The sequence below is a fragment of the Stenella coeruleoalba genome, assembly GCF_951394435.1.
Source record: "Stenella coeruleoalba genome assembly, chromosome: 19".
Taxonomy (NCBI): domain Eukaryota; kingdom Metazoa; phylum Chordata; class Mammalia; order Artiodactyla; family Delphinidae; genus Stenella; species Stenella coeruleoalba.
Window position 1 is genome coordinate 17,166,677 of NC_137165.1, and position 72,089 is coordinate 17,238,765.

A 72,089-nucleotide genomic window follows, 5' to 3' on the forward strand; every position below is an offset into this window, starting at 1 on the left:
TTACTGTAGGATTCAACAGAATTAGATCCTCCTATCATGAGCTTTTTGAGGACAAGCTCTGTCATATCCAAATGTGTGTTCCTAGTAGCTGACCCATAGCAGATGCTCAGATGTTTGTGGAATGAATAAATGTGCTTAAACGTCCCTAAAAGCTTATGAGATTCTTAATAAATGTTAGTTAATATCATTATCCCAACAAAGTTAATCTCATCATCTTTTCTTGTTCCTATTGCCCTACGTCTTTGGCAATATGAAGAATGGCCGTATTCTCCGCCAAGAATTAATTGGTTCCTCCAAATAATTAAGTTAGCAATATCTGTTGATGGCCTAGTATGTTCCAGGGTTGGCCAGTAAAAGTCCAGTGATGAACAAAAATGACACATAGAAACGGGCCTCGTGACGTCCCAGCAACTATAAATTGTGTATGACAAGGTTACCATCGAGATAAAGTTAAGTGCCCAGGGCAGCTAACCCTGACTTGGAGGATTAGACAAGCTTCTCAGAGGAAGCGTTGCTGGGGGCTGAAGGCTGAGGAGGGGTTACTATGGTAACTGGGGTGGGGTAGGAGAGTGCTCAGGGGAGGGGAACCGGCCAGTGCAGAAGCGAGGAGGTATTAGAGGAACTCGGACCAGCCTGGTTTGACAGGGCTGAGCCTGGGTTGTATGGCATTGATGAGGCTGGAAGGATGGAGAAGGGGCTCCCACAAACCATACTAAAGACTTTGGATATAGTCTTAGAGCAGAAGGAGGGCACTGAAGGGGTAAGAGGTGGGGTGGAGCATGTTCAGACTTGCAGTGTTGGAACACTCTGCTTGGCCGAAGTGTAAAGGATGGTGTTAAAGACCAAATGCTGGGAAGTCCCCGTCTGTCCAGTGATTAGGACTCCACACTTCCACCGCAGGGTCACGGGTTCCATATCTGGTCGGGGAACTAAGGTCCCTCATGCTGCACGTGGTGTGGTCAAAAAAAAACAACAAACGACCAAATGTTTGTGTCCCCCCTCCCCCCAGTTCATATATTGAAATCCTAACCCCCACTGTGATGGTATCAGGAGGTGGGGTCTTTGGCAGGTGATTAGTTCACGAGGGCAGAGCCCTCATCAAAGGGATTAGTGCCCTTATAGAACAGATCCCAGAGAGCTCCCTCGACCCTTCGACCATGTGAGGACACAGAATATGGTCGTCCATGAACCAGGAAGCAGACCCTTACCAGGCACTGAATCTGCCAACGCCTTGATTCTGGACTTCCCAGACTCCAGAATGGTGAGAAATGAATTTCTGTTGTTTACAAGACACCCAGTCTCTGGTATTTTGTTCCAGCAGCCGGAATGGACTGAGACGGATGGGTTGTCTGGGCAGTACACCCAAGGTGGTGCAGTGGTCCGAGGGAGATGCTGGTGGCCTGAACCTAGGGAGAAGCAAAGGGTGGAGAGAACGGGGCTGATTCCACAGTTGTTTGGAAGTGATGGAGAGGATGTTGGGAAAAAGGGAAAGGGAAGACTCAAAAGGCAGTAGGTAGAACCATGTGGCTGTTTCCTGAGAAAGATCTGGACAGGAGAAACAAGGATGGCCGTTCACGATTGCCAATTCCTTCCACTGCCAAGGAGAGCTCTGGCTCAGCCCATATCCATCCTGGGCTTTAGGGATAAGCAGGGGAACTGCTGTGGCCCCAGCTAGGTTTCCATGGAACGAGCTGAGGTTGGGGTGGGGGACTGGCAGCCGCTGCCACACATGCAGGAACAAAAAGAGAGAGACGTAGAGAGGCACGTTCAGAAGGACAGAGAAAGAGAGAGACAGCTGGGGAAACAAGCTTTTAAAAGTTCTGCTGACTTATCACAGTAATTCCCTGTATTGGTTTCCCAGGGGCTGCCATGACAAGTTGCCACAAGCCTGATGGCTCAAAACAACGGAAATTTATCCTCTCATAGTGTTAGAGGCAAGAAGACAAGTCAAGGTGTTGCTGGGGTTACGTTCCCTCCAAAGTCTCTAGGGGAGAATCCTTCCTTGCTCCTTCCAGTTTCTGGTGGCCCCAGATGTTCCTGGGCTGCATCATTCCAATCTCTGCCTCCATTTTCACGGCCTTCTCTTCTCTCTACCTATCTCTCCTCTGTGTGTCTCTTATTAGGATACTTGTCTTGGATTTAGGGCCCACCTGGGTAATCCAGGATGATCTCATCTTTAGATGCTTAATTACATCTGCAAAGACCCTTTCTCCAAATCAGGTCACATTCTGACCTATCAGGTTCCAGGGGTTAAGATGTGGACATATCATATGGGAGGGCCACCATTTAACCCACTACTTTCCCTTCTAGTCTTTTCTCAAGGAACAACAATGAAGGTTTCAAATCACTTTTTTATTATTTTTTGTATCAGCTTTATTGAGATATAATTCACATAACATACAATTCAACACATTTAAAGTGTACAATTCAATGGTTTTTAGTACATTCACAGAATTGTTCTAATCTTTATCGTTACTACCCCTCCTGGGGCTGTTGGGGGAACATAAATAAGAGTTTATGTGAGTAAATGTCTTAAAAGACGCTATCACAAAGGAGGGGTCTCCAATGATGGATAAGTGGTTTGAGCCGCAAGGACCTCTCTTTCAGTATCTGCAACTTCTTTGTGAGTAAGAACCATCTTTTAAGTCCTCAAACCTTGAATTTCACTGGCACAGCCAGAGGAATTTGGGGTCGGAACTGGGAGGGGAGGAGGTTGGTGGACAAATTTTCAGAAGAAGTCTGGGAGGTATAGAAGGGAAGAGCTTGATCTAGCTGCTATCTCTATATCTATTTATGCACATATCTATTTATATGTCTGTTTTAATCTATCTACAATTCTAGTTATTTAGTAAACATTTATATAGCACTTAACTACGTGCCAGGCAGCACTCTAAGCACTTTATGCAAATATTAATTACCATTTATTAAGCACCTAGTGTATAAGTGCGAGCACCTGGCACATGCGTTCCCATTCAACTCTCCCAGCAACCCTGCAAAGGAGCTATTATTGTCCTCATTCTGAGGTTAGCAAACAAAGCAAGCAAATGGGGAAGCTAGGATTCTGAGTTTTGTGTGATGCCAAAACCCACATCCTCCCACCGCTCCTGACATGTTAGAAATCCAGGCAGGGTGGAAGCTGCCTGGGTGGAAAGATTCAGCTAGTTTGAAGAACTAAAGCTGAGATGGTTTACAAAGTTCTTCCACATCGAAGAATGTTGACAGGACCTGCTAGCAGGTGTTTGAGAATCCCTTTCCCACGGTCTTCATATTAAAAGGGAATAAACTGGGACTGGAAAAGTCAAGGGAGTTGCCCAAGGACAGTTGTGTTCCAGCCACATACACTGTTAAAAAGAGTTTTCAGATGGGCAGGGAAAAAGTGAAAAGGCTTTTTATTAAAGTCATCTGTAGACCCTTTCAACATTCAGCATTCTTTTCAGGAATGTTCTCAACTCTTCCCAAGAGGGCACAGCCTGGCCACTGAACTAAAGCAAGTCAGAGAGAATGGATGTTCTTTGAGCTCTTACTCTGCACCAGGCATTGTATACACATCACCTTGCAACAATTCTAAGTACATATTTTTATTCTCCTTTTATACCTGAAGAACCTGAGGTTCAGAGAAGTAAGAGGATTTGCTGAGGAAGTGGTGGAGGTGGGATCTGAACTCAGATCTGGTTGACTCCAGAGCCTGCGAGGCTCCTTCCACTGCCACTCACTTTCTCATCAGAGGGCAGCCAGGCCACCAGGCAGGACGGCAGGGTTAGGTCAGAGCTATCCCACCCCTCAGGAGGACATGCAGACCAGAAGGCTCGGGAGCATACTCCATTGCCCTGAGCCTCTGCTCTCAAGGCATCATGGCTGCAGGGCCAGGAATGGGCGGTCTCAGAGATGCCCTTTGCGTTGCTGTTCATGCCTCCGAGCAGCAACCTGAGGTCCACCTCGCCCAGGTTCCCGTCCTGAGGTAAACCCCCATTATGCCACCCGCCCAGGGTGCTAGTCCAGAACCTGCTTGAACACTTCCAGGGACAGCAAGCCCACTCCCCGCTAGCTGTGTTAGCGCAAGCCCTCCAAGCCCCCATCAGTCCATTGATAGAAATAGGGCCACACGTAACAGGAATCGGGCTTTCTCTGGCTCTGTCCCCAGCAGCTCCCGCGCACCTTCTGGGAATGCCCTGCAGGTGTCTCACAGGTGCTCCGCCTTTAGAGGTACGCTTCCCAGATGTCAACCACCCACTTCAAAAATGCTGACTTATGGGGACTTCCCCGGCGGTCCAGTGGTTAAGAATCAGCCCTTCCAGTGCAGGGGGCGCGGGTTCCATCCCTCCTTGGGGAACTAAGATCCCGAATGTCCTCGGTGCAGCACCCCCCCAAAAATGCTGACTTTTTAAAAAAACGATCTTCAGCGTCCACAGGAGATATGAAGACACCACGCTGTCATAAGGCCACCACTGATCACCTTGCTTCCCAAGTGGAGCCCCAGCTGCCCTCCGCTCCTGCTGCTTGCAGGGGTGGCCTTGTTTCAGGGCCTACAAATGATCAGAATCTGGGAAATATTATCGTCTGCAAACTTTGCACGGGAAACACCATGGGGTGGTGGGAGGGGCGAGGAGGGTAAAATTAATGCCCGCGGGTGTGTGCGGCGAGAGTGCTGAATTCCAGTCCCCCGCTTCCCAGGATGGGCTGCGCTGCCTTAGTCAAGGCACACGCCCTCCCCCAGGTCCCAGTTTCCCCATCCGTGACCGTCAGGGATCTGATTCCGGGCAGAGGGCGGGGAAGAGCCGGGTCGGAGGCCTTGCTCGGCTTCTCCCGCTCCTCGCCGGCCGGGGGAGCTGAGTCCTGGCAGCCGAGGGAAGCCGGCTCGGCTCCGGCGCCCGGGGAAGGCGCTGCGGGCTCGGGCACCCCCTGCGGGCCGAGAAGCGCCTCGCAGTGCCGGCTATCGAGGCCGGCGGGGAGGGTGCCGGGCCGCCGCCCGGGCCGGCTAAACTGGGCGCAGGACTATGTCACTGCGGAGAAGGGAAATGAGTCATCGCTCCCCGGGGCCGTGAGGAGGCCCCGGGCGAGTGCAGAGTCGCGGCTACAGGAAACCGGGACAATGGCCGGAAGTGAGAGGAATGTGGGCCTGGCTTCAGCAGCGGGGGCCGCCTCCGCCTCTGACGCCGGACCCTGCAGAGGGTCAGGCGACTAGGGGGAGAGGGGGTGATACGGTGCTGGGGGTGGGGGGTGTGGCTGGACGGATGGAGGTGGCCCGAGTGGGGAGGTGGACGTGGAGTGGCTGGAGGACGTAGGGGGCAGAGCCATGCCCGGGGTGCGCCAACCTGAAGCACAGCCCAAGTCATCTTTCCATCAGCCTAGCCGGACCCCTCGGTGGCTCCTCAGTACCCTTGGAACAGCGCTCAAATTTGACCGAACGTGAGAATAATCCCAGGGGCTTGTTAAAGCCCAGATCCCGGGGCCCCAGCCCAGCGTAGGTCAGAGCTGAAGCAACAGGAGTGCATTTTTCACAAACTCCTAGTAGGGGATGCTGAGGCAGGGGTCCTGGGGCCACTCCTTGAGTAGCTCCATCTTAGAATAGACTCCAAGCCACTTAGCTGGTCTATTGTTCCTCCAGCCTCACCTCTCCCACTTCCTACCCCCTGCACACATGTTCTAGCAAAACTCAACTACTTACTTTTTTCTGTTTCTTTCCTCTTTGTGTTTACACAGGCTGTTTCCTTTGACGGAAACAACTTCCTCTCGCGCCACTGCTGCCCAAACTGGCTGACTTCCACCAACCCTTTAAAATCTTCTCCATGGTGTACGTCAAAGGGCACAAGTAACACAGTGGAAAGGTAGCCCACAGAACCGGAGGAAATATTTGCAGACTCTATACATGATAAGGAGTTGATATCCAGACTATATAAAGAACCCCTATGAATCAACAACGAAACAACACACGATATGATTTTCAAATGGGCAAAGGACTTAAATAGACATTGCTCCAAAGAAGATATAGGACTGGTCAATAAGCACAAGAAAACATACTCAATATCACTAATCATAAAAGAAATGCAAATCAAAACCACAGTGGAATACCACTTCACCCATTAGGATGGCTATTATCAAAAAACAAGAAGCGTTGAAAAGGATGTGGAGAAACTGGAACGCTTGTGCACTGTTGGTGGGGATACAAAATGCTGTGGCTGCTGTCAAAAACAGTATGGTGGTCGGGACTTCCCTGGCGCTCCAGTGGTTAGGACTTGGTGCTATCACTCACCAGGCCCGGGTTCAATCCCTGGTCAGGGAACTGAGATCCTGCAAGCTGTGTGGTGCAGCCCAAAACAAAACAAACAAAAACAGTATGGTGCCTCCTCATTTGATCTGGGTGTCCGCCAGAAAGAACTGAAAGCAGATACTCAAAGAGATGTTTGTACCCCCATGTTCATAGCGGCATTATTATTTTTTTAATAAATTTATTTATTTATTTTTGGCTGCGTTGGGTCTTCGTTGCTGCGCGTGGGCTTTCTCTGGTTGCGGCAAGCGTGGCCTACTCTTCGTTGCCGTGCACGGGCTTCTCACTGCGGTGGCTTCTCTTGTTGCGGAGCACGGGCTCTAGGTGCTGGGCTTCGGTAGCTGTGGCTCGCGTAGAGCACAGGCTTAGTAGTTGTGGCGCACGGGCTTAGTTGCTCTGCGGTATGTGAGATCTTCCCGGACCAGGATTAAAACCCGTGTCCCCTGCATTGGCAGGAGGATTCTTAACCACTGCGCCACCAGGGAAGTCCCACAGCAGCATTATTCACAATAGCTAAAAGTTGGAAGCAATCCAAGTGTCCATCTACAGGTGAATGAATAACAAAATGTGATATATACATACAGTGGAATATTATTCAGCCTTAAAAAGGAAGGAAATTCGGACACACACTACGACATGGATGAACCCTGAAGACATTCTGCTAAGTGAAATAAGCCAGTCACCAAAGGACAAATACTATAAGATTCCACTTATAGGAGGTACCCAGAGCAGTCAACTTCTCAGAGTTAGAAGAATTGCCAGGGACAGAGTGGGGTGGGGGGAATGGAGTTACTGTTTAATGGGTATAGAGTTTCAGTTTTACAAGCTGAAGAGTTCTGTGGATGGATGGTAGTGATAGTTGCACAACAATGTGAGTGTACTTAGTGCCACTGAACTGTACACTTGAAAATGGTTAAATTCATAAATTTTAGGTTATGTGTATTTTCCCGTAATTAAAATTTAAAACTAAACAGTCTCTGTGGCAGCCTCTCTCCTTCTGGTTGGAGAGAGCTTGACCCCGTGGCCCTGCCCCACTGCACAGGATTAGGAGACACAGTGCTTTGCTGGGGAGCCAGGTTACATAGGGTCTGTAGGCCGTCGTAGGACTTGACTTGTACGCTGAGTGAGGGCTTTGAGCTCACAGTGACTTGATCTGATTTGTAAAAGATCCCTCCAGCTGCTGTGTTGGGAAGGTTGAAGAAGGGGAGGAGAGGGATTCGTTTGGGTGACCTGCTTTCTTGGCTCCCTCCTGCCCTCAGGTGGAGCTGACCTCTTCCTCCCTTGTTCCCTGAGCTTCCAGGACACTTCTAATAGTTGAAACACTAGCTGTTTGCTTATCAATCTTCCTCCAGATCGATGTATACACAATCCCTGGCCCAGAACAGGTGCTCAGCAACAGATGTGGCGAGCAAGTTAGAAGCAATTGAGATAACAGCTGGAACCTGGGATACTGGTCAGGGTTCTTCGATTGCAAGCAACAGAAACCAACTCTGGCTGTCTTACAGAAAAGAAAAGAAAACTTGGGAGGTCCCCAAAATCCATAAGAAGGCTAGAGGACTAGGCTTTGAAGAAGTATAGGAAGCAGAAGAGAAGTTCCTTGGCAGTTAGGTTATGCTGCTGGGGTGAGTATACCAACTGTCTCTCCCAGCCTTGTTTCAAAGTCCTGGCGAGGGGTCTGACTAGCAGGCCTTGGGCCGTGTCTCCAGGCTTTGGTCTCATTGGGGCAGAGAGAGGAACAGCTGTGGCTGAGAAAACCTCCAGACACCCCTTTGATTTCCATGAGGGGAGGGCAAGTTTCCCCTGATTCATTGTCTCAGCAAGGCTGTGCTTGTGGGGGGCAGGTCATGGGAAAGGAAACCAGAGAGCTGTTAGGGGAAATGAATGCTGAGTGGCCAAGGGCCAGCAAATGTCCACTACAATTTCCCAGGGCTAGAAAAGCACAGAGGCATGAACTGTGACCTGTGACCTATGACCTGTGGACTGTGAAGGAGATGCATCTTCCTTGCCTTTGCATCCCTGGTGCTTAGCACAGGACCTGGTACTCAGTAGGTGCTCACCTAATGTTTATCCAGTGAGGGAATGGATGAAATAACTAGCTATGGAAGCCCAAGGGCTATTAGTGTTTCTTGAAACATCCATTTTATGAATAAAATGGGATGAGATAGCAGCAGCCTCAAAGAAGAGATCTGCCAAAAAGTAAAAACAGCAACAGTCTCAGGGGATAAATTATAGCCCTATTCCTTCCGGCCCTTCCCAAAGGCCCTGTCAATCTAGCTCTGAGCAGGATTAACGTTTATTTAAAGCAATTGGCCCCATGCAGCCTTGGCTGACTGCAGTGGATACAGTGGAGAGACTGGGCAGCGGGGGTGGGCAAGCCTCCAAACCCTCTCAGAAGCCCATAGATCTGGCCCTGACACGGTGTCCAGGCTTGGGGCCCGGCAGTCTCAAAGGAAGAGCAAAGCGGGAAGTTACGATTGCGTGTGCCATGAAGTTGATGTCTTCCAAGGAAATCCACTGGGCTGGGCACCAAGAAATGTCCCCATCCAGGTCTGGGGGCCTGACTGTAGAGCCGGCCTGGAGGCCATACAGACCAGATGGCTCCTGGGCCTGGGACATCACTAAAATGCCCCAGGTGCCCCCCCAGGGGGGAGGGGGAGGAGGAGGCTGTACATGGAGCCTCCGACCAGTCACCCTCAACCAGAGCAGAAACACACTTTCAGGTTTCCCATGGAAGTTCTGTTTGCATAAAGAGTTCATCAGTGTGGGCTTCCCTGGTGGCGCAGTGGTTGAGAGTCCGCCTGCCGATGCAGGGGACACGGGTTCGTGCCCCGGTCCGGGAAGATCCCACATGCCGCGGAGTGGCTAGGCTCATGAGCCATGGCCGCTGAGCCTGCGCGTCCGGAGCCTGTGCTCCGCAACAGGAGAGGCCACAACAGTGAGAGGCCCACGTACCGCAAAAAACAAAAAATAAAAAAAAGAGTTCGTCCGTGTAACAACAAAGTTTAGGCTTTTGTTCGCTCAACTCGTGCACCCCTTTTCACAAAGTGGTTTGGGTATACAGGTGGAAAGGACACTTATTACTTACGTGACCTTATTAAGCCTTAGTTTCCTCATCCATAAAATGAGGATAGTATCAGGAGATTGTGGTGAGATTAAACAGGATGTATATATTAATGTATGTGGCTCGAACACATGCCAGTGTTCGGGACACCTCGGCCAGAGCAGTGGGGAGAGGACCCTGGTCCAGAACCAGAAGGAGGGTCCCGTGGCCTGAAGGAGAATGACAGAGGCCCCAGGAGGCAGTGGGAGCCTGGGGGGAATGGTTTGGGGATGCCCTTGGGCTGTGACAGTGACCCTGAGGAAGTAACAGGAAAACATCGGACCTGAAGGATGGGGGCCTGCAGACGGGGGCCTGCGGGCAGGGCAGGAGAACCTCAGAAGTGACTTGGGGATTGTTTCACGAGAACCAAAACGCCATCCTCCTACCACGCGTTTTTGCATTAAGATCTCAGAACTAGGATATAGCTCCTGGAAGATGTAATATATTTTCCCCCACCAGCCTGATGGAAAAGGGACTCAGAAATGAGGCACGGTTGTAGAAAATAAAGAAACTTCTATGTCTCCTCCCCACCCCTTGAGATGCCTGGCCACTGAGAGAAAACCCAGCCTGTGGATCTGAGGCCTGGAGCCCGGAGCGTGGACTGCGCATGCTCTCTCAGTCCCTCCCACCCCTTTCCTCTAAGTCTCTGCACTTGGTGCTGCCCCCTCCCCAGGCCCCATCTGTTCTGTGGTTACTTCCCAATCTTGACTTTCTCTGGAGGGTGGAGCCACGTTTTATGACCCCTGTAAAACACTGTGAGCTGTTTACTTCTTCCTCTGAGTTACTTAGATTCTTGCAGGAGCTGGGGAGAGGGCAGTGAGAAAGGAAGGGGCAGGCTGATCTTTCGAGGCTCCCCCCCAACCCCTCAACACAGCTGTCAACAGGGAGATGTGGCCCGCTTCCAAGACTTGGCAAGACAACCACGGATTTGCAAAGTGACAAAAGGGGAGGAGGGGCCTAGGAAGAAAACATCTTTCACACATGAAAATGCCTGGAAAAGTTTTCCAGACTCATTATTCTTCTCTGGGGTGATTTTCAAGGCCAACAGAGCCTGGGGCCTACAGCTCCAGGAGGTGACTCAAGTGGCCCAGCAGACACACAGATGCTTCCTCTCTGCCGGGTGTGTGTGTGTGTCCATCCCAGGACAGGACACTCTCTAGATCTTTAGAGCCAGTAGGGCATTTAGCCGTCCCCTAAATTCACTTCTTTTAGGGCATGTGGAAACCAGGGCCTCAGGGACATAACCCGCCTGAGGTCACACCATTCTCCAGAGATAAAGGAGGAAGCGGCCAGGGACTCTGAAACCATCTCGCCTGTGCCCCAGCACTGGCTCCTCCAGCTTGGTGGAGGTCACTCTCTCACGATGGCATAGCCAGTAGATAAAGATAGCGTGGTTGGACTGCCCGGCATCGGTCCTCACCTAGGGCCAGGCCCTGTGCTTTTTTACATAGGTTACGTTGTTCCATGTACTCCTCACCCTCATCTTCCAAAAGAGGCATTTTAATCCACATTTCAGATGAGGAAACCGAAGCCAGGTGTGTTATTTCCCACAGCCCATGCTGGTCCTATTTATATTATCATGATTGACATTTTGAGCACATACTCTGTGCCAGGCACTATCTACATTCTTCACACGTGTTAGTTCATTTTGTCCTCATCCTGGCAGGTACTAGGGCTAGCCCTATGTTATAAATAGGTCCCTAAGGCACAGGGTTTGAGTAATTCGCTCCAGGTAAAAGACAAAACAAACACACAAAAAACAAGGGGAGGAGTCGGAAATCTAACATGCGGTGAAGGAGGGGAGGTGAGACAGGGAAGGGAGGAAGGCCCCTGAAATCTGCACTCAGGAGGAAGTGACCACTGTGGGCACCTGGGGTCACTCCCACCGGGACCCTCTGAGGGGCTGCATAGAACACACATCAGGATATGGCGGAGGGGTAACGATGCTCCTCGTGGGTTGGGGGTCACAACTGGGGTATTGGCAATTCCTTGGTACTTCTGAGCTGCCCCTCAGGGTATGTCCCGAGGCAGAGATGCCAAAGCTACCTTCCTAAAGCTACTATCTGCAGGTGACTCCAGGTGGCCCAGGAGCAGCTTCTGCTACTCGGCACGTCGGTGCTCAACAAATGCTCATTCACTTCCCTACTCTCTACAGGTTTTGGATTTTTTTTTTTCTTTTTTACCCAGGCATCCCTGGAAATCAATAAAATTGATATCATTCAATGTATGTCAAAATGTGATTTACGTTTACAACACCATGAAATTTTCGTATTAAAAAAGTCACAGATTAGAAAACCTGCTTTGTCAGATCGCTCCCCAAGTATCACTTCATAAAAATCATCGTCTCTAAGAATGCTCATGGCACTATTCACAACAGTCAAAAAATGGAGGCAACCCAAAAGTCCATCAATGGAGGAATGGATAAGCAAATTACGGTATAGCCATACAATGGAATATTATTCAGCCATAAAAAGGAGCAAAGTACTGATACATGCTACAACATGGGTGAGCCTCAAAAACATTTCACTAAAAGAAAGAAGCCAGACACAGAAGGTCACATCATGTATGATTCCATTTATATAAAAAATCCACAACAGCTAAATCCACAGAGACAGAATGCAGATTCATGGTCACCAGGCTGTGGAGAGAGGAATGGAAGTGATTGCCTAATGGATGTGGGTCTGCTTTGGGGGTGATGAAAATATTTTGGAACTAGATGGAGGTGAGGGTTGCACAACACTGCGAATGTACTAAATGCCAATGAACTGTTCGCTTGAATGGTTAATTTAATGTTAGGTGGATTTCACTTCAATTTAAAAAAATATCACGGTCACCTATCCATAAGGCGTAGAGAGAGGAGGCAAAGGCAGGTCTCAGGTGAACCTCAGGTGAGGAAACAGGTCAGTTGCCATCCCTGCCCAGGTGGTCCTGCTGAAAGGGTTTCCCCAGCAGCAAAGAACGGTAAATTAAGACAGAACAATGAAGGGATATTTTTTGTCTTTCAAATTGGGACCCGTTTTTTACAAATAATACTCAACCTTGGCATGAGTATAGGGAAAGGGCATTCTCATACTCTTCCGGTGGAATATAAATTAGTCTAGCCATTCTGGAGGAAGGCTTGGCATTTTGTATTATAAGAATTTAAAATGTTCTTGTACTTTTGTTGTTGTTCGTTTGTTTAATTTGGGCACACACTCGGCAGAGAAGGCACGGAGTCCTAACCACTGGCCTGCCAAGGAATTCCCCCAAGTGCTCTTGTCCTTTTAAATGAAATATTTCCCATCCAGTTCTCATGTGCAGATGTCTCACTCAGGACTGCATTTTTAACTGGATCTTAAAGAATGTGAATATGTCCTAAATCCATGAGAAGTGGTCTAATACTTTTTTTTTTTTTAAGAAGTCTATACCCTTTGACTTGTGTATAAGGGTCGGGGTCCTGGCCAGAAACGGGCCCAAGCATTTATTCTATAATCGAGGTGGTATTTCAAATCAGTAAGGAAATATTCTCCTAAAGGAGAAAGGCTGAATAATGATATTTAGGAAGTTAGCTAACCATTTAGAAAAAAATAAGCTTAGATCTTTACTTCACCCTTATAGCAAAATAAATTCCAGGATTTAAAAGCGAATGAAGGGACTTCTCTGGTGGTCCAGTGGTTAAGACTCCGCACTTCCAATGCAGCGGGCCCAGGTTTAATCCCTGGTCAGGGAACTAGATCCCGCATGCTGCAACTAAGACCCAGGGCAGCCAAGTAAGTAAATATTAAAAAAAAAAAAAAAAAAAAGCTAATGAAGAAGGAGGAGCAGGAAAAAAAGGAGGAAGGTGGGGAGGGGGAGAAAAGAAACAAAAATCGAGCTGTAGAGAAAATTAGGAAAATCTTTTGTCTGATACTCAGATGGAAACAGTCCTATAAGCAGAAAGCAAAGGGGGAAAGAATAAAGCAAAACATCAAAAAGTCCTCATAAAAATGTAACACGTGTGTGTCAAAAATCGCTAAAAACAAAATTGAGGTAAACTCTAAGCTTAGAAAAATATTTGCAGCACGTGACAGACTCAACATGTCGGAGAACTTCTAAAAATCAGTAAGAGAAAAAAATAGAAAAACTGGACAAGAGATATGAATAGGCCACTCACAAAAGGGGAACTGCAGATGTTCGCATCTATTTTTAAAATGCAGCAGACACGTGATTTCGGGGATGCGGAAAGCAGGAACCAAGCCAGGCTTTCACCAGAAAAAGGCAGTGGCCCCGCCCCGCTCTGTAAAAGGGCTCCCCACGAGCGGGGGTCCGGGATGCCGGAGCTTGCCCTTTCCCCGAGCGCTGGACGAACAATTCCATCCTTTGTTGAGGCTTCACCCAGAACGCAGCCCACACCCTCAGGAAGGTGGTGATCCCCTCCCTTTTCACGGGGGCGGGCCGGGCTCCCGATCGCAGGGCCAGCAGGGCAGGAGCTGGGCTACGCCCCCGGGGCGCCGCGGCCACCGGGGGGCGGTGCTGCCCAAGGGACGCGCCAGCCTCGGGCCAGCTCGGAGACCACAAAGGCCCCTTTCTTCTCCCGGAGATGAGTCACAGGAGTCACGGCCGGGGCCAAAGTCAGAAACGCCGCCCGTCCAAGGCGATGGGAGAGGAGGGCAGCGGGGCCGCAGGGCGGCGCCTCGGAGTCACCCTGGACTCCTGCTCTGGCCTCATCTGCGGCTCCTCGGGCTTGGCTGGCACAGCGGGGAAACTGGGTCAGGCCGGTGGCCTTGTTTGCTGTTGAGCATCAGTGGCCCAGTGGCAGGATGTGAGTGGGAAGGGCATCTCCATTTCCTTCCTGGTGCACTCATGTGACAGATATCTGAGGAGTCCCTAAAGTGCCAGGCGGGTCAGGAGACACTCTGACAGGCAGCTTCTTGGGAACTTCTAGAGCCACAGCCACAGGAGTTCAGAATGTGTGATCTCAGACCCTGGAGGCTGGGCTTGCCTGGGTGGGTCCCCAAATCACTGGTCTCCCCTTTGCATCTCAAGTTCAGCTGCCGGATTTGGGACACCTCATCCTGGCATTGGATTCCCTTGGGATCCACCTCTCTGACTGGCTCTGACACCCCCTCTCACTCTGTCACCCCCCTCCCACCATCCCACACACACCCCGCATCCAACCATTGGGGTCTGTGTTTGTATCCCAGGCTGCAGTGGCCACCGGTCTCCCATGCCCACTCAAGCCCATCCAGTCTTCCCTCTGCTTCTGAAACTGCCCTGGGATGTCTGCAGTCTGCATTTCTTTGTCTGTCCAAAATTCTCACTTTTTGCTGATAAAGAGGACACTTTTGTCGCTTGGTCCAAAGGTGTGAGCTACACAGTCTTAGGGAAGCTAGAAGCAGCCTGTCAGCCCAAGTCTGTTTAGCTGGAGATGGCTGGAGAGACCCAGGAAGACGGGACCTTGGAGAAGCTGGGGGCAGCGTCAGGGAAGGAAGCTCTGGGCCCAAGTGACATGAAGACCTCCCATGCCAGCAGGGAGGTCAGCGAGAGAGTCAGGTGGAGGAGGGTCTGAGTCCAGAAGAAACGAACTCTTCCTCTCCTCTCTCTCCTTCTCTCTTTCCTGCCTCCTTCCCCACCTTGAGCTTGAGTCTGACTCTGAACCCACATTGCCCTGGCCGTGAAGTCGGGCTGCTGCAAGGCCTCTCTTACACTGAGTTTTGCTAACACAGTGTCACCTCTGCCCGCATTACGTGTGGGCACAGAAGGGCTAAATTATGTGCCAGGAAACACGGCAGAATGGCAGAAAGGCTTAGCTCCCAAGCCCCCCATGCTCCCCACTGTAGAGAATGTGGCCAGAATAAAGGGGAAAGCAGCTTGGTGCTCTGCGCCCTTGCTGGGGTGACCTGCTCTCAGAATTGAAGGCAGAAATTTGTCTTTAGCATTTTTTAAATTGACTATTTATGTACTTATTAATTTAGGCCATGCTGTGCGGCTTGTAGGATCTTAATTCCCGGACCAGGGATCGAATCCAGGCCCTCCGCAGTGAAAGCGTGGAGTCCTAACCACTGGACCACGAGGGAATTCCCTAAATTGGCTTTTTTTTTTTTTTTTTTGACTGCGTTGGGTCTTCGTTGCTGCGCGTGGGCTTCCTCTAGTTGCGCTGAGCAGGGGCTACTCTTCACTGTAGTGCGTGGGCTTCTCATTGCGGTGGCTTCTCTTGTTGTGGAACACAGGCTCTAGGCATGTGGGCTTCAGTAGTTGTGGCATGCTGGCTCAGTAGTTGTGGCTCGCGGACTCTAGAGCACAGGCTTAGTAGTTGCGGCGCACGGGCTTAGTTGCTCTGCAGCATGTGGGATCTTCCCGGACCAGGGCTCGAACACGTGTCCCCTGCATTGGCAGGCAGATTCTCAATCACTGTGCCACCAGGGAAGTCCTAAATTGACTTTTTAAAAATGTTTGCTGTAAAATGTCCAAACAAGACAGAAGTATATAAAATCGAATCTGAATGAAAGTCCAGTTCTCCCCCAACTGACATCTCACTGTTAACAGCTTGGTGTAAATCCTTCCAAGATTTTTCAACTATGAATTGAGCATACCATTCTAGAACTTGCTCTGTTCTCTTCCTACAGTTTTATCTCCTTTTGTACAGGCTCCTAACATCCCACAGATGGTTAACCCGGCCTTCTCAGATGGACAGTTAGGGAGTTCCCTGGTTTTACCTTTACAGTACACATCTGTGGTTTACTGCAGGCATATCTGCAGGGAATAACTTTCTAAAAGTGGAACTGTGATAGCAAAGGAAGTGCACGCTTCTGCTACTCTCTCTAAAAGCTTGTGATGGCAAAGGGCTGACAGGCGCAGGGCAGGCTGCACTGAGCCAACTCACGGAGCAGTTCCAGACGTCAGCCTCCCCTGCTCCCTGGCCTGCCCCTCACCCTCCAGCCAGGAAGCAGCCCAGTCTAAAGTTTCTGCCTTTGTGCACATACCCTGGGGTCCTTCTGGCACACCTGACCTCCTCCCCCAAATTTCTTATTTGCCATCAGACACCTCCCTCTGGCCATCAGAACTGGTGGCCCCCACCATGGGGGGCCACCAGGGGCTCGCAAAGCCTCCCTTTTACAGCCTAGTGGCCCTGCCTACTAGCTTTGGTAACACATTTCCATTTCCCTCCTTTTAAGGAAGAGACAAAGATAGAGAAACAGTTTGTCTCCAAATGCAAATCAAACCCTCCCCACTGCCACAGGGCTCTGCTGGGAGTGTGTCTGCTTATTGTCTTAATGCATGGTCCGCAGTCCACTCAGGTGGCTTTGAGTGACTGATGTGAGCTAGTCAAGCTGCAGGGCTTCATGGAGCCCACTCAGCTCTGGGCCAAGCACTGGGGGTGAGAAAAGAAAAATAGAGAACGCGAACCTGGGTCCACTTTCTCCCCAGTACTGTGTGTTCCCCAGATCCTGTCACAGCACATGATGGCTTTAAGGAGCTTTGCCTCCCTCCCGCCCATCCCCCTCCCCAACAAAAATGAGTGCAGGTGATTCTTCTTTCTCACAATGACTATACTGGGGCTTCCCTGGTGGTGCAGTGCTTAGAATCCGCCTGCCAATGCAGGGGACAGGGCTTCGATCCCTGGTCCGGGAAGATCCCACACGCTGCAGAGCAACTAAGGCCACGCGCCACAACTACTGAGCCTGTGCTCTAGAGCCCGCGAGGCGCAACTACTGAGCCTGTGCACCACAACTACTGAAGCCCATGCGCCTACAGCCCGTGCTCCATAACAAGAGAAGCCACTGCAATGAGAAGCCCGCGCACCGCAACGAAGAGTAGCCCCTGCTCGCTGCAACTAGAGAAAGCCCGCGCACAGCAACAAAGACCCAACGCAGCCAAAAATAAATTAAAAAGAAAAAAAAAAAGACTATACCATGAGTGTTAGAAATCAGTACCATCTACAGTGGTGGGGAGTGGAAGCAGGGTGTTCAGAACAGTTTACAGAGCATTCTCAGAGAACCTTCTTTTGGGGTCCCTTGAGCCACTCACTGGGTATCACTGTCTACTCCCGGAAACTAGGTGGGAAACTGTCCCTGCCCTTAGGTCTAGCCTCACAGTCTGGTCACAAGACAGGAGCAGAAACAATCACAATACAATGAGATAGATGCAAGAGGAGGCGTGGGTAGGAGGGAGGTTGATGCCATTAAATGAAGGGGAATATTTACTCTTGGTGAAAATGTTTTGCGAGGAATGTGATATCTGTCCATCCACCTTCTTTCTTTTTCCACTTACATATTTTTGCTCGAGGTTATATGTTCTCTGCCTGTACCTCTTGCTCTTGAAATCCCATTATTGCCTCAAGGACACGTTTTTATATTAGACAAAGGAAAAGACAGTAACATTCGCAGCCTAAAGGCAAAACCCCCCATGAGTCTGGCTCTCTTCACAGGTCTGCACGGCTCCTCTGTCTTCTCCATAAGCAAGCTAATAATCTTTCATGAGTTTTTCCTTTCATTCAGGGATGCGGTGGGAATGCGGACCGCAGGAGGAAGCAGTTGCCTGTTGAACATGCTGGGTACCAAACATTTTTGGGACAAGATAACGCCCAGTGCTGGTGAGGTTGCAGTGAAGTCATCATACCCACACACATGCTGTTGCTGTGGTTTAAATGGAATCTACACTTTTGGAAAGCAAGCTGGCAGCATGCAAAAGAGCTGCAAAGTAAAACTTTTGACCCACTAGTCCATTTTTGGGATTATCAAAGCTTTGTTTTCCTGGGAGCTATTTTTAATAGGAGAAAAGAGGGAGCGAGCTTAAATGTCTAACCAGAGGGAAATTGTTCGTTAGACTGAAAAGCTCCTTTGATACAGGGACTTCCTCCTATGCGTGAAGCCCAGGCTCAAAGAGGGCCCTCCGGAAAAGGCTGAGGGCCAGTGGAGCCAAGAGATGCAGCATAGTGGCTAGAGGTACAGCTTCAAGAGCCAGCCTGCCCAATTCAAGTCCCAGCTCTGCCACTAACTAGCTGTGTGACCTAGAGAAAGTTATGTCCCTTCTCCGTGCCTCAGTTTCCTCTTCTGTAAAATGAGGATGATGATTAGAGTTGGGCCATTCCCACAGGATTATTGTAAGAATTAAAGAAAGTTAAAAAAATTTTTAAGAAAATAATTTTTTAAATAAGAAAAAATAAAGAAAAATCTAAAAATTAAAAAACCAAGGGAATTCCCTGGTGGTCCAGTGGTTAGGATTCTGCATTTCCGCTGCCAGGGCCCAGGTTCAATCCCTGGTTGAGGAAATAAGATTCTGCAAGCCGTGTGGAGCAAAGAATTTAAAAAAATAAAAATAAAACAGCAACAACTAAAGAATTAAAGAAGGTAAAATACGTGAAGTATACGTGAGCGTACATATTCTATTATTATTATCACAGAATAAGCCATAACATTCTGAAATATCAGGTAGTGATTATAAATGATAATAACTAATTCTATGTAGCAAAGTGGAAAAAATGTTAATGATGTCATCAGCTCCTCTCCACTCTCCCTGCCTCTTGCCTTGCCGCTCTGGTACATTCTTCCTCAGCTGTCACATAGCTGACAAGCAGAATAACCCTGTAACTGCACTGCTGGGCTTTTACTGCTTCACTTCTCCTAAAATGCCTAGAAGCTGCTTCACACCTCTGTATCTTTACTACCCCCCTCACCCAACCTGGTGAATGCTGACTCATCCGCCAAACTTTGCATTGCATCTAGAGCCTCCCTTCTTTGAAACGCCTGACACTTTCTGAATCATAACAATTGGGTGGAGAGATGAACAGGCGACTGGCCCTGCCTGCCCTCCTGGTCTGGTCTCCAGCCATATACACAAATACAGATGGTCTCTGACTTACACGGTTCAACTTTACGATGGTGTGAAAGCAATACAAATTCAGTAGAAACCATACTTGGAATTTTGAATCTTGACCTTTTCCCAGGCTAGCAATATGTGGTCTGATGCTCTCTTACGATGCTGGGCAGGGCAGCCACACAGCTCTCGGTCAGCCACGCGATCACAAAGATACACTTACCATCATTCTGGATCCAGACAACCATTCTGTTTTTCACTTTAAGTACAGTTCTCAATAAATTACCTGAGATATTCACACACTTTATTATAAAACAGGCTGTGTTAGATGATTGTGCCCAACTGTAGGCTAATATGTGTTTTGAGTACGTTTAAGGTGGGCTAGGTTCAGCTGTGATATCAATAGTTTAGGTGTATTAAATGCATTTTTTACTTAGGATATTTTCAATTTATGATGTGTTTATTGGGAGGTAACCCCATCATAGGTCCAAGAAGATCTGTGCCTTCACAGCCTTTCTGGCCCCTTGATCTCTCCCTTCCATCCTTCAGCCAAGGCTGAAGGCTGCTGTCCCAAGGCCTTGCTCTGACCATGAGCAGACACTACTGCTGCCTAAGGAAGGAGCCCTGAAGAAGGGGGCCAGAGACTGTGCTTCGAACTAGAAGAGGCAGCCAGGTAAGGAGGCCATGGGAAGGATAGCAGCACCACCCCACGTGGTTTCCCAGCGTCCTCTTGGTTTCCCAGCATCCTCTCTGGTTTCCCAGCATCCTCTGTGGCTTCCCAGCATCCTCTCTGGTTTCTGGCGCTCTCCCCCATGGCCCCGCCTTTTGAGGGTCCCATTTGCTGTGAGGACCGCTGGGGCCATGGTTCCAACAATAGGAGTGAAAGGAAACAACCCCTCACCTTCCCCGTCTGGGCTCTGCTGCTGACTTCACCTTGTCTTGATGGAGTTGATTGACTTCAGTAAAGTTAAGGGGTTTGAACCAGATCAGTGGTTTTCAACTGGGAACATACTTCTATGTGGCCTGTGTTGACTGAAAAAAAAGGCACAACCTCAAAGTTGACAATTGTGTCTTATTCGGCAGACATACCGTGGACTTCAAGCCCAGGAGACAGGACTCTCAGATCACACTCCGAAGAGGTAACGGGGAAGCTAGGATATATAGGAGTTTTTGCAACAAAGACCAGGTAGTCAGAACTTAAAAAAATTACTGTTAATTAAAGAAAACCAGATATCTCAAGTTAAGGAATTTAGCACTTTTCTATGTATGGGGAGAGGCAAGAGTCTAGGCTCACTGAAATCATTCCTTTGATATGCACCTTAGCTCTCTAGGGCCAGTAGTCTGTGCTTTCTCCCCCTGAGTCTCCTCCGGGTGCACCATCGGGGGTGGCTGCAGTGTCTGACTGCTAGATTGGCGGGCATCCTGTTTCTATTCTGAGCTCCTTCAGGGCTCACCCTCCGGGCGGCTCTAATGTGATAGCTTGGTAGCTGCAGCATCCTTTGTTTACTGATATGGCAGGCAACATTTTTTCATTGACACCTGGGTTGTGGTTCCAACTCAGAATGTCCAGGGAAGGGGCCTGGCAGGTACTTTTCCCAAAATTCCACAAGTAACTCTTACGGTCAACATAGCTCATTCATTTTCTGGGGAGGGCCATGGGGCACGCTCACTGTGAGCTTGGGTGGGGTGGGTGTAGAACCCCATTGCTATATGAAAACTGACTGAAACACACTGCTATATGTCAGGCCCTATTCCAGTCTTTTTCTTTTTTAGGTAAGAAGTGGATTTATTTAGAGAGAAACACACTCCACAGGCAGAGTGTGGGCTATCTCAGAAAGAGAGAGCAGCCCCTATTCCAGTCCTAAATCCTTTAATCCTCGTGACAACCCTATGAGGATGTAACTGAAACAGGAGGGAAGGGGGCAGGGGACAGGCTTTAAAAGAATGACATAACCCGAGGACACGACATAAACTGATTAGAACAAAATAGGTCCAAGATGGCGTACTAGTCGGCTTCCACTAGACCTTGAGCCTCAGTATATGCTCATCGTAACACATCAGCAAGATAAATGACACAACCACAGGCAACATGACAGTTCCAAGGCTGACCATAACGGTCAAAAAGTGGGCGGTGGCCCAATTCCTGGAAATCCCCACCCCTTCCCCAAAGTAGACGGAATATTCCTCCCTTTCATTAGCCTATGAAAGTACCCACCCCTATAAAAACTGACAACCCCATACCACGGCCGCTCTTGCCTCTGAGATGGCCCACACTCTGTGGAGTGTGTTTCTCTCTAAATAAATCCACTTCTTACCTGTCCCTTTGTCTCTCACTGAATTCTTTCTGCCATGAGACATCAAGAACCTGAGCTTCATTAAGTCCTGAGACCAGGTGTGTGATCTCAGTTAAAAGACCGTGGGTTAGGGGCTTCCCTGCTAGCGCAGTGGTTGAGAGTCCGCCTGCCGATGCAGGGGACGCGGGTTCGTGCCCCGGTCCGGGAAGATCCCACATGCCGCAGAGCGGCTGGGAACCGTGAGCCATGGCCGCTGAGCCTGCGCATCCGCATCCGGAGCCTGTGCTCCGCAACGGGAGAGGCCACAACAATGAGAGGCCCGTATACCACACACACACAAAAAGACCGTGGGTTCAAGTCTCAATCTGGGTTCTGGCTGGTTCAAGTCCCAGTCTGAGATACACGGTTTCATAACTACTATTATCCCCATTTGATAGCCAAACAGGCACAGAGAACCTCAGTTCCTGCCTGAGGCCCCACTGCTAGTTAGTAGTGAGCTAGGGTGCCTACCCTGGCAGTTTGGCTGCAGACTCTGCTGTCAACCGACTCTTTCTGTTGCTTCCAGTGATAAAGCCACTGAATAAGGCCGTGAAGCGTGATCCTGCCTATGGCCCATTAAAGCAGTTATGAGGTTTCTTTCCTTAGCTGTTTAGTTTTGCAGATTTGTTTTCATCTGCTTTCGAGACTGCGATTCTTGGAGGGCAGGAACTGTCTTGGTATCCCCGGCACTTGCATGGTCAGGCATATGGCAAGTGCTCAAGATATGCTGAGTGAATAAAGGAAGGAAGGAAGGAAGACAAGAATGAATGAATGAGTTTGTGAATGACAGGTGCGGGGTTAGAAGGAGGCCCAGGATGTTGAGGAAGTCAGGGTAGGACAGCCACTGCCTGGGCAGAGGCAGGACTCAGGCCCAAGAGGGTGGTTCTGTGCCCTGATCAGTCCATACCCAAGGCAGCTAAACAACGTTCTCTGACAGTCTCTGCCCACAGCCCAAGTACTGGTTCCAGCAAAACCCTCCGCCTCTTGGGGCTGCAGCCTCGCCACCGCCCTCCACCCCCACGCCCAGGCTCTGCCTTTCCCCCCAGAGGAAGGAGGCTCCTCCCTGGGTTCCAGGGCTTGTGTATTGGGGGCAGGAAGCCAAGCTCTACTTCTCTGCCTCCCAGCCCTCCCTGATCATCTGACTGGTCACATGAGGCCTGGAGTGGGGCGTGGCTGCTATTAAGGCCTTTGGCATTTCTTTCACGAAAAAAAAACAACTAAGAAAACTAAAAACAGTGGCTCAACACGCTAAAAAAAATTTGATTTGCCTCAAATTTGCCTGGGAGAAGGGGATAATCAAAAACACCCAAGGCCCCTGCTTCTGTGGACTCTTAGGCATAATAACAGTTCCCTATCTTAGGCTAGGCCCCATGCTAAATGCTTTCAGGGCTTTTGGGGCTTGTTCTCGTATAATCCTGACAACCCTGGGTTTTAGGTACTAAGATGATTTCACAGGTGAGGAAGAGGAAGTTCAGAGAGGTCAAGGGACTTGCCCAAGTCCACACAATTTCGAAGTATCAATAGTTAGAGCAAAGATTTTAAACCAAGTTATTTCTTGACTCTGAAGCTTATGATCTCATAGGTGTATAACCAGACTCTGCCTTGGCCTTGTCTGAGGATGTGTCAATGGCCTTTCAGTAATTATTTAGTGCCTAGAAAACAGGCCAAAGTGACCCACTTTCTACAGAAAAGTTCCAGATGGACGCTCCACATCTCTCTCTCTCTGACCCCCGCCCCCCTCCCTCTCAATTATTGGACTGGCCAAAAAGTTCGTTCGATCTGATGGAAAAACCCGAACGAACTTTCTGGCCAACCCAATACAAAATGAGATACCAGGCATGGGATCTTCTTCTATGTCATTTCTAGGAGAAGAAATAGTATGCAGTTTTTGTCAACTTTGTAGTTTTCCACGTAGCTTGACGTGAAGAAATCACGAGCATTTGCCTTTCAAAACAGTGAAGTTATGAAGACATTACTTTAAAAGTACATGTGGAGATTTATTTCTATTGAGCATATATTTACTTTTAGATCTTATTTTGCTCTGCCTGCCAGGAAGCTCGAAGTTGAACTTTGTGCTCAATTTGCACATTGAGTGTTTTACCTTCTTTTTGCCAGGACCTGGAGTCAGAAAGCCTAAGTTTGAATCCCGGCTACACCATTTACTATCAGGTGGCTTTTTGGCAAGTTCGTTAACCCCTCTATGCCTCAGTTTCTTCATTTATAAAATGGGGGTAAGAAAATCTGCTTCATTGGGTTGTTGCAAGGATCAAATTATGCAGGTTAAGCACTTAGGAAAATGCCTAGATCATAGCAAATGTCTATAAATGTTAGCTATTTTGCGATTTTAATAGATTTTTATTAGCTGGATTTCATTGTCAAGCCATTTTTCAGGAAGGGCTAATGGATCCCCCTTCACTTGCCTCATCGAGTCTCACACTTCATTTACCATCTGCTTCTGGTGTCTTCTACTCCTGACATTATCTATAACATCTCACAGATGTTTTACTTGTACGTAAATACCACTGACTTGTATTTCATCAAATCCTAGATGCCACTGATTATAATCCGTACCATCAGTGTGTACCAATTAAGAAAGAAAAAAAATTAGAGACAAGATCGATTTTAAAATATGTCCCGATTTCAGAGATGTTCAAATGTGGAGGGATAAAAGTATAGCTTTCGATCCATGAATGGTAAGAATGATCTGATCCTTTATTCCTGAATTGCGCCCTCCCTGGCTGTGAACTGTCACTGCTCCTTCCATCGCATCTGGGTCAGTTGACCTGGATAACTCTTCCACATGGCCCAACGCCACTCTCGTGGCTGGTATTCCCACTGGGTCAGCTCCAAGCAAGCGTGTCTAACCTTGTGCACACAGCTGGTGCAAAGGGCTTAGGTTTCCCCTGGATGTGGTAATTTGTAACCTGACCTGGTGTTGATCGTTAAAGCCAGTAGTTTTAAGGTCAGCTGACTTTTTTTAATATATATCATTTATTTATTATTTTTATTTTTGGCTGCGTTGGGTCTTTGTTGCTGCGTGAGGGCTTTCTTTAGTTGTGGCGAGCGAGGGCTACTCTTTGTTGCAGTGTACGGGCTTCTTATTGCAGTGGCTTCTCTTGTTAAGGAGCATGGGTTCTAGGCGCTTGGGCTTCAGTAATTGTGGCACGTGGGCTCAGTAGTTCTGGCACGCGGGCTCTAGAGCGCAGGTTCAGTAGTTGTGGTACACGGGCTTAGTTGCTCCATGGCATGTGTGATCTTCCCGGACCAGGGCTCGAACCCGTGTCCTTGCATTGGCAGGTGGATTCTTAACCACTGAGCCACCAGGGAAGTCCCAAGGTCAGCTGACTTTCTCACCTTTAGTGACCACTTTACTGCTTCCTGCTTTGGCCTGAGTTGGACTGTTCCCGTGGGCAATAAAAATGACTTGTTTGGGCTTCCCTGGTGGCGCAGTGGTTGAGAGTCTGCCTGCCAATGCAGGGGATGTGGGTTCGAGCCCTGGTCTGGGAGGATCCCGCATGCCGCGGAGCAACTGGGCCCGTGGGCCACAATTGCTGAGCCTGCGCGTCTGGAGCCTGTGCTCCGCAACAAGGGAGGCTGCGATAGTGAGAGGCCAGCGTACCGCGATGAAGAGTGGCCCCCGCTTGCCCCAACTAGAGAAAGCCCTCTCACAGAAACAAGACCCAACGCAGCTATAAATAAATAAATAAATTAAATTTTAAAAATGATTTGTTTGAGGTAAGTTCACAAGGAGAACAGAACTAACCAACGTCCAGTGTAATTTCCCCAGGCAGTGGGCAAGGCACAGGGCTCAACAATCATTTTTCTTGTCTGCGTGGGTTTCAATCACCAAATTATATTTGGAGTCATTCCTTCTAGTTCATTTTTCCATGATCCAGGGAAAGGAGGAGTGTGTTGGGGGAGGTTAAGCCTGACCTCCGTGCTAACCCCAGGGGGTTGGCAGCACAGGCAGGGACTAACTTAGGAGTCTGAGGTTGACTGAATGAGTGCCTTCCCTGAAGTCTAGCATCTGTTCATGGCCAGTTTGGAGAGAGACAGGGCTGTGGAGGCAGAGTAACTGTAATTTAAATCCTGGATGTTGGGCTTCCCTGGTGGCGTAGTGGTTAAGAATCTGCTGCCAATGCAGGGGACCCGGGTTCGAGCCCTGGTGCGGGAAGATCCCACACGCTGCGGAGCAACTAAGCCCGTGCACCACAACTACTGAGCCTGTGCTCTAGAGCCCGTGAGCCACAACTACTGAGCCCGTGTGCTGCAACTACTGAAGCCTGTGTGCCTAGGGCCTGTGCTCTGCAACAAGAGAAGCCACAGCAATGAGAAGCCTGCACACCGCAACGAAGAGTAGCACCTGCTCTCCACAACTAGAGAAAACCTGCGCACAGCAACGAAGACCCAATCCAGCCAAAAATAAATTTATTAAAATAAATAAATCCTGGATCTCATTTCTTAGCTGTATGACCTTGGGGAGTGAGTTGGTCTCTCTGAACCTCCATAGCTATAAAACGGGGATAATAATACTTCAGAGTCATTGGGAAGCACCAAGAATAGCAATGAGCACACAGCCAACGCTCAACAAATGGTAGTAACACATGCCGAACGCCTACCGCATACCTGACACTGCGGAAAATAAAGCTAAACACCACTCACGGAGGAGAGGCATTACAGCATTTTTTAAATATCGAAACTCCGGAAGCTGCATACTATTTAGCAGTCAAGCCAGCAATCACCCAAGTCTTTCTTGAGATGCCGCCTTAGCCCGCACTTCTGCAAAGTCCTCTGGGCAGCTGGCCCTGGGGTGAGAAACTGGGCCAACCTACCATATGAACATCCTCCTGATCTGAGGCTGGATGCAGCCAAGCCTAGAAGGGCTGGGTCTTTGCCATGTGTTGAACATCATGCCCCAATCCGAGAGAACTGCTTTCTCCACGCAGCACAAGCTGGATGGGCTGGCGCTCTGCCTCCCATCCCAACTCCCCGACCAGGGGTACTTCCATGCCTGCTGATCAGGGGCCAGTCTCTCCTTTCCAAGGCACAAACAACCTGCCACTCTGACCCAAATGCCAGCCAGGGGCAGAGCCCTGTAGGAGAACACTGAGAGCCCCGGCTAAGTTTGAGGCATTTCTAAACAGGGCACCAACCCCTTAGAAGAAGTAACCAGCAACAGGGCATGTCTGAAAGGCCAAGCAAATGGTGTGGAAATTAAGATGGATGGAATTCAAGAAAGAAAGGGGTAAGACCACTCTGGGCTGGGGTAGCTTGTCTGTGACCACCAAAGAGAGACCGTCTAGGTCATAAACTCACATACCTACAAGATTTGGGCATGTCGTGAAATTGAGTGAAATAGGGTCGTGTCATTAAATAGGGGGTGGTGGGGACACCTTTGAATTGGTGGCTGCTGACTGTTGCAACACAGTTGGCCCACAGTTCCCATTTCTAAGCTAAACTAGTATCACTGAAGAGGGAGCTCGAAACCTACAGAATTCCTGCCACATCATCTTAGCAGGGGGGTCTTAGAGGCAAGGAGATAGTTGAGGAATACAAAGAAATGGGTATCTGTATGTTCACCTAGTGCAAATGTGTCTTTATGGTTTCCATTTTATACTAGCCTCATTCCTGGCTCTATTTTGTATCATTATCTTTCTCGGGTATCTTTGAATATTCATCATCCTTATTTTTTTTTTTCTGTAAGAACATTTCATTATTAATCAAAAATTGAGAAGCTTATACACAAAACTTATTGGAGTCACCACTTCATCTATCTTTGTTGCAAGTCATTCATCTTATTCCTGACCCACACTTGATGATTTCTATGGTCCACACTTAGTTTTTGGAGAACAATTTTTAAAAAGAGCCATTAGTGCTTCAGCCTCTTTTAAAACAAAACAACAACAAAAATCGCCATCATCACTGTATTATAGATTTTCCTAGACAAAGTTTAGGGTTTATTTTGAGACCAGAAGAGCAACTTCCCTGTGGTATTACAGGTAGAGAAAGTTCCTAGATTTCTATCGTATCTCTAAAAGAGAAACCACAAGGATAATCATAGTTGCAGTCTCTAAAAAGGAAAATAATGCTGTTCATCAAAATTGAATTAAATCATTTTTCCTTCCCCAATCCTAGCCTCATTCAATCTTTTTTTTTATTTTCTGATTTCTCAACTGTTAAACCTTTAAGAATGCCATATCACAACCACACAAAGCTACCCAAACATCTATAATATAAATAGGTCATTTTATACTCGATTCAGACCAGACATTTTGCTTTTGGCTAAAGGCAAGCTTTACAGAGGAAAGAGCACGTTGAGATTGCTAACTGATCTTCATTCCTCCCAAACATTTTACCATAAACATAAGCCATGGTAATGATCACCTTCCTCCTGGCTGCACTTTACTGTCACTACCAACAGATCTCATTTCTCAGGGCAAAGGATTTATAATGTTTTAAGTATTTATTTTTGGCTTAGTCAGGTCTTAGTTGCGGCACACAGGATCTTTCGTTGTTGCGGTGCACGGGTTTCTGTCCAGTTGTGGTGCACAGGCTCCAGAGCGCACCGGGTCCTGGCGGCAGGTGGGATCTTAGTTCCCCCACCAGGGATCGAACCCGCGTGCCCTGCATTGGAAGGCGGATTCTTCACCACTGGACCACCAAAAAAACCAGTACTCCAAATGATGCTTTATCTATGATTTTGAAACCAACATACAATAGTAAACCCAAGTATCACTCTATTGGAGATTTTTTTTTTTTGACAGTCTAGGGTTGGTTTTTTTTTTTTCCTCTTCACTGTGGTGTGCAGGCTTCTCCCTGCAGTGGCTTCTCTTGTGGAGCATGGGCTCTAGGCACACGGGCTTCAGTAGTTGTGGCTTGCGGGCTCTGGAGCGCAAGCTCAGTAGTTGTGGCGCATGGGCTTAGTTGCTCTGCGGCATGTGGGATCTTCCTGGACCAGGGCTCGAACTCGTGTTCCCTGCATTGGCAGGTGGAGTCTTAACCACTGCGAAACCAGGGAAGTCCCTCTACAGTCGATATTGCTTGTGTTTTATCTAAACATTCTATAGTTAAAATGCATTGTCTTAGGCCAGAACTTGGTCAGAATTACTTGGACAAAACGTTTGTCACCCACAGACCATTCCGGTTTATCTGGAGATTGGATTCACCATCTCTATGATTTCTGGCTTATGAGACAATGTTTTACTTCTCATTCTTTGTATTTTCTTAGCCTCGCATTGGCTGGCCAACAGCCAAGTCCTCTGCACCAGTCAGATGCTGCTTCCACCCAGAAGCATGCTACAGTTACAGTCCAGCCTTTTTTGGTCTTGCTGCCCTGAAGGCAGGGCAAACCAATCGAATCCAAATTTACCTCAATTGCAAGCAGGCAGGGAATTTCAAGGACCATCCGTTTAAGATTTGCCAACCTCAGATCAAGTTACAGGTCATAAGTCACTTGAAGTTGTGAAAACATTGCTTGGCTACTGAGGGTGAGAGGCGTTTTCCTATGTTCACAGGCACCCCTATGGGGCCCTAAAACAGGAAATGAAATCTGAACGCAAAGGCTCTCTTGTCAGTTCTCCAAATGACATGAGAGAAAGCAGCAGTACCATTTTAAAATTATGTAGCTAGAATCTGACCCATGTTAGTATCCCAATCATGTCTTCCCTACCTTCCTTTGGTCACTCAGTCTAAAGCATTACCATCCTATTACTTCTTCCTGATAGACATACGGAAAATGTAAGCGTGTTTCTACTTATATTCTGCAATCTTCCTTTCATCTTGCACTATGGTTTTCATGGGGAGATGGCAAGCAATTCTGGCTTTCTCAGAGAATGTATCTTCCCAAAATGCTATTTTTACCTAATTGATTCTATTGGTTGGAGAGTAAATAATTTAATGGTGTGAAGGGTATTGGTATCTTACTGCTTTATAAAGTAGACGTATTAAAGTAAAATGAAAAAAAAATCACAACAGGTTTAAAGATAAGATACTTTTGTAAAATACAGGTGATTCTCAAGAAGTAACTTGGGTAGATTTTCCACTGGCTTTTAAATTTATAAGCTACAACTATACACACCCCGAAAAGAGCAACTTGTAAGAACTTCAGAACAGTTTCTCAGTGGAGACAAGTCTTCAAGGGTACGCATGGCTAATAAAAGTTTTCCTCATCTTGCCTCCCCAAAGGGCCCACACCACTAGATTTCAGAAAGGTTTACTATAAGCCTATTAGGTCCCCTAAAAGATCGTAATTTTCTTTTGCTCAGTAGTTATTTTAAAGTAAGCATTTCTGCAACAGTTCTCCAAGAACAAACCAAGTAAAAGTGGTTGCATTCATGAAGCATTAAGTCTCAAGCAGTGCCCTACAGCTGTGCTATTTCTTCATTACCGTTCTTATTTAATTTGCTTGTGGTGCTTCCAACATATTTAAGAAACATTTACGATAGTGGCTTTTTTGTTTTACAAGTCTTTAATTAAAAAACTCAACAAAAATATATAATCAAGCATTTTACATAATGCATACATTCTTAATATCTGCAGGTAAGATAAATAACAGAAGGCAAAAGCAGATATACTAATTGTATTGCTTCTCTTTGGCAAGTCACCAATATTATCCCCTGCAGAAACACAGGATAAAATGTGTAAAAAATAAACAAAAAGCAAAAAAACCCACCACGGTCTTAAAATAATTGTCCCTTAGTACAAACAACAAAATATTTAGCAATAATGCAGTAGATGGAGTTTTCAAATTGACTAAAATTTATTATAATACTTTACTTATACCACAGGGGTTAAAGTTGCAAGCTGCTTTCCAAAATTCAGGCCCACAGCAGTAGTTAGGAAAAAAAAAAAAGAAGACACCCTTTTCTCCTGGTGTATCCCGGCTATTTTTCATTTAATAATGTCACATTCAAATTCTACCTCTCAGATGCCACTCCTAAGGAAAACAAAATCCTTCCCTAGACAAAAGCTGTTTTACTTGAAGGTCAGTTGTCTGACTACCCCCCAACCAAATACACATTTTGTTATGAGGCATTCAGCTTTCTTAAGTCAGTATTTACCATCTAACTCAATGTCCCAGAATAAAATTCCTTCCACTTTACAGCAAAGATACATGTTGTGGCTCTACTGAAGCAATATATACATGTTGGAACTAAAAATTAGAAAAGCAAAAGGGTCCATTCAAAACACAGCAGCTTATATCGAAATATATACATGTATGTATATGTTTTCACAGTTACATTTTAGAAAAAAATTTACATTTGATATGTTCAGAAATATTTCTCCTAAGGTCTATAAATAATATTTTAAAAGCTCAACTGATCAAAATGCAATACAAGAATGTATCAAATTAAATAAATCTCCTAAACCTTGAAGTCAGTAAAGCTTGAGGTTTGTGTAAAGTGTGTTGTCAGTCCCCAATACTAGGGAAGACAGCATCTTCTAAACACGGTAGGAGAGGAACTCTAAAACTTTGGAAGGAATCGGCAGCTCCTGGACTTCTTGGGTGGGCATCACTCTCCGGATTGACATGCGACATAAATGTTGAAGGCTAGGGACTTGCCTTGGAGTGGCCCAAAAGTACACACTTCCATCATGTGTCCTACACAGAAGTAAACAAGTCACAAGCTCAGTCACACAAATCCATGTATTTCATCGTCCAAAAGCTCAGACAACTACCACCGAGGCTGTGAATTAGAGCCACAAACTGCGCATTAAAACCTAATTCAGGAGACCTGCCCAGTGATCTCCCTCTATGACAAATTAATAATATTATAAAGAGCCCTTATGGAAGGTTTACTGACAATAAAATACAGGCTGCTTTGACTAAAAGCCACCTTAAATTGCCTCTTAAAAGAAAAGAGAAAAATCACTTACCCAGCAGCTAAAACACTGCCATCAGTAGAAAAGGCACAGCAAAGACCATTGCTCAAAGGTGCAACTTGCACTGGATAATCCTCATCAATTCTCCAGAACCTCACCATTCTGGAAAGGAAATAAACCGTCCAGTGATTATCTAGTAGGAAATTTAAGGTAAAAGCAACTTTTAAAATTCAGAAAGAAATGCCACTCTGGGCTGAGTCACAAAATATACACACAAACACACACACACACACAAATCACTGCAGCAATGACTGGAACTTGCTTTATTAAAGATTTTATAGTTTATACCAATTGGTAATTTGGATTAATTCACACTAAGAGACTATAAAGCATGGCTGCCTTCACTTCCCAGTGTTCTGATCTGTAATACGCCCACAACCGGAAACTTTCTCCTTACTTCCTTACACTTAAAATATAATCGGTATCTGATCTGTTTGCCTCTTTTCAAGAAGTTTATGAAACTTTTCACCTAGGTAGAGTGTGCCTAGGAATAGCAGACAACTGATAGTCAGAAACTAGCTGAACAAACAGGAAAACAATGGCTGCTGGCAAATAAAGAACTCTCCCCATACGTTTGCTAACATTCTAGAAAGATGGTAATGAGTCACTTTCTGAATGATGTGACCAAATTGCTTAATGCTATATCCATGCACATTGATAAAAGTATGAGAAAATGGAATGGCTACATCTAGTTTTTGCTTACCAGTAAGCAGCAAATCTCACTCATGTGACATTTCATCTTTATAGTCTCAGTTTCAGTGGATACAAATGACTGTTTTAATCATTTATTTCACTTTGAAAATGTTCTTCTGTTTCAACCTTTATAAGATATTACTAAGAAAATCTGTCAGCTGAGCTAAAAAGCTAATTAAAAATGCACCCAGTTTGCCTGAACCAGTTAACAAACAAAGAACACAGGGAAAGGCACGCATTATCTTTAGTTTACATAAATACTGTGCAGGCCAATATTAAGACAAATCAACATCTCCCAAGGTCTTGTCTAGAAAAAGGGCCATTAAAACCCAAACTGCAGAAAGGCCGTATTTTTCATCCTTAAGAATGTTTTTTATTAAGTAGAAAAATGAAAGGAAATCTTTACAATAATAAATAGGTCAAGCTGTAATTCACACACTTACTTATCATCAGCAAGACTTGCAACATGCAGTCCGTCATGACTAAACGAGACAGATCGTACCCATCGGTCATTTGCTCCTCCAGCAAATATGGGAGTAGGTGGGGGAAACAGGTGCCTGAGGTCAAAGACATGTTTTCAGTGGAAATGAGAGTCACTTCAAGAAACAAAACTACCCAGGTACAGAGTACATCGGTCTTTGGAATAATGTTTAAAGTGGTCTTAACAAACACAACTGAGAAGACTGAGCAGAGCTAGTCTATCCACTTTAAACGAAGCGATTAAACCTTATTACTAATCGCCGTCTTACAGAGTGGTTTAAGACTAAGTCCAACTTTAGTTTTAACTATGTTTCCCAACAGGAAACTCTAAATATAATTACCACCTCTAAAGAGTCACGTACTGTTAAGTAACAATAACAAGATCTGTATCAAGAAAGTCAAATTTATTTGTAGAATTTAGATGCATTATTAAAGGGCCTAAATGATACCGAAATTTTAAATTATGACAGACTGCAATTTTAGATTTCACATGTTAATGATTCTAATCATCCCCATGACTTCTTCTTAAAAGCTACACTGATAGTAGAGATGAATTACAGACTAAAATTATTCATGCTGTACCCACCCAAATTCCATCAGAATGTCTCCAGTGTGCGGATCCCAGATATAAACTCGAGTATCATAAGATGCCGTAGCCAGTAATGCTCCATCAGGAGAAAAGTCACAAGCTACAACATCATGGTGATGCCCTTCTAGTTTCCGTATCATGGTATATTTATCCATATTCCAAAGGAAAACCTGCAAAAAAGGCAAATGTTATAGCTTCATTCAGACATGCAGAGGACAAAATGGCACATCTTAAACTAAAACTGCTAAATTTAATTAAGATTACATTAAATTAAACATTATAAATTATGAATAATTATGAAAGAATATGCTCAGTGTCATAGTCAAAGATTAAAATCAGTTTTTAAGTTAATTAAAGTAAACATGCAAATTCTATTTCAAATGTTTCTGTTAAATGTTAATTTAAAAATAAGCCTAAACACAAAAAAGGCAATGCAATTTAACCACAAAGTTATACTGACATCCATTTATTCCAAAAACTAATTAACTAAAATATACAGAAATAAATAGGGTTAAGTACTACAAACCCCCTTCTTTTTTTTTTTTCCAGAAACTACCAAATTTTTAAAAAATATACAGACAGAAAATATAAGGTTAACAAATTGTTACTCCATTGGCATCTCCCTTTGAGATAATCACTTGTTTACAATAGGCTTGGGTCACCAACGTGAGCCTAGGAAGAGAAACAGATACTGCAAGCAAAGAGAATTTTTCACAGCCAAATGAAATTTCTTTGGCAAACAACAAGGATGTTAAACCACATTACAAAATGAAAATGCTAATTTACGAAAATAATACAATTAACAACATTTCTGTGAATCAAGATCTGCCAATCTTATTTTTCCCAAACCAACCACAATCATTAGTCATTTTAAGTATAAAACATTTAAATTACTTTCGTACAAGTTCACACATAGTTTTAGATTCTAAAGATCAGTAGTTATACTGTGCAGAATAGCTCTAAACAGGATTCTAATGTTTACTTCAATCTGTTATATTAAACACGAGCTTGGAGGTTTATTACAATCCTAATAAGACAAACTCTCCTCCTCTTGGAGTAAAGCAATCCTTTTTGCTACGTTTTTCTGCACAGACACAATATATTATTTCCAAAGAAAAATAAATACAAATTTTACATTGGATCAAAGACTTAAGGTATCTCTAGTATCTCAAAGAATTCCAAAAAATAGCACAGAGAAACCATTTGAAAGCCAACTACATTACATTAAATTGGTTTCACATGTTAGACTCCCAATTCCACCAGACTGGAAAATCAATTACATCGGAGGAGTCAGTTGGTTTCACTGTGGGGAAAATTATTTTTAAAAAGAAAAAAAGAAAGAAAGAAAAGCAGAAAGTGGACATCGACCAGCACCTGTGTACGTACAGTACACCTTGCAGCCGAATGCAAGGTTACTTCATCCTATGGTAAAGGTCGCCCCCAGCCCGGTAGCCAGAGATGCCACTCTTTCTGCCCAGCTAACACCATTGTGCGCCTGTGTGCGAGTGGTGCCAGCATAACCTCAATCACACCAATATTGCTGCCACCACCTGTGACAGGGAAAGCAAGAAGCATATGGAAAACACACAGCCTAAAATAGCAATGTCAACATCTAGCTTTGCTCTTCTTATGATTTTTAAAGAACTGAATATTTTTTTCTAAACTGCCAACATTTTCAACTATCATTTTAACACACTTCTTGGCTAAATAAAATGCATTTTAACCAGCCTCCCACCCCCCATTAATTCAAAGTGTATTGTGATCATCACATGTATTTGGACTTCAACCATTTTCATAAATACCTGAAGCTAATAAGATCTCTTTAACTATACTAACTCAGAGCTGGTAGACACTAACTAAAGGAGGGTCCATCAATAAGCATAACCCTCTTAAGAGTCACTTTATACTTAATCTGTCTACAGGTATGCTCTGCAAGACAGATCATATCAAATTTAGATGAAATTCACTCCAGGACATACATGACTGTTATTTTTATTCTTATTAGATTTTTAAGTTACTTTTTTTCAGTTAAATGTCCAGGACCAGCTGGGACTTAAAACTTTAAACAGCAAACTGGACCAAAAAAAAAAAAAGAACAACAGAGAAGAAAATAATTAGCAAGGGAATGTCTTAACATTTGGACTAAATCTCTTCTATAGCACATAAACTCTCCTAGATCTGAGAAAAAATAAAATTGACATACCCCTCATTTTATGAATATCATCTCTAACTAAAACAATCAAATTTCTCACTTTACAATCAATAACTATACTTATTTAATTTCCCTCATGCAAATTCTCCCCCATCATGAAATAACACATTTAAGATATTTAAGACACCGAGCACAGACTTAATAGGTTGCTTAGATTTAAAGTGATTATGCACAATTATAATCCAATTCACAGTAAGTATACAAGAACTTTGACACATACTGCTTTACTGGCTCCCACTGAACACAGCATAGAAGAGTCAGGAGAGAATGCACAGCTGTACACCCAGTTCTGATGGCCCCTCAATACTTTCATCATGTTTCCTGAACAAAAGGAAAATACCTGGATTAACCCTAGAATCTACTTCAAATAAGTAGCATTTCAAAAAAGGCAGAATCACAGAATCACAAACTTCTACAGAGGCAGTGATTAATGTATTACAGGGGTTGGCAATATACAACAGTTTCTTATTTTTGTACCTAAGTTTTACTGGAACATGCCCATTGTTGTGACAGTAGAGTGGAGTAACTACTGCAGAGACAGCATGGTCCACAAGCCTAAAATATTCACCATCTGGCCCTTTAAGAAAAGGTCAGCTGACTGACAACTGAAAGTATGTTGAGAGAGCAAGTTCCATATGATATGCGAAAGAAAATAAAATTTAATTTTCAAATGTTTTAACTATTGGGATCCCTTCACCCCTCAATAGCTGAGCAATCAGAGAATTGATAAATGCAGAAGAGGTGCCACATAATTTGGTAATAGTATTAGTGTATTATTCTATCAGGCAATGGTTATTACCCATAAGCTGAAACAAGTCTCCAAATCTGAGGGGTTTGTTTTCTACTACATTCAATTTAAGCTACATTTCCCCAAACAAGCCTGTCAACTTCTAGCTTGAGGCTGGTAGAGCACTAGCAGATCTTAATTAAATATATGGTTTTAGTTAAAACTGTAAACTCTTTCATCAGAGGCTAAGAAGGGGGAAGAGATGCTCACCTCAGGTCTTCTCAAACAAGGTAGACTCTCCAAAACTTTGTAAAAGGATCACAATTATCAATGTTTCCGAAAAAGCTAAAACTTGACACTGATATTCCTTTTACTATATTGGAGGGCAAATCTCTTACTTTTTATAATTCTTACTTAAACTATCCAACTTATTATTAGTAGTATTTACATCCTATAAATTCTGGTGTATAAATCATGTTTGAATTTACATTTTATTAATTACTAAGTTATATCTTTTGTTAGGTCAAGATCTACTTAAATTTTCACGAAGCAAATGAAGGAAGTTAATAATCCTCCCCAATATAAAGGAAATAAAACACAGACCAGTTCAAATAAAACCCTAAGATTGATCCAGATTTTGTCCTCAAATAGTTGGTACAGATCTGTGTAGTTTCTGAGTAACATCAGATTGTTTACTTAGAGTAACTGCTGGCTCCTGTTCTGGGTCACATTTATGGTTTTGTTTGATCTGTACAGGGAAAGGGACCAAAGGACTAAGCAGAGAAAAGGAAACTTTGATCATGTCACTTTTAATGTCAAATGCCCCAAGTGTTCATCATACCTCTCAGTAGTAATATCCAGAAACTAATTCTTTTCCACAGCCTAGAAAGAAAGACATACCATCATCTTTCAGGTCCCACACTCTCAGAGTTTTGTCTCTTGAAGCTGACACCAGGATCAAGCTCCCATCTGGAGCAAAAGTTAAATCTCTGACCACTTCAGTATGATCTACCAAGTTAAGGAGGAGTTTTCCTAAATGCAATGGAAGGTGGGAAAGAGACAATGTTAATAATTTTAATCAGCTTCCATATTAAAAAAATAGGGTTGAGATCACCATTAAAAAAAAAAAAAGAATAGAAATATCTGGGTACCTCCTTAGTTTACCAAGTGTAAAATGACTTATTTACTAGTGCCTTTACTATTATCTTTAAAGATTCAGTATTTACATTGTTACAAAATAGATTATTTCCAAGATACCAAAGCCTAAATTAGAAAAATTAAAAGGGAGTTCCTAAAATGTGAACAAACTCCTGGATCAAGTCAATTTAATATCAAGAAAATCTACATCATTTAAAAATCTTTGTATAGTATGATTTTAAAATACAAAATCAAAATTTTCCTTTTCTTTTACTTGGCTTAGACTACGAATGGACTGTCAAACTCGCCCAAAGATACATGTTATTCTGTAACAGCCTAACTTTTTAAACATAATCTCGATGAAAAAAGGTACTTTATTCATCTAATATTATAGAGTTTTGTTCTTCTATGAAAAGCAATGTGCTTACTTTAAATGTTTTCCCAGAATTCAATCAAATTTACTGACTCATTATCCCCACTCAGTGTTAGTATCACTTGCTGTATTCTAATGTACATAGTTTTAATGCTCATTTTAAAAAATCCTTTAAATTTTGGAGTACATACTATCAGCCAGAAACACATTTACTTTTTAAAAATTTATTTTATTTTACTTTATTTTGGCCGTGCTGCATGGCTTGGGGATCTTAGTTTCTGACCGGGGATCGAACCCATGCGCCCTGCAGTCCTAACCGCTGGACCGCCAGCGAATTCCCACAACACATTTACATGTAATTGCCCAAATAATTTAACTTCTCAACGTATCTGGTTAAACTTTAGATAAAATGTCATTAAAACTTTCCAGAGGTTAGATAATGATTGTTGAAAACCAGATTTACCTTGAAAGCCTCTAAGCTATCAATCATTGAAAAAGTATATGAAGAAAACACCTTGCAATTTGAGTCATAAACTAAATTACCAGTTTATAAGTGATAATTAACTAAACATTCCTTAGCCGTGCCCTTCCTACTATAATATTCTCTGAAGACTGATTAAGCAATATGAACTCTATTTTCCTAAATTAAAACTATGAGCTGAAGATGCTATTTAGGCCAAATATAAAGATACATTCATAGCATCAATTCTTGCTTCTCTGTGAGTTAAAATCCTCAAATTATGTATTCTTCCAGTGCCTATGAGCTATGCTTGCATCATAAGATAATCAGGTTTGCTTTCAAAACTATGACTCCATACCTGTATAAACATCCCATATTTTGATACGCCCATTGTTTAACCCTGTGGCAAGGAGTAGCTGATCTTGTCCAAATCTGAATCGATGCCATTCTATGTTTACACAGCGACTCTGTTTTTCTGGAACTGAAGATCCAAAAGCAAGACTCCAGACTATATCGCCACAGTCTATAATATGTTCACGAGGCTTATTTTTTTGACCACCATCACTGTTTTGTCTTGACAATCTTAAACTGCTTGAATTGGTGATATTCTTGGTGCCATGCAAGAGACTGGGTAGAAAAAAAGGTCAGATTGAAATCTAGTTATTATTTACACTGGACTCATGTGAATACTAAATAATGATAAGTGTTTGTTAAAATAACTTCAGTATTATTATAGTGATACGGAATAACAACAGAATCCTTATAGATGGGAAGAGGAAAAGTTGCTACAAGCTACATGGGCATGACCAAATAAATTCAGACTAAAAGAAATCCTCAGTGTATGAGAAAAAGTTCAACAATAAAGCAATTTATAATTTATTCATTTCAAATTTGTTTTAATATATCCTTATTGATATAGAAATCCTATCTCAACCAGGATTCCTTTAATTAACCCAAAAGTATAAACAAGCAAAAAACAAAAACAAAAAATTCTGAGAACATTAAGATACTGTGAAGCTGACACCAGAAAACTACCTTAAACCCCATAATAATAAGTAGTTTCCCATACATTCTAGACCTAATCTAATATGTAATAAGGACATTAATGACGAAAACCATAAAGGTGAACTAAACACAAAAAAGAGGGAAAGATTAAACTTAGTAGATACATTTTAGAAATTGCACTACCAAGGCACAATTAACCTGCCTTTTGATATATGGAAAAGAAAAATTTAAAAACACCAAAGTATCTGAGAAAGTATTCTATAATATATAAGGCCAGACAATTCTTCCCACAAATTTTCCAACAAATATATTCAGCTTATGAGTAAAATTCATTTACAACAGTCTCCAAAGGAAAAAACTTAAATATCAAAATAATCTTATTATTCCACACAGAGAAAAAAATAAAATCTAGAAACAGATAGATACAAAAGACAAAAAAGAAAACAGTCTTACAAGTTCTTAAGGCACTGGGACCACGGAACAAGCTTTACTGCACGATGTCCTTGTGACCAAGCAAAGTATGAACCATCTGGAGCAAAAGCAACAGTCCAATTTTCACGACCACATTTCTTGTCAAAAGGAGCCGCAGGAGCTAAAAGTTCACCTATAGTACGTGATCTCACTAAAAGAAAAATAAAAAATATAGGATATCATATATAACCAACAATGAATTTGAGACAACATTCATATTACTTTGGGATCCACTCAGCTCCGCTGAGTTTTTCCTTTTTCTATGTAGACAAGGTACAATGAGTTCTGCATTCTACCCTTTCAGGGGAGATATGTGGTGTAAAGACCCTGTAATGAGAATAAGCATCTTTAAGTTTTGATAAAGTGATCCTCCTAAAATTTCCCAAATCAAGAGCTTTTTAAGAAAGTTTCAAAACAAACAAACAAAAAAACTGGTCAAATAACAATAATGTAATGATCAATCAGGGCTAGCAATTACTGAAGTCCTGACTTTTGCACTGCCTTACGTTTTCCTCAAATTACTAACATTTAAAATACAAGAAACTGAAGTTGCTCTGCAGGAAAAGTATCTTCCAAAAAGTTTGTAGCTTTCAAAAACCATGAACCACTATAAAATAAAGTTTTATATCATTATTCAAAGGAAGCACTATAGGGACTTCCCTGGTGGCACAGTGGTTAAGAATCCAACTGCCAATGGGGGGGACAGGGGTTCGATCCCCGGTCCGGGAAGATTCCCACATGCAGCGGAGTAACTAAGCCCGTGCACCACAACTACTGAGCCTGTGCTCTAGAGCCCGTGTGCCACACTGCTGAGGCCTGCGTGCCTAGAGCCTGTGCTCCGCAACAGGAGAGGCCATCGCAATTAGAAGCCTGTGCACTGCAACGAAGAGTAGCCCCCGCTGGCCGCAACTAGAGAAAGTGTGAGCAGCAACCAAGACCCAACACAGACAAAGATAAATTAAATTTAAAAAAAAAAAAAGCACTATAAAATGGTCTAGTCAAAACATGAAGTCAAACATGAATATTCTTATCTTTTTCAAGTCACAAAAAACACAAAATCCTCAGAAGTAGGAGGAACTTAAAGGTTACTTAGTCCAGCCTCCCCAACCAGTGCTTTAAAATGCACTGTATTTGGGACTTCCCTGGCGGTCCAGTGGTTAAGACTCTGGGGTTCAACTGCAGGGGGCACGGGTTCAATTCCCGGTGGGGGAACTAACATCCCGCACGCTGCTCGGTGCCACCAAATAAATAAAATGCATTGTTATTTGTGATTCTCGAATAGTGGTCCTCAAGCGTCTTCCTAATGGGCCACAAACTGACCCAAAAACGGAAGTAATTCTTTTGGTTTTTAAGGACAAAAAAAAAAGAACAAGTTCATATATTCTAAATTTAGTTACCAGAACTTAAATTTAGCATTCATAACTAAAACTGGCATATTTGGGACTTCCCAGGTGATGCAGTGGTTAAGAATCTGCCTGCCAATGCAGGGGACACAGGTTCGAGCCCTGGTCTGGGAAGATCCCACATGCCGTGGAGCAACTAAGCCCACGAGCCACAACTACTGAGCCCGCGCACCTAGAGCCTGCCCGTGCTCCGCAACAACAGAGGCCACCGCAATGAGAAGCCCGCGCACTGCAACGAAGAGTAGCAGCCACAAATAAATAAATATACTTTTAAAATAAAATAAAATAAAACTGGCATATTAAGAGTGTACAGAGAATTTTTCTTCTGCCTTTAACAAGAAGGATAATCAACAAGTTCCTATTGTACATGTGCACATGCAAACGCGGCTGCTATTTCCTCAATTCTGGAAAAGGATCTTTTTCTTTTTTGGCTGCATTGGGTCTTCGTTGCTGCACACAAGCTTTCTCTAGTTGCGGTGAGCGGGGGCTACTCTGTGATGCGGTGTGCACGCTTCTCCTTGTGGTGGCTTCTCTTGCAGAACACAGGCTCTAGGCGCGCGCGCTTCAGTAGTTGTGGCTCGCGGGCCCTAGAGCGCAGCCTTGGTAGTTGTGGCTCACGGGCTTAGTTTCTCCGCGGCATGTGGGATCTTCCAGGACCAGGGCTCGAACCCCTGTCCCCTGCATTGGCAGGCGGATTCTTAACCACTGCACCACCAGGGAAAGGATCTTAATCAGTCTATCACCACTGCTCTTAGGTCTGTCTTGATTTCAAAGTTTGCTACTCTTCCTTTTTAGTTATAAGTCACCTTCGGTTTAGTTTCCCTATTATCTATTTTGTGATCTGTTGCGTGTTCAACTCTATGGTCTATTTTTATGTTTTGGGCTTAAAGTTTCCAACAACTAAACTTCAATATATTCTACGTACTGCAGTTCAAATGAGAACCACATATACTCCGACTGCAAGAGCAAATACATATATATATACAAACCCCAACAATGTATTCATTCAGTGACACTTCCAGTCTCCACGTGTGCTCCACCAACAGGGAGTGTAGCACCTGGCATGTGACAGGGGCTCAGAAAATATTTATTGAACGAATATGAAAGCATGTGTATAAGCTCCCATTCTTAAGCGATTTAAATATTTCCTCGGGATTTCCCTGGTGGCGCAGTGGATAAGACTCTGTGCTCCCAATGCAGGGGACCTGGGTTTGATCCTTGGTCAGGGAACTAGATCCCACACACGTGCTGCAACTAAGAGTTCGCATACCACTACTAAGGAGCTGGCAAGCCGCAACTAAGGAGACTGCCTGCTGCAACTAAGACCTGGTGCAATCAAATAAATAAAACAAAAATAAATATTTAAAACAATAATTAATAAATAAATAAATATTATTTCCTTGCCCAATTCTTTGATACATTAACAATGAGATTATGGTTTAAAAAGTAAAACAAAGCAAAACTGAAATCTGTTTTCCTATGATATTCATAAATATAAATATGCACCTATTTTGGCACAGCTGAAATTATTGGAACATTTCCTTTTGATGACTCAAAATCTTCCTCCGTGACACTCCACCCACTCAGTACTGGGTCTGATCTAAAAGAATAAGCCTGATCCTGCTCTCACATGACATTCATATATTGAAGACGGCCATGACATCAGCAACTAAATCTGTTCACCAGGATAAAATCTGGTGAGTTTTCAATTACACGGTTTCAAGTCCATTCTCCACCTACACCTTCATACTTTTCTGGATAAACTCCAGTTAGTAATGGCCCTCAAAAAAGTGGAACTTTTTCAACCAAACACAATACTTCAAGTGTTGTTTAATCAAAGCAGAACCCCCCACCTACCCCTGCCCCACTTGTATCACATGACTTTAATACAAAATTCACAAACCGGTGACACTCTTATGCCTGTAGAATGATTTTTTTAAATATACAAATGAGGGAGTTCCCTGGTGGCCTAGTGGTTAGGATTCTGGGCTTTCACTACCGAGGGCCCAGGTTCAATCCCTGGTTGGGGAACTAGGATCCCACAAGCTGCACGGCGCGGCCAAAAAAAACAAAACCAAAACCAAAACACTCACACACAAATGATTTTTGAAAGGGCTGGCTGCTCCATGTCCCCTATATTCCTCCAAGCCCACAGTCTTTCATTTATGTGCCTGGTCCCTGAATTTGCAACCCCTGCCTAAATCTTTTTTTTTTTTTAAACATAGGTTTCTATAACCACATCTATCTTTTAAAATCCACAAATTTTAGGAGAAAAAGAAAATCAAAGTTCACAAATAAGGGAAGCAAGTTTTAAAATTCAACTGAAAAATGCAAGCACTATCTTAAAAAGAGAAAGCCCCTGATTAAACTAGATGAGTATACTTATATAACTTCCATCTCAAAAAACAGAGGACTGGCCCTTGCATTCAACTTCAAAAACATCTGGTAAATTAGACTAAAACTCATTCCTCCTTTAGCAAGCATAAGCAAGACTAACTTTCCTATAGAAGACTCATTTTTTAAAATCTGTATTTTAGGATCACTCTGTATTTTTCTTCTTTCACCTTGACCACAATCACAAAACTCCTCTTGTGTAAAGGGTGGTAATAAATTAACTAAAGAACTGGTTCAGATAACAAAGACCCTGAAATAATAAGCTAATCTACTCTTGAATATATATATATTTTTCAAGAAATAGGGCCACCGTAAAAAAATACTGCCAAATAAATACAAACAAGTACTGAATTAATAATTACCTTGTGTTTCTTTGCTTCTTAACAGGCATATAAAATGATCACTGCATTTTAATCAAATAATTTAAACACCCATTTAAATACTTACTGGTATACTATTATAAACTAGCACGAAGTTTATAATGAAGAAAAATTTTAATTAAATCTTTATATACTACCTGCAACTGTTGAATGTAAGTATCCTAAGATACTATAATTTAATGACCTTGTATAAGGGAAAAGCTGCCTGCCATGGGAACTTGGCCATTGGATACAACACCACATTATTAATATCCGCACAGTAGTAACACATCATCTGAGTCACTGCTCAACCAAGCAAACCACATTCAGTTCCTTCTTCACATTCCTCCCTGCAATTTCATAACTAGAAAGAGAAGATCTGTGGCAGAACCTTGTGAAAGAGGGCAGTAGCTCTAGGCAGTAACTCCCCGTCACAGAGACTTCTTCAATCATTCATGGAATTTTGCCTCCTCTTTCAGTACTTACTTGAGAAGCCAAACAGCTATAATTAATACCCAACAAAAAATGTTAGTCCTTACTGATAGATACAAAGCAACGCAGAGGTATTAGTGTTTAACTTTGTATTCAAATGATATTTAAAAAAAAGAAACAAAAACCTGGGTTTTAAAAAAAAAAAACTTACAAAAGGCCAAAGTTCTTTTAAACATAGCAACTTTATACTATATAGTAACTTTATATAGTTATAGAGTAACTTTATATTATATCCAGGAAATAACACTGAGACAAATATGCAAAAAAAATATTTTTTTTAATTCAAAAAGCTATGTAGTGCATGGTTCTACCTTATGCAGGTATGCTAAGAACCTCCATCCATCCCTTAGAAGAGAGGATTGGAAAGTTTTCAAAATGATTCATCAACATGAAATAAAATACAGATAAATGAAAGGCAGATCACTCATCTGCAATACTGCTGTGAGTAGGAAAAAAAAATAGCACTGAATTGAGAATAAGAACTTTTGAGTTCTATGTTCCACAGTTAAAATAAAAATTGGACATGAATTTTCTCTGTATGTTTAAAATAGTCATTAAAACCACAGTTAAAGTCCCCTCCTAACCTGCCATTCAACCTTATGTCTAAGAGAACAAAAGTCCAGAACTCTAACACAGCTGTCTCTAGGTATAAAAATTCACCCACAAACAGGATACAGGGCCTTTTGGATACTTCAGCTTCTCCCTTTCTCTAGAAAACCTCCTCCAAGGATTCAATAAAGGCACACGTTTAGCTGAAGAACAAGAAAATGCAAAGGCTCTCTGCTCAGTAGCTACCTCCAATTTTCATTTAATTAACACACAGTATTGGGCTCTGGGGAGCGATGAGGAGATGCTAAATCTATTTTGTTTTTTTAAATAAAAACTGTCTATCTATCTACCTATCTATATTTTTTTGTCCATGCCGCGCGGCTTGCGGGACCTTAGGTTCCCCGACCAGGGATCCCGCAGTGAAAGCGCCCAGTCCTCACCACTGCACCGCCAGGGAAGTCCCCAAAAGTGTATGTATTTAAATAAGGTGTATAACATCACTTGACAAGTTCAGGGTTTACAAGCATAGCAATCAATGCACAGCACCCGCAACTCGCCCCAAAGTTGTTCCAGTTATATTACCTTGAGAGAGGATTTAAATAATGTGAGGTGCTTTCTACTGAGTCAGTGGGTGGGTCCTGACGCAGGACCTTCAACATCTGTTGGCCTGTCTTCTGCTTGGCAGGGCTGGCCACTAAGCCAGTTTCCAGACAGCCTTTTCAGGAGTCTGCTCTTCCGTAGATCAGCTTTTCTCCGGTCACTCCACCCAACCACCCTGCTCCTCCCTGCTCCTCTGAGTGTGAGAGATAACCGAGTCCTCCCCAGAGCCGCTGCCTTTCTTAACGCCATGCCACTTTTTAAAATACTGCTTTTTCCAGGCTGATGGCACTCTTCGGCTGCATTTCTCCTTATAATTGTTGGTATACACGAAGACCCATCCTTTCATAACAGCTCAGGTCACACAAGTTTACTTTTCCCCACTGGAAACTTTTTTAAGAGTCCTGGAGACTTGCCCAGCCCTCCCCTGCCCCCTCGACGCCCCAGCCCCTTAGCCAGAAGAAATCCAGAAGAATGGCCGGCCCTGCGCGGACCTCCGATGAGAAAACTGTGGGGTGGGGGGGTGGTCCCCGGGGAAGCGTGTCCATCTCCGGCCACACAATCATTGCAACCCTCGCCACTCGGCGCCCAGGTTCTCTTTGCCTCTAGTATCCGCGCACCGCCTCCCTCCGTGCCAGGCGCACAGCAGGCGCCGCATCAATGCAGACCCCATCTACCCTCGGCGACACCCACGCGCAGGGCCGCTTCCTTTCTCTTCGCTCCAGGGCTTGGCCCCGGCTCACTGTTCTTCCTCAGACTCAGAGACGCTTCCTCCCGAACCTCTGCCTCTCCGCAGCCCCCGCGCGCTCACCAGCAACCCTCACCCATCGTCCCATTCCTCACCGATCTCTTTCTCGTTGACCCTCGGGGGAAAGCTGGCCATCTATGGGGCACCGTCTGATTCCGGGGGCGCGATGCGGACGCAACGACAGAGAAGGGAAAGGCGAGCGCCGAGGGGCGTGACGCGGGCTGGGTCCCTCCCGGTCCCGGGGACGGAGGGGAGGGGCGGGGCGGTCGCGGCGGCTTCTGCCGACTGCCCCGGGAAAGCTCCGGGAGGCCTCGGACCAAACTACGGAGTCAAACACAGACAATAGATGCTGTTCCCTTCCTCACGCCTACGGACCAAGACGCTCCCCTCCACACAACCGACTGCAAACGAGACACTGGAGACAAAATGGCGCGTGCCGCGGGGGATAGCAGAGCAGCGGGGGCGGGGCCTCGTGACGTCACAGGGTGATGGCCAGCCTCCCGACGTTCGAGACGTGACGGCCTCGGCTCGGCGCCCCGCCTTCTCTCCGGGTGCGCGCGGGCGTTGTCCTGGGGACGCGAAAGGGGAGCCGGAAGAGCGCCGGGGCGGAGGAGGAAGGGGAGGCTGCGGTGGCAGCCCAGGCCCAAACCCTGGGTTGGAACTTACCGACTGTGCGTTTTAACTGTGTTAGTTTCCCGGCCGGGAGGCCAGCATGGTATTTGTAAGTTGAAGAGCCTTTGAAAAGGCAAACACAGAATTGTATAATACATATTAGCTCACACCGTAAAGATTGTATGGAATTTAAACTGACTGAACTGTAAAGAACAAAAAAGACGTTTCAGGTTTTAACTCGGTTTGGCCACCTCCCCGGCCCTCATGTGCCGGGGAACTGGAGGTTGCAGTGATGAAAACAGTGAGAAGACAATGAACATCGCTATGCACCCACACGTCCGGCCGCAAACGTTCTGACGAGAGCCAGCCGGTTTTTGGAAGGGCCGAGGTGACCCGAATTCAGGAACAGGGAGACCCGGGCATGATGGCGTCCCGCCCCACCATGAGACCTCCCGGGGCTGTCTTTGTCCTGGCTGCTTCCTGCAGCTGGGCCTGCCTCGGGGCTGCAGGGAGGCTGGCGGTCAGCAGTGTCCCTGCCACTGGCAGAGCTCACTGTGTCTGCTGAGAAGCAGCCCTTCCTGCGCCCAAGGTCTAGGCCTCCGGGAGGCAGCTAACCATTCACACAGCAGAGCTGATAAACGTGTCAGTGTCTGCCAGAAGCCAAGTTGGTTCCCGTATACAGATGACATATTTGCATTTTAATTGGCTCTTCTGTGGACTCTAAACTCTAAAGTTCCAAAGGAGGACAACTAAGGCTGGGAATTTCAAATATGCAGCAGATGCTGATGGGAGAGGAGTTGCATAGCCAAGCTCTTTTGAGAGATCTCAAGTGACAGCACCTAGGCATGGCTACTTCATCTTTTTCTTTGCATAAGGATAATTCTTCCAATGGTGAGATGTTTAATACCAGGTACAAGAAATCATCCCCCCTCCTTTTTTAAAAAAATCATTTTGTTACATTCAGTCAACATATTTATTGATGGTTTACTCTGTGCCAGATACTGGGGCTAGTTGTTGAATACTTATAGTAGAACAAAAGAAAAATTTTAATGCAGTCTTGTAGCTCAGATACCAATATTTCTATCAGTCCCTGCTAATTCTTCTAACGAACTGCTAGTACCTCTGTTTACATGTACTGTACCAAACAAATTCATGGAAAATACCAGTTCTTGAGTGTCTGTGAATTGTTTTGGTGACTTTTTCGTACAATTGTTTAATTCCACTCTAGTTCATTACTGCTAGTCAACAGACTTCCAGACCATTTCCTCAACTGGCAAAGTATGACAATGGAATGAAAAATAATTGTATGACTTGCATACTCATTAGTGCTAATATGTACTATTTATTGGGTCCATGCTACATGTCAGGCACCGTGCCATATAAGTGCTTTTGTGGATTAACCCATTTAATACCCACAGCAGTATGAGCAGTGTATTAATCATTTATATTTTACCAACAGTTAGTAACTTGACGATAGTTACAGAGCTCCGAAGTGATAAAGCGCTAGATTTGAACCCAAACTTGTCTACTGCCCTGCCCCACTTCCATGCTACCTTGTCTCTCATAAATGAACCCTACCATGAGAAGTAAATACGTACGTGGCATTTCATATTTATATTTGCTATGTTAATGTCAAATCCGAATGTCTCTCTTATCACCTGCATATCCCATAAAGCTGAGATTCTCCAGAGTTTTATTCTTGTTCCACAGCTGTTTTTCTTCTTCCACACTCTCCCTGCGTTATGACAACCTCTCTTTGGGGTTTAATTACCAGCTCTGTGTGAAGACTCTCAAGGCCAGACCTGCCTTCTTTCTTGGGCTTCAGATTTACATATTCAGATACTTACAATAAAGCCTGATATGTCACAACTGAGAACAATCTTCTCTCCCAAAGGTGCTCCATCTGTTATATTCCCTACCCTAGTGAGCATGTCCATCCAGTCACCCAAGCCAGAAGCTGGAGTGTTTTCAGACTCAGGCCACTCTCCCCCAACCCCATGTGGCATGAATCAGTCCCCAAGCCCTGCCAGTATTTTCTCTTAAACGTTCTGGAGTCTGTCTTCTCTGTTCCAAAACAGCTGCCACTGTCTTAATTCAAGAGCTTGTCATGTCATCTCTCTTAACACTCCTTTATAACCCCACACCCTAAGAAACCGCCATCAATACCTTGGTGCATTTCCTCCTAGGCTTTTAAAATTTTACTAGCTGTGTGTCCTTGGGCAAATTTGTTAACCTCCCTATGCCTCAATCTTCTCATCTGTAAAATGGAGATGGTAATATTACCTACTTCACAGTTTTGAGAATTAAGTGAGTTAATATGAGAAAAACATTTAGAACAGGGTCTGGCAACAGAGTGTCAGATACTAAGAGTAAGATGTAAGTGTTAGATACTATTTTCCTACATAATAATCCCAGCTAGCTGCAAAAGTGAAAGATCAAAATCTCATAAAATATAAGGGATTGGCAAAGAGCCATAAAAATAACATCAAGTATATGTATAATCAAAATCATAAGTAAAAGTTCTGGAAAGCATTCACTTCCAAAACAAAGCTGATCCAACCACTAAAAACCCGTTTTCTTGAATCTCATTCTTGAGTTATTCAGAAAACATTGCTGCTGTGTGGTTAGCTACTAAGGGTGATTTAGTCATGATTTTTTTATGTGGATATCATTTCTTTAAAAATTTTTGAACCAATATTTACTATCTTGAAATATAATTTTTTAAAAATTTACATCCTGTCTTATTCCATTTTCTCACCTCTCAGCAAAATGTTGTATTAACAGTTTGGCATTGGGAATTCCCTGGGGGTCCAGTGGTTAGGATTCCATGCTCTCACTGCTGAGGGTGTGGATTCAGTCCCTGGTCGGGGAACTAAGGTCCAGCAAGCCACACAGCTTGGCCAAAAAGAAACAACAACAACAACAACACAATTTGGCATTTTCATGTAGTTATATCTCTTAAGGATGTATTTTTCTACACTGTTTTCTTATACTGACAGAGAAGTACATAGCATTAGAGAGGGGAAGCAAAAATTATTACATTCTTTTGTTTAAGGACAATAAATATAACCATTTTATATGTAAATAATTAGAATTTTGGAGTAGAATACAATAGAAAATTTTGTGTCATGCTTTTTTTCTTTCTCACGATAAAATAATAGTTTCCTATGTAGATAAACTTTTCACCACATCATTGTAGGTAATTTGAACTTCATTTGGAGGTGAATTTTTTTCCTTTCCTTCTTCAGAATACATGATATTTAATAGTGCAGAAAGGTGGGCTTCTCCTGTAATTAAACTCTCATTACTCATATGGACAGTGTAGGTATATTCCCCTTGATGTTATGAATGTATCCAGTTCAAAATTGTGGCCTGTTTTGGGAGACTCCATATTCACCAAAAGTTAGAACAATTCAAGTGGGTTGTCTCTGAAGTTACAGACAAACCTCTAAATTAGCTTTAAATTGGGAAGGATTCTTGCAGGATCTTGTTTCTGAATATATATCCTGGTGAGAGTAGAAAGTAAGTGTTCCCTTCCTATAACTAAAGGGAAGCAATGTTTACTTAAAATAACAATCAAACATGACTTTAAAAAAAGAAACCCACTAATAATTGTACAACAGGAGTTTGAAGCCTACCACCACCAGAAAAACAAAACAAAACAAAACAAAAACAAAACAGAACAACAAACCAACATCCAAAATCCCAAATATTTTATTGTCCCCTAGTGTGGTTAAATCTCAAAGATGAAAAAGATCGCCATAGTCTTTTTTTTTTTTTTTTTTTTTTTTTGCGGTACGCGGGCTTCTCACTGTTGTGGCCTCTCCCATTGTGGAGCACAGGCTCCGGACGCGCAGGCTCAGCGGCCATGGCTCACGGGCCCAGCCGCTTCGCGGCATGTGGGATCTTCCCGGATCGGGGCACGAACCCGTGTCCCCTGCATCGGCAGGCAGACTCTCAACCACTGCGTCACCAGGGAAGCCCCGCCATAGTCTTGACTCACTATTGACTGAGACCAAACAAAAAAAAGTTAAGAACAGCCTCATTGTTTAAGCAATAGGAAAGTTGCTGTGTGCCTGTTTGTTTTGCTTTTTGGACCTTTTTGCTATTGTTGCTACAGCTCCCCCAGGCTAAGCCTAGGAATTCGCCCATGGTTATTCAGTGCTTGGGTCCTAGAGCAGGAGTTTCGGATCTTGGGATTTGTGGAGTTAAGTCTGGGATCCTGGATTGAAGAGTGTGGAATTTGCTCAGAATTTAGCTGGACAAGCATAATTTATACACACAAACATGTGCATTAATAAACTGTAGTAGATACCTTGATAGTTGTAGAACATACAGAAAAAATAATAGAGCCCAGAGGAAAATTCTGGAGGCAACTCCTTTTGCCTGTGGTAGTCTTGCTGGGGATGAAGTGTCTAGAAATGCCCCTACTTTTACCCTGCTGTCTTATTTTTCACTTTTCTTCCTGATTTCACATTTTTTGTGAGGTGTTTGACAGTGTGGTATGAGCAGAACGTTAGTATCAGGTTTTCAAAGATGTATAATTTGATCTTAGTTTACAACTATACCCAGAATGGCCGAAAGTGTGGAAAATGGTGTAGCCAGTCTAGATGTTTCTACATCTATGTCTGAGCCAGAACGCTCCTGGCAGCCTATAGGAAATTATCGTATTGTATCTAAAAGGGTAAGCAGAGACCCTGTCTCCAGTGTTCTGTAGGATTCCCAGAGCTTGTTGCTGAGCTGACTCAGCTCCATCCCCTTCTCCTCTCCTTACCCGCAAACTCAGGGCACCTACACGCAGGCTCAGTCCTTTAGCTCAGTCCTGGACCTTCAGGAGAAATCTGTATAAAATGGAATATTCCATGCAGTGATGGAGATTTTCCTCATATCAATCATTTTTCTCTTCCTCTGATAGAGCTTTGCATTTTCATTTTTCTGAATGTTCCTACCTATGACCATCTGTAGAGATTATGAGGGAGAAGAAAATTATCTTTCACCGACTGCATGAAAGGCAAGTGTTTCTCTTGCTTGTCCTCCCCTCTGTTCTTTGTTTGGGAAATGCTTCTGTACTCTTCCCAACTTCGGTTGCCTGACTTTGGGGGCAACTTTTTAAGTCAGCTGTTTCTTTCTCCCTTCTGTTGGAGGGTGCCAGCATTGGCTGGAATTTGAGTCCTTCTCCCGGGACCCAGAGAGTCCTGCGGACAGCTCACAAGCTATCTCTACTCGAGCTGCTGGCCCCAGCCAGTCTTGCCCTGGTGGAATGGATTTGAATGCAAGATCTTCCAACTGATACCTTTACTTGCTAACATATGGGTCATCGTTTCTTTTAGGCTGAGGAATTTCTGACTGATTTCCAACCCTCCTCCATATCGTTTCTTTTTAAGTTCTTTTTTAATCTTCCATATTGTTTTACTTTCTGAATTTGTTTTTTCCTTTCTATGAAATGAATTCTCTTGTTATAATGAAAATGTTTCATTTTCTCTACTTGGTTTTAGGTTCCTTGAGGGCCATGACTTTTCTTTATCTTGGAGTCATTTTTAGGATTTTGCACATAATTGATATTCAATAGATGTTTGTTGAATGGAATTGAATTGACTCTTTCATCTAACTTCCCACTAGGGTATTTGAGGTAAACTGAGAAAGCAGGTGTTCCTATTACTGTCTTTACAAAAATCAAGAGAAATCAAATTCGAAAGTTTGCTAGTAGGAGAGTTCAAAGATTAAGGCAATTGTGATTGAAGCCAATAAAAAAAAATTGTGTGATTTTGCTTATTATTTTTACCTGGAAAAATAAGTGTATTGAAGAAATAATCTCCAATGTATAGTTAGGAGTCTTCGAGACTAATTTCTCAGGGGCATAGAATCATTTTCAGATTCATAGCTGGAAGGGACCTTAGAGATCATACAGTGTAACCTTATTTTACAGGTGATGAAACTGGTATTTGACTCTACAAATGAGTTTCTCATATTCATACAACTAGTTAGTAAAAGAATGAAGATGGGGCACAGTTCTGCTCGTGAGGAGCCTGGCACTTTTCTCATTGCACTGTAGTTCTTTTACCATACTGTGGTTATTTGTACACATGCCATCTCCCCTCAAAGTGTCATTGGTTAATAGAAGACAGAAGCCATGTCTTTTTCATCTTGCTATTTATGGAAGGTAAAAGGTATAATGCTTGGCAAGTATGGCCGCCAAATGGTAGGTGCTCAATTAACTCCCTTTGAATTAATTAAATTCTTACCTGAGGAAATGTGTTTCTTCTTGGCCTCATGTTCATGAGAAGCCACTTTTTGTTTATTCATTAAATATTTATTGATTACCTACTATGTACCAAGTACAATGCTAGTATCAAAATGAGAGTTAAAATGAAGATCTCCTTGGGGAGTGAGAAAAAATAAATGAAGATCTCCTTTCAGCTCTGAGTCTATATTAAAATCGTACTGTGGGGTATTAAATATCTCAGTTAGAAAGGGAAGGCAGTGAATTCTCAGCTGATCTACTTCCTTTTTATAGACTTGTTTGCGTTTCATAGAATTTTAGTGCTAAAGAGAACTTAAGGTTACCTAAGATCACATTTTCAGTAAATGGCAAATTTGAGGACCAGAATGAATGTCATCTCCCTCAAAATCCAGTATTCTTTCCATTACAAAGAATTCCTTCCTTTCTTTTGCATTTTTGGAACAACATATGCATTAGTTAAACTTATGAGTGTTAATAAAATGGAGATGCATATTTCTTTTCGATTAGGTATCAAATGCCTGAAGGGGGTTATGGAGAGAAAACAGAACAACTGATTCTTAACCGGAAAACAGAAAATGTCTTAGTCATCTGCTTCAAATGATAGGATACTAGAGCCGGAAGTTTCCTTAGGGACCAACTGAGCAAGCCCTGTTAGTTCCAGATGAAGGTGCTGAGGCTCAGCTTCACCAAAGTCACGTGGTAGGTTTCTACCAGGGGCAGGGCTAGAATACAGGTCCCTGGACTCCTCATCCATGAGGCCAGTGTTTCCCAAACTTCAGTCATTTGAAAACTACCTTTTCAATTTGTCCAAATCCACATATCATTTATGTTAGTATTTACTTAATATTTTTATTTGAATCAAGTTTTTTTGTTTTGTTTTGTTTTGTTTTGGTCATGCCTTGCCACTTGTGGGATCTTAGTTCCCCAACCCAGGATTGAACCTGGGCCCTCAGCAGTGAGAGCGCAGAGTCCTAACTTCTGGGCCACCAGGGAATTCCCTATTTTTAAAATTAAAAATTTTCTAATATGTAATGTATTTTAAAACTTCCGGGCTTCCGTGGTGGTGCAGTGGTTAAGAAACCACCTGCCAATGCAGGGGGGACATGGGTTCGAGCTCTGGTCCGGGAAGATCCCACATGCCGCGGAGCAACTAAGCCCGTGTGCTACAACTACTGAGCCTGTGCTCTAGAGCACACGAGCCACAACTACTGAACCTGTGCGCCTAGAGCCCGTGCTCCACAACAAGAGAAGCTACCGCAATAAGGAGCCTGCGCACTGCAACGAAGAGTAGCCCCTGCTTCCCACAACTAGAGAAAGCCCACATGCAGCAACGAAGACCCAACACAGCCAAAAATAAATAAATTTATTTTTAAAAAAACTTCCATTTACTTTTAAGAAAAAAGGTTGCCATTATCATAAATGGGAAACCAGTGTTATTTGCTATAACTAGAAGACAAACATAAAAATTAAAACTTTGGAAATATTTCTAAATTCTCCTTAATTCCTCCTCTTGCTGAAGGCATGGCTCCCAAGGTTTACTCTCTTTTTAAAGAGAGAAACAAGTATTAGAGACTCCAAATGAGAATTACTTCTTGATGTAATTAAAGACAATTGAAAGGGAGTCACTTTCTCTCTACATATTTTTTGTCATTTTATGCGGCAGCCAAAAACTGTTTTGTATACCACCAGCAATTCAAACTCCACAATTTGGGAAACACTACCCTGACCTATAATAGCATGTATTGAAAATGCATTTTGACCCTGTACTCTCATCCTTGGGTAACACTGTATTTTATAAACATTAATTGGTTCTTATCTAACCCGTGTCTTAAAGGCATAGATTGTATTTCTTCATCCCACAGAGGAATGAACTGAGTTCCAGAGAGGGTTGGAGAATTACCCCAGCACAGTGATAAGTTTGAGCCAGGGGCAAACAAGCCAGGTTTAAATTCCTGATAAAGATTTGGCCACCTTCCTTCCCTTGATGTGACCTGGGAATCTAGGAGTTGTGCAATCCTTGTGGCTTGCTCCACCTGTCAAGCAAAGGGCTGAGGAGGCTGGGGCAAAGACTGACTTTTAACTCAGTTTGGCCCTTGCCAGGTTAGCTCATTTAATCCTGCAGCAAATGTATCCCATTTCACAAAAGGAGAAACAGTTTCAAAGAGGCTAAGTAACTTTCCTCAATTCTCACACTCCTAAGAGGCAGAGCCAGACTGTGAACTCCCCTTCCTACTTCTTAAGGTCATGTGCTTCACTGACACCATGAAATTATACATTTGGAGACCTGGGTTCTAGTTTGATTTTGCCACCGTTCAAAAAAATCAAAGGATCCTAAGCCATTACTATCTCTGCCTGCTTTGCCCAGTCATGGGTTTCCTTAGTTTTCTCATCGCCTCACAAAGGGACACAAGTGGATTCGCGTTGTAGGCCCCTCGTTCCATCTCTCTTCCCTGCATTAGTACCATTCGGCCCTTATTTTATTTTGCATCATTCTGTGACATGATTAGAGCAATGGCAAAGTTTGAGAAATTGGTTTAAAAAATTGAAATTCCCAAATTAATGCTGCTAAGAATCAACATAAACTAGACATGCTGAGAGAATTTATAAATCGACTTGGCTAGCTCCTAAATCTTACCAGGAAGGCCTTTGGTGAGGGGTTGGGGAGGTGAGCGGAGGCTGAGGGGGACCTGCTTGGAGGGAGACCATTAACAGGGAGATTGAAAGGGCCTAAAGTGAGGGGAGGGGGAGGAATCTTAATAAGCAGGAATTCAGAGGGATTTGGGATGAGGAGCAAAGCGAGGTGGGGATAGAGGGATGGCGGGGAGTAGGGGGACAGGAGCCGATGTGGGAGGGGAGACAGAGACAGTTTTCTCCTTTCTTCAGCTCCTTAGCCTGACTGCTCTGCCTGCAGCAGCCCCTGTATATATCTTAGGGTCTTTTCCCATTCCTTGAGCTGGCAGTGCCCTCAGTCAAGTAGAAGATATAGACCTATTGCTCCTTTTTGCTCCCTTTGGGCAGCAGGTCCTCCAGCAGCCTGATGCCTTGGAGAATATCATCTTCTTTTCACATTTCAGCAGGTCATTCATAAATACTTCCTCCTTCAACTTCCATGGACACCCCACCCTACAGTTCTCACACTGCCTCAGCCACGGCGCTGCCATCTCCATGGTCCATTGTATCACATATTTTAATGCATAAATTTTGTAAAGTATCTGGGGAATACCTTCAAATGGGGAAATAAGTGTTCTGTCTTCCAATTTTATTTATTGAAATATAGCCAAAGGTTAATGGACCCATATCACATGAGGAGGTAGCGAGTGACATATCCTTCTTCTAAATGGCTTGTCTGATAACATCACTAATTTTGGATAATTCATTTACCATTTCACCCCCAACACAGCCTATTACACACACACACACACACACACACACACACACACAAATTCTAATCATTTTCTTTGTCAATAAATGTAAGGATTGTGGGTAGTAAATGATGTTTCAGAAGTTGGGACCCCCTCTGATATCAATGCTTTAAAATATTTTTAAATTAGTCATTATCACCGGAGAGATTCCAATTGTATTGATAGGCAATTTGAAAGCACAAAGAAATTATTTTCAGAGTCGCAGAGCAGGGAATAGTGAAAGTCCTTGAGTCAGTGAATAAGCCAACAGACAAAATCTCTCATTGTGTGCCAAGCTCTTGATTTCTTCTCTTGGAAAAAGTGATTTCAAACCAAAAGTGATTTCAAACAAACATCTCTCAAAGGGAATTAAAACTTGAGGTAGGTGAGAAGGAATTAAGAGTGTAGGTAGTCTCATAAAAGAGCTTGTCTTCAGGCCCAGACAATTCCCATCTCAGGAAAGAATCTGCAAATGTGACCATGACGCCAGGGTAGAAACTCTTTGATGAGAAGTCAGGAAGAACAGACATGAACCGAATTTGTAACTAGTGGAGGATTTTTACCCAGAGGGGTTGATAACAGAATGAAACTGACCTAGAGAAAGGTCTCTAGGAGGGATCCCTTGAACACTCATCAATCAGAAGGAACCACAGTCTGGAAAGTACATCATTTGGATCTCGAGTGGTGCCAGAGTTCAGTGGAAAAAGTCCAGAACTTGAAGTCTGGAATTTGAGTCTCCCTTGCTGGCGATTCACATGACTTAGGGTCCGCAGCCTGCTGTTCCACTCTTAGAAATGCCTGCTGAGTAAAAGAGAAAGTATGTGTGAAATGCTTTATGTCTCTAGAAGGAAAAACTATGTATAAAGGCAGGATAGTAATGTAATACTTTTCATTCAGCTCTCAGGCTTCATTGGACTCATTAGAAATTTATGTAGCTGGAATTCCCAAATGATTTAAGGAATAAGCTCTGAAGGATGGAGGAGCAGGCAGTTCTAAAATGGATACAAGTGAATGAGTTAGAGAAAACCTAACTATTTTATTGCTTTGAAATAGGACTAGTGAAGCTGCTGATATACAATTTGTTTTTCTTCTGCCAGAGTAGAACCATTTTCCATGAACTTTTCTTTATGTCTTTCTTGTTGTTTTCGTCCCAACCTTATCTTTTTTCTCTTTAAAAAAAAATCTCTCATGCATTTACTCCTTTGGAGGAGGGTATTGTTAAAGGGTTAACTACCTAACTTTTTTCACCAATGCCTTGACTTAAATTAGTCCTGATATTCCCAAATTATGTTTCTATATGTGAGCTTGGGTGGAAAATAATAAATGCTAAGGGAAAGGTCAAATTGAGGATGTGGAAGAATTGGCAAGAAGTTGAAATCCAAGGGCTTGAGTCATGAAAAGGAGATAAATGAGGCTAAAATATAATTAAGCCGTGAGAGGAATTAAAGTTTTTTCTTAAGTGAAAATTATTGTTTATGGCCGTCACTATACCAGTCCCAGAACTCAAGGCTCCTCAAGTCCGTGAAACATGGCTCTGAAAGGAGCTGCTTCAATGTATTATCTTGTTTCAATAACTTCTTAAATTTTCATTCATTTAGCTCACAAGATACAGATAAGAGAAGGCAGAGAGCTGGGGAGGAGAGACACTTGTTGCCAAGATTTTCTTTTTGTAGCAAATGAGTCTTAAAGAAGGAAGAGCTCATCCTCTTATCCCTTGAAATCTTACTGTTTCATATTCCTCCCCAAACTTGACCTTCCTTTCAACTTGTATTGGAACCTCTCCAGAACTAAATTCTACTGTCCAATTCAAACGATAACCTTTCCCATTTCCTTTCTTCTTCGTCTTCTTTTTTTTTTTTAATTAATTAATTTATTTGGCTGTGCCGGGTCTTAGTTGTGGCACGCAGCATCTTTGTTGCCATGTGTGGGATCTTTAGTTGCGGCATGTGAACTCTTAGTTGTGGCACGCAGGATCTGTTTCCCTAACCAGGGATTGAACCCAGTCTCCCTGCATTGGGAGCACAGAGGCTTAACCACTGGACCACCAGGGAAGTCCACTATTTCCTTCCTGTTTGCCTGCCCTATTACAAATAGGTGGCACAGAACTTGGCTTTTTATGAAAACTTTCTTGTAACAATGCTTATTTTTATCAAAATATTCCATTCAGCTAGTTTAGGGAGTCAAATGATGCTTAAAAAGTCTTCTACCAAAAGCAGCATCTCCGGATGCCCTTATCCTCACTTCCTGCCACCCAGAGGCAACTGGTCAACTGGTTAAATTGTTCTCTTCTGATGTCTACCTCCATATTTCTAAGAACAATGTGTATATTATCTCTTTTTATTTTGTCCCAGAGCAATTTTTATAAGTTAGGCAATTGTGAAAAGCTGAAAGATGTGAACAAGCTGTTTATTTGATCAAGTTTATTGTTCTTCAAATTCAGGCATTGAGTTTAATTCGTCTTCAAAGTACAAAACGTATATAACCAACCTGCAGTACACTATTCTGCATGATAAAGTTTTTGGAAGTGCAAACCCAAAGAAGATAATGCATTTACCCAACTATAATAAAATCAATGAAATACAATCAGCCAGGATTCAGCTGAAGCCTCAGAACCCACAGGAGCAGAAGGAGCAGAATGCACTAGGAGGTGCGTGTGTGTGTGTGGTGTGTGTGGTGTGTGTGTGTGTGTGTGTGTGTGGTGTGTGTGGTGTGTGTGTGTGGTGTGTGTGGTGTGTGTGTGGTGTGTGTGTGGTATGTGGTGTGTGTGTGGCGTGTGTGTGGTGTGTGTGGTGTGTGTGTGGTGTGTGTGGTGTATGTGTGTGGTGTGTGTGTGGTATGTGGTGTGTGTGTGTGGTGTGTGTGTGGTGTGTGTGGTGTGTGTGGTGTGTGTGTGGTGTGTGTGGTGTATGTGTGTGGTGTGTGTGTGGTATGTGGTGTGTGTGTGGCGTGTGTGTGGTGTGGTGTGTGTGTGGTGTGTGTGGTGTATGTGTGTGGTGTGTGTGTGGTATGTGGTGTGTGTGTGTGGTGTGTGTGTGGTGTGTGTGTGGTGTGTGTGGTTGTGTGCGTGTGTGGTGTGTGCGTGTGGTGTGTGTGTGTGTGGTGTGTGTGTGTGTGGTGTGTGTGTGTGTGGTGTGTGTGTGTGGTGTGTATGTGGTGTGTGTGTGTGTGGTGTGTGTGTGTGGTGTGTGTGTGTGTGGTGTGTGTGGTATGTGTGGTGTGTATGTGGTGTGTGTGTGTGTGTGGTGTGTGTGTGTGGTGTGTATGTGGTGTGTGTGTGTGGTGTGTGTGTGTGGTGTGTGTGTGGTGTGTGTGTGGTATGTGGTGTGTGTGTGTGTGTGGTGTGTGTGTGTGTGTGGTGTGTGTGGTATGTGTGGTGTGTATGTGGTGTGTGTGTGTGGTGTGTGTGTGTGGTGTGTGTGGTATGTGGTGTGTGTGTGTGTGTGGTGTGTGTGTGTGGTGTGTATGTGGTGTGTGTATGTGGTGTGTGTGTGTGTGGTGTGTGTGGTGTGTGTGTGTGGTATGTGGTGTGTGTGTGTGGTATGTGGTGTGTGTGTGTGTGTGGTGTGTGTGTGTGTGTGGTGTGTGTGTGTGGTGTGTGTGTGGTGTGTGTATGTGTGTGTGGTGTGTGTGTGGTGTGTGTGTGTGGTATGTGGTGTGTGTGTGTGTGTGGTGTGTGTGTGTGTGTGTGGTGTGTGTGTGTGTGGTGTGTGTGTGTGGTGTGTGTGTGTGGTATGTGGTATGTGGTGTGTGTGTGTGTGTGTGTATCATGTAAATCATATCTAATCTTACGCAATTGTGGGGCCTCTTTAAGCAGTCTCTGTAAAGCTGTTGTGATCACACCTAATCCTGGAGCTTGAAGACTTCAGCGAAGACAGCCTGGAAGGGAAGATAGATATAAAGTAGGGAAAAGCAAGTACAACCTGGAAACTACAAGCATGAGCTAAAACCCCAGGAGGACAGACTGAAACCATGTCACTTCTCACTGCCTCTAACCTTGATGGTATAGACAGCCTGTGGGAGAAGCTGTCCCCTTCATTATATATCTAACCCAGGAGCTGAAAAAGCTGGAGAACGATTCAGGGGAAGGTGGAGCAGTTGTAGGTCCAGCCACTGTCCCATGCCATCAAGATAAGCCAGCAGATAAGCAATAATGTTAGCTACAAAGTGGTTGCTTCTTGGGGCTTCCCTTGTGGTACAGTGGTTAGGAATCCACCTGCCAATGCAGGGGACACAAGTTCGAGCCCTGGTCTGGGAAGATCCCACATGCTGCGGAGCAACTAAGCCCATGCGCCACAACTACTGAAGCCCGTGTTCCGCAATAAGAGAAGCCACTACAATGAGAAGTCTGCGCACCGCAACGAAGAGTTGCCCCCGCTCACCAAAACTAGAGAAAGCCTGCATGCAGCAACGAAGACCCAACACAGCCAAAAATAAATAAATACATAAATAAAATTTATAAAGAAAAAAAGTGGTTGCTTCTTTGCTTCCAAACCCCAGATCTGTGTAAAAATGTATCTTGTAGTTCACCCTAGCCAGAAACATACAGGGAGGGAATTTTGAGTAATTTATTATCATAATAAATAAATAGTTCAGGATTCAAGTATGCATCCTGCCCCCTTACCAAGAGAACAATGGAAAAGTCATCTAACAATCCTGGGACCATGTGTACTTTGGGAAAAATGACTTGCAAGAGGAAAAAAAGAATAGTGGTATTTCATTCCTGGAAATTACCTAGAAGTCCATCATCAGGGATATTTGCCCTGCTCCTTTTCTACTGCCCAAATTAAGATAACTGCTGGATAAACCGAGGTTTCTAAAATTGTATTCCCTAAATTTTTAATAAAAGATAGCAGAGCTAGGCTTTTACTTCAGAGCCTTTTCATTTTCAATCACCACCTTATTTAAAAGAAAACAAACAAAAGGCCTCCAAATGAATCATCTCTGTAGTAATCTGATTTATTTTCTTACCTCTTGGCATTTAGGTGAATTGTGGTTTTACTTTTTTTTTAAGTAGTAGGCTTAAGTTTCTCTGTTATCACAGTGGAATTTAAGAATTGCTGTTTACACTGTTTAACAAGCAAGAACAATGCATACTGTTCAGTAGAGGGTAGGTGAAGCTGGACACGTATTAAATTTTGAGTATTAAGAAAAGTGCTACGGTGGAGCCAAGAAGTTAATGTTTTTAGATGAACAAACTGTTTCCATTTAGTATAACTCACTCTCTTTTTTTTTTTTTTTTCGGGGAAAGTGTTATGAAAGGAAGGACTATACCTAAATTTTAAATTTTAATTATAAATTAAGTTTAGGTCTCCCTTTTTTCTCCTAAGCTATTCATAGATGAAGTTCATCATTCTTTCCACTGTACGACATGGAATATAAGCAACAGAACAGAAAAAGCCCCCCCAAACAAAAACCATTGTATCTGTTTCTCCCAGCTTTCTCCATGACAACAAAAGTTAGGAAAGAAAAGATAGTCATAAAAATCTCCACTACAGGAAAACTCGTCCAAAATAAATGTCTTTTTTAATAAATTTATTTATGTTTTATTTATGTATTATTTTTGGCTGTGTTGGGCCTTCGTTGCTGTGCGCAGGCTTTCTCTAGTTGCGGCGAGCAGGGGCTGCTCTTCTTTGCCGTGCGTGGGCTTCTCATTGCAGTGGCTTCTCTTGTTGCGGAGCACGGGCTCTAGGTGGCGGGCTTTCAGTAGTTGTGGCTCGCGGGCTCTGGAGTGCAGGCTCAGTAGTTGTGGCGCAAGGGCTTAGTTGTTCCGCAGCATATGGGATCTTCCCGGACCAGGGCTCAAACCTGTGTCCCCTGCATTGGCAGGCGGATTCTTAACCACTGCGCCACCAGGGAAGCCCCATAAATTATGTCTTTATAAAAATGAACTTAGTAGAAGTTGATCATATCAAACACAAAAAGCAAGCAAAATTGTAAACATATAAAGGAAATCAATCTAACTTATAAAATGGCATTCAACCAGTCCAATACTTTGTATAAAAATTGGATAACTTGAAGAATTACAGTGATTGCGTCACAAAGGTAGAGGTAAGATGTTTAAATTACAGGAAGTTTTAAAAATAATTTTTAAGTGTTTCTGCTTCGGACAAATAGGAGTTATCAAACCCCTTTCACAGATTTCTTTTCTCTGGATCCTAAGGTATGCCCCATTTTTCTTGCCTTCCTGGTTTTTGGGGGGTTCTGGCAGAGCTCAGCTGCATGGCTCAGTTTCTCAGTGAGCTCATCTTACTGTGTTATGGGTATTGCCTCAATCATTCTATGCCTCAGTCATTCTGCAGACCTCACATCTCTGAGAGTGTTTCTACTTTTTACAATGAATACCATAGGGCATTCGTCTTTGGTTGGGGGGGTGGGGTCGTGGTGGTGGAGCTTTCCTCCACCATTTCTTTACTATATGGGTTTTCTATATTCAACAAGATTGTCATAAGAACCAATGTCTTCATTTATCCATGTACTGTACACGTTATGGAGTATGAGGCCCATTACCTGCAAAGATTTCTATAGACGCATAGATTTAATGAGCTCACCTTCCAAAGGCACTGTATGTGCCCCTATTTGTTAAAAATGGTTGAAAATTAGAAGTGTTTCTGTGATTTTTTTTTTTTAGTTCGCAATGCCTCAAAGAGTGCATATGAGTTTTTAAAAGCCAATTTTTTTTAATAAATTTATTTATTTTATTTATTTATTTTTGGCTGTGTTGGGTCTTCGCTGCTGCACGTGGGCTTTTCTCTAGTTGCGGCGAGCAGGAGCTACTCTTCATTGCGGTGCGCGGGCTTCTCACTGCGGTGGCTTCTCTTGTTGCAGATCATGGGCTCTAGGCACGTGGGCTTCAGTAGTTGTGGCACACGGGCTCAGTAGTGTGGTGCACGGGCTTAGTTGCTCTGCAGCATGTGGGACCTTCCCGGGCCAGGGCTTGAACCCGTTTCCCCTGCGTTGGTGGGCGGATTCGCAACCACTGCGCCACCAGGGAAGCCCTGAAAGCCAAATTTAATAAGAAAAGCGGTTGTATTATTAAATAGCAAAGGATGCTATAATTTCACTGTGAACTAAAAAACATACCACCAATAAAATTTCTGAATATCCCAGAAATATTGACATATAATCTTACAAATATCCTACAGAAGCTTAGCACGTCTCTCCATGACATCCGGGCTCTCAAAGATCAGAGCAGTTTGCAGGTGGGGTCTCAGTAGCAAGATGTCAAGGTCACCTAGGGGATTAACACCCAGAGCCGGACTCCTAGGCTAGCTGGCCTGCCCTGCTTTGTTCAGGCAATAAAAGCCAAAATGATAGTCTCATTTAGTTGGGCTTCAGCGGAGGGCGGGAGAGTAGGGAAGCACTCAGGGAAAACCTACAAATTCTCCCATAGCCAGAATTTCCATATATCCCTACTTGGAAAAGAAAAAAAGACAAAAGAGTAGCAAACACCTTCTCCATATGTTTCTCCATTGGTTCATTGTGCTCACTAAAACCAACTCTGTTTGCAATTCTGATCCAGGATGCAGTGAATCAGCAAACTGTTTTCTTTTTAATTTGTGGTATTACTCAGTTGCTTTGACATAAGCAGTGACATAACACTGACCATATTTCGCTGTGATACAAACAACGTCTTTCTCTGCTCTGAAGCTTTAGACTTCCTGAGCTGACTTTTCTAATGCAAGATGTACTTCTCAAGGGGAACATGCTGTGTAATCATGTTGAAATATTTGCACTGGCACCTTTAAAATCCGGTGCTGTCTTTAGGGCCTTTGTGGATGAAGCCTTGGAAAACCAAGACAACACCACTGTGGTTCTCACTCACTAGTATTCCCTTGTTATGATGAACAAAATTTCAATGTATAGAGCAAGGCATAGACACAAAGGTGAGCAAATTTGGGTGTCAATATTAAGTAAATTATTTAGGTAGTTGTAAAACGAGACCCTCTTTTTCTCCTCCATATTGCATTATTTTCAAAGCATCTGAATTCCCAAGCTAAGAAACTATTGGCTAGAGATTGCCTCTGTTGCCACAGTCTTCCCAGTAAATACTGGTGAGAGCTAGGAACAAAACTTAATAAAAGCTTTCTTGTATGTTCTCTGCTGCCCTGGCATAGCATTAAATGGGTATGGATGGTCTTTCAACAATAGCCCACACTGAAGCAAAGAGTAACCCTGAGCTAATCCCTTCTACTACTAGCTAACCCCACCCACTGCCTCAAAAAGTTACTAAAGAGTATAACAAAAGAAACAAAAGGATGAAGATACTAACAGGAGTCACAACACCCTCTCCCCTGCAAGTTTAACAGTCCAACCTCCTCAACCAACCGCCAAGTTGGCTGTTATTTTGCAAAGTAGTCTGTGTTAGACCAACAGGTAATCCCTCTGTAGTTATTTCTGATTTAGGAAATAAGCATTTGTGTTTATTTTGTGGCCATAGTGAATCCTCACGCTGTAGCCTCAAGGGTTAAAGCCAGATAGAGCTGAAAGAAATGCTTTTAAAAGCTGTCCTTCAGGAGGCGGCCCTAGATCAGCTACATTTTGTAGGACAGCTTCCCCATGACCTCAGTGAGAGTATCAGAAATCTTCTTAGTGCAATGCGATCTCTTCTGTGTGCAGTTGGCCCTTTGCTTTGTGGTTTGAGCTTCAGCAGAATTCCATATGGCTGATGGTAAAGCAGAGAAGAATCCCAGGAGGGCCAAGAAAAGGTGGATTCCTGTTGCCAAAAGCTGCCTAGCAGTTTCCAGTCCATTATGTTCATCAATGTCTGAAAACCCCTGACAGCCAGCCATGGATATGTGGGAATGGCTGCTGCCCAGTCAACCAGGAATCCCTCAGCACAGAAGCTCTTGAAGGGGCAAAAAGCATATCAGAACACTTAAGTGGAAACACTTAAGTGGAAACTTAGGAGACTTAGGACTCTCCTTAAGGCCACAATGGCCAATGGTGGTATAGTTTGACACAAACCTCTAACTAGGCAGAAGAACAACAGGAAAACTGTCTGAAATAGGCCTGGATTCTTTGTTACCTCATGCTCAAGATGGCAACTTGGCTCACATGTCTGGTACCTGGGCTGGCATGACTGGAGCAGCTAGGCTCTGGGCAACGTGGCTGTCTCTCTCCACATGGCTCGCTCGGGTTTGCTCACAACATAGCTGTTTCAGGAGAGTTGGATTTCTTACATGGTGGTGGACTTGCCCCGGAGCAAGCATCTCAAGAGAAGTGCGCAGCTCCTTATGACCTGTCCTTGAAAATCCCAGAACTTCACTTCTGCCAAATTCTATTGTTTAAGAAGTCATGAAGACCAGCCCAGATTTAAGGGGAGAGGAATTCAAGAATGCCTCTTGAGGGGAGAGGAGCATGTGAGGTGGGAGATATTGTGTAGCCATCTTTGAAAAACACAATCTTCTGCATCTCAGGACTCCAAATTTTCTAACAACTGTCTAGTATTAGTAATTCTAGTGCATTGTATTTCTGTAAGAAAAACCCTAAATTTTGCTCTTGGTAATTCTATTTGGACAAATTGGAAATTTATTAAGCTTTTTAACTAACCAAACTTCTGAATTTGAGTTTTAACCATATTTAAGTGTTACTATGATTTCAGAGAGGCTGTTGATTCTGAAGTAGTGGACTTTGATCGAGTTGACTTAAAAAACAACACTATTTGGATCTTAACTGTGATATAGACATTATAGTAATAGATCATTGGTGTTCTATTGACTATTTCTATTCTTTTTTTTTTTTTTTTTGGCTGCATTGGGTCTTCATTGCTGTGCACCGGCTTTCTCTAGTTGTGTCGAGCGGGGGCTACTCTTCGTTGCAGTGCGCGAGCTTCTCATTGCGGTGGCTTCTCTTGTTGCGGAGCACGGGCTCTAGGTGCATGGGCTTCGGTAGTTGTGGCACACGGCCTCAGTAGTTGTGGCTCGTGGGCTTAGTTGCTCCACGGCAAGTGGGATCTTCCCAGAGCAGGGATCAAACCCGTGTCCCCTGCATTGGCAGGTGGATTCTCAACCATTGCGCCACCAGGGAAGTCCAACTATTTCTATTCTTGAGGACAAATTCAACATATGCCATCATTAAAACTTAAAAAAAGAAGTGAGGACAAGGTAAGTACAGATAAAGCAGCACCCAGAAAATCTTCTAAGAATAATTAGAGACAACTTCACTAAGACCCAATAAGACTCAATACGCTCAACATCCATTGTTGAACTTGGAAGGATGAGCCCAAGAGAAATCTAAGTTATTAGAGCCAATCTCCTTCTTGTCATCTTTTAGGATCCACTCAGCAGAATGGAACTTGCATCTAGAAATAAGCACAGTCACCAGTACAGAACAAAGACCAGGAGTAGGAGTGGATGGGTGGGGAGGAGCACTGAACCTTCTCTACATGAGCACAAATAGAGAAGGGTCAGTCTGGAGGGCAGTCATCAAATTATCAGTGTCGGGCTTCCGTGGTGGCGCAGTGGTTGAGAGTCCGCCTGCCGATGCAGGGGACACGGGTTCGTGCCCCGGTCCGGGAGGATCCCACATGCCGCAGAGCGGCTAGGCCCGTGAGCCATGGCCACTGAGCCTGCGCGTCTGGAGCCTGTCCTCCGCAACGGGAGAGGCCACGGCAAGTGAGAGGCCCGCGTACCGCAAAAAGAAAAAATAATTTAAAATTATCAGGGTCTCCCAGGAGACAGGTAATGCAAAACAATAGAACCCCTGGCTGGGACATAACAGGATGTCCGTGAAAGCAGACAACAAACCAGTTAGACACTAAGGGGTCCCCGGACAGCAAGAACGCCACAAAGGCCCGAGATTCAGGAGTAGGGGTGGTGGTGCTTGTATTCCCGAGAGAGTAAACACACGAAAGCAAAGGACACAGTTCTTTGAAACAAAACAGAATCAATACCAGCTCTGTTCTCTTCTGCCTGAGGTTATGACTAGTCCTGGGAGCAGAGGCAGAGCTGAGGTGAAGATCAGCTGGTTAGATGTGGGAGTCCTCGGAAGCCTGTTTAAGGGGAGGAACTAAGCTTATTTGGTCAGAAATGAACACACTGACTCTAAAAGTTGAGTGTGTCTCAGAATAGCCTAATTGGGTTGTTAAAAGTCACCCTTTGAACTCCACTCCCAAAGACTGTGGGTCAATATGTTGGGGTGCAGTTCAGGAATCTGCATTTTTATAACCACCCCAAGTGATTCTGCTGGCCCACATTCTGAGAATGATGGAAGTACAATCCTTTCCACTTGACCACAGGCTCAAGGATCACAAGGACAGCTGGGTTAAGGTTTTAGCCCACAAATAGAACAGTTAGAATTTGAGAGGACCTAAGAGGGCCTTCAACATAACCGAGCTTAGTGAATAATTCGTCAGAAATGATCCTATTTCGGAAGTTTTGCTTTTAAACAACTGCAGCAGAGCTGTAACTGCCACATCAGAGGTTTGAAATGTAGCTAGGAACATTTTGCATCATGAAAAAATGTCAAGCATTTGAGAAGTTTCCCGGCCTGATTTTAAAAGCTGCACGTTTGAAAATAAAGATACTTTTTCCCCTTAAAGTAAAAATAACCCTTGTTGATTGTAGAAACTTTAAAATTTAGATAAGCAAAAATAATATTTTTAAAGACCCATAATCCCACCACCCGGAGATAACCACAATTAACCCCTTTGTATGTATCTTTCCAGCCTTTGCCTAGACAAGTACACTCATATATGGGCTTGTTTTTCCTCCCCTTTGTTTTGATAAATGGGATAGTATTGTACTTTCCTGGGTAGTGGTGGTGGTTTTTAAAGTTTTTGTTTTAGAACCAGGCTCTGAGTTTACTCTCTAGCCCTTCTAGACCCTGTGGCCCTCCATATCTACTTCCCTCCGTATCTTGGCTTCTTTCCTCTCTGTCTGTTGATCGGTTGTTACTTTGTGACCAAAACTGGGTGTTCTACAAATTACCGATAGACGGGGCAACATGCAGAAATCTCACAGGCATTGTGCCAAATGATAGAACCCGGGCGCAGAGGAATACGTGCTGTGTGATCCCTTTTGTACAGATGAGTTGGGAAAGACCCAACTCATCTGTAGTGGCAGAAAATAGATGAGTGTTTGCCTAGGTATGGTTTGAAGGAGTTGATTACAAAGGGGCATGAGGGAACTTTGAGGGATAATTTAAATATTCTATATCTTGATTACGGTGGTTATTTCGTGGGCGTGGACATTTGTCACAACTCTTTGAATTTAAGTTGGGTGTGTTTTATTGTACGTAAATTATGCCTCAACAAAGTTGATTTACCCTACACTAATTTATTATTCAAAATTCTAAGAGAGGGATTCTTACTGGCTCAGTTTGTGTTAGATATCCACTGTGAGTCCTGTCAGCCAAGGGTGGAGGGCCACTGTAAGAGACAGAGATTGGGGTATATTCCCAGCTCACAGCAAGCTTCCCTTCTCCAAAAATAGCCCTGAGACTCAGGAGTGGACCCCAGTGGTCATGCCTGGGCAGTGGGACTCAGTCCACCTGTCACAGCTGGCTGATGCAGGGTGGGGATATGACACAAGTCAGGCTAGTCCTCCCGCAGGAGTTTTCAAATGGGAACTTAGGAGAGAGAACCAGCATCTGGCTGGTGGGGACCTCTTCGGATGTGAGGCCCAGGTGCTGCCAGTAAGCAGGTCTGCTATCTTAGAAAAGAGTCAACATGCAGAGAAGTGCAAGACAGAGCAAAGTACTAGTAGAAAGGATTTCTCTGCAGTCAAGTGGGTGTGGAATAGGAATAATTTCAAACACCAACACTCTAAACGCACAGAGTCAACCACCCATTAGCTTTCCTCTTCCGGGACTAGAGAAAATTCCAGGGATGAGGCTTGATCTGAGTAATTTATCAGAATTGCCAGAAGCAGGTATAAGAGGTATAAGCAGGTATAAAAGGGGAACCTCCACAGCCAGAGGAGCAAATGTAGGCATGTGATCTAAGCAACCAGTGGGAGATCAGACATAGGAGGGAGTTAAATTGTGCTTTCCATGCCTATTTACTGAGCACCGGCTGTGTCCCCGAAACGGTTCTAGGTGCTGGCCATATAGCAGCGGATGAGGCCGATGAGGGCTCTGCTATCACGAAGCTTTCATTGTACTGGAGGGAGTAAGGCAATAAACAAACAAGAAACAGACACATGGAAATTCTAGATAGTGACACATTCAATGAAAGCATAAACATAAGGAGATACTAGAAAGTGGCTTCAGCAGAGAGCTAGCCATCTTAGACAGAGGGGTCAAGAAAGGCTTAGCAATAGAGGTAGCATTTGAGTTGACAGAAGAAGGAGCCCCAAGCAGCAGGACCAGTTTCCACAAATGCTCTGAGGAGCTCAAAGGTGTTTGAGAAAGTCCACAGGGGTGGAGTGAAACCAGCAAGGAGAGCAGAAGCAGGTGATGTCTGATGGGGAGGGGCCAGACTACACGGGTGAGGGGTTTGGTTTACGCTAAGGATGACGGGAAGACATTGGAATATTAAGAGAAAGTTTCCATTTGTAAAAGTTCCTGCTGGCTATTCTGCTGAACATGGAATGTAGGAGAGCAAAAATGGCAGTGGGGAGAACAGATAAGAGATCACAGTAGTAAGTCCTGTTGGACACAAGTAGACAAGTAAAGATTTGGGATATGCATGACATCAGGAGTTGAAAACAGCAACAATAAAAAACAGGTGTTGGGCAAGAGTTTAAGGGTGTAGACCAGTGGTCCCCAACCTTTTTGGCACCAGGGAGCAGTTTCGTGCAAGACAATTCTTCTATGGTCGGAGGGCGAGGGGGGATGGTTCAGGCGGTAATGCGAGCGATGGGGAGTGATGGGGAGCGGCAGAGGAAGCTCCGCTTGCTTACCTGCCGCTCACCTCCCGCTGTGCGACCCAGTTCCTAACAGGCCACGGACCGGTACTGGTCTGAGGCCTGGGGGTTTGGGACCCCTGGTGTAGACTATGAACAAAGCAAGGTCATGTGACACGTAAGAGCCAACTTAAAACAGAATGGAGCTCGCCCAGCAGGCTTGGGGTGTCTGAGTCATACCACTGCCCTCAGTGCCCAGAGGCCCACGTGAGGCTCTGCTGCTGAAGTGGGGGAGCCCCTCCACCATTTTTTGTCACATTTCAATGTCACCCAGACATCAAAACAATGAGGTTTGTGCCCTGATGTTTCAGATTTCTTAGGGACAACAGCTCTTTCAGCATCTTCGGAAGCCCCGCTCTCCCTAGCGCTCAGAGGGCAGTGTTGACTCCCCTCCCAAGACCCCCTCTGCTGGCATGGGCAAAGGTCATGCTCCTTCTTCAACAACTCTGTACAAATGGAGCCCCAAGAACAGACTCCTTCGGAGCCCCTACTTGCACTATCCCACCCCCATGGCCACATATGTCTAAATAGCCCAGTGGTGGACACAGTTAGGTTCAAGCCAAGACTGCTACAGAAGTATTATTTTAATTCTCCCTAATTAATCTCCTCTAACATGTTCAAATATTAAGACCTTATTAACAAAAATGATTTGGATAATCCAAGCTCGAAATAAGTACTTAACCAGCAATATCCCTAATCTGAGCTTTCTGTTGGACTTTTGAACATTTTCCTCCAATTTTGAAAAACAGAGAGACAAACCAAGTAACGGCAAATAAGACATGCTGTTGTAATCTCTAGGCTACACATGAGTACTAAACTGAGTGCCCAGACACCCAGATGTCAGTCCTCAGAGGTCAATCTCTTCCCACCAAAGTTCACTCTTTTCACTCTTTCCAATTTCTGAGCCAACTCTAATAGATGGATTATAGTTCAATAGCCTCAGCTTACTCAGGTTTTGACTATTAGGAATTAATTCACCTACTCTTCTAGTCAAGGGTCTGTTGGTTGCTAGAATCAAAGACTTATACCTGGAAAAACTAAACATGGGTTAGAGGAAGGGCAGCAACTGAGGCTGCTCTCTCACCTCCTTCTCTTTCTCAGCTGCCCCCTGCCCCCTTGCGCGTGTGCATATCTCCTCCATTCCTCTCCCATTTTCTTTTCTGGCCAGCTTCCTCTGCTTAGTCAGTGTCTCCATTGCCTCATACTTTAGGCCTGCACATCGCCTGTTAGGGCCACCCAACCTTAATTCTTTATAACTTGCCAGAACGCCTACCTCCCCGCCCTTAACCAACCTAAACCCCCCAGGGAGGAATCTGATGGCCTAGCTTATATATTCCAGCTAGGCCACAAGTCACGTCACTGACCAGACCATGAATTAGCTGCCTTTGGACCTGAGATGTATCTCTGATTATATGGGTTATAACCAGGGGGCTCAGGATCACACGGTTTATGACATGATCACTCCAGTGCAACTGGATCTAGGGACAGCAGTCCCCCGGAAGAGAGAGTGCGTGGGCAGACATCCTAAAATGTCTTTTGGTACATCCTCCCCACTCTGGGGCCCAGTGGCCCAGTCATCACATTGGGTTCCTATGCTGCTACCCGAGTGCCCTTGCTGTCAGTGAAACCCAGGACAAACTACTCCCATGGGTGTCCCTCCCCAAGCATCTAGCTGATCCGGTGTCACCATCCTCCCCCTCTTCCTCACCTTTCCCCTAATTGTCTCAGTCCAGAGTTAGAGAAGTTCTTCTCACACCCTAATGGGCATACCCATGAACTGGGGATTAAAATGCATATTCTTATTCAGTCAGTCTAGGATGGGACCTGAGATTTTGCATTTCGAACAAACTTCCAGGGAGCACCAATGCTTCTGCTCCCAGGACCTCACTTGAAATAGCAAGGTGTCATAGAACTCAGCCTGTTTCCAGCTCTTTAGTTCTTACTGGGT

General features: G+C 44.1%; 1 protein-coding gene across 1 annotated transcript; it reads right to left on the reverse strand.

Moving 5' to 3' along the window:
- Positions 1-29,926: 29,926 nt before the first annotated feature.
- WSB1 (WD repeat and SOCS box containing 1) lies at positions 29,927-46,468 on the reverse strand. The gene is made up of 9 exons (XM_079904231.1): positions 46,139-46,468; positions 39,484-39,652; positions 38,384-38,652; positions 36,956-37,087; positions 35,549-35,649; positions 33,114-33,286; positions 32,491-32,604; positions 31,349-31,456; positions 29,927-31,073 (listed from the first exon to the last, which is right to left on the reverse strand). The coding sequence occupies exons 1-9, from the start codon at positions 46,176-46,178 to the stop codon at positions 30,914-30,916; spliced, it is 1,266 nt and encodes a 421-aa protein (XP_079760357.1). The 5' UTR covers positions 46,179-46,468; the 3' UTR covers positions 29,927-30,913.
- Between the last annotated feature and the right edge of the window lie 25,621 nt (positions 46,469-72,089).

Excerpts from the sequence above, each read along its gene's own strand:
- WSB1 (XM_079904231.1), bottom strand. The coding sequence starts at position 46,178 with ATGGCCAGCTTTCCCCCGAGGGTCAACGAGAAAGAGATCG. Across the intron at positions 39,653-46,138 it reads GGTCAACGAGAAAGAGATCG|TGAGATCACGTACTATAGGT; the intron begins GTGAGGAATGGG and ends TTTTTCTTTTAG. Across the intron at positions 35,650-36,955 it reads GTGGGACCTGAAAGATGATG|GAAACATGATGAAAGTATTG; the intron begins GTATGTCTTTCT and ends CCTTTTGTTCAG.